This window comes from Haliotis rufescens, unplaced genomic scaffold, assembly GCF_023055435.1.
Source record: "Haliotis rufescens isolate VD_foot unplaced genomic scaffold, xgHalRufe1.0.p SCAF_40, whole genome shotgun sequence".
Lineage (NCBI taxonomy): Eukaryota > Metazoa > Mollusca > Gastropoda > Lepetellida > Haliotidae > Haliotis > Haliotis rufescens.
In genome coordinates this window covers 855815-927903 of record NW_025964113.1, presented here as the reverse complement: position 1 = coordinate 927903, position 72089 = coordinate 855815, and the positions used below count along the sequence as shown (strand labels likewise).

The 72089-nt window shown below is 40.2% G+C and overlaps 2 protein-coding genes across 3 annotated transcripts; one reads left to right on the top strand and one right to left on the bottom strand.

The window, feature by feature from the left end:
• Positions 1 to 17097: 17097 nt before the first annotated feature.
• On the bottom strand, positions 17098 to 36987 carry LOC124140042 (chitotriosidase-1-like). Of its 2 annotated transcripts, none has more exons than XM_046507393.2 (10): positions 36885 to 36987; positions 26743 to 26809; positions 26118 to 26298; positions 25401 to 25653; positions 24408 to 24508; positions 23856 to 23973; positions 22972 to 23157; positions 22155 to 22268; positions 19031 to 19490; positions 17098 to 17995 (listed from the first exon to the last, which is right to left on the bottom strand). In XM_046507393.2, the coding sequence occupies exons 1-10, from the start codon at positions 36885 to 36887 to the stop codon at positions 17802 to 17804; spliced, it is 1677 nt and encodes a 558-aa protein (XP_046363349.2). In that variant the 5' UTR covers positions 36888 to 36987; the 3' UTR covers positions 17098 to 17801. The 2 variants fall into 2 exon arrangements, with proteins under 2 accessions (XP_046363349.2, XP_046363356.2); XM_046507400.2 differs by lacking the exon at positions 36885 to 36987 and adding an exon at positions 29485 to 29513.
• A 3911-nt stretch (positions 36988 to 40898) lies between these two features.
• On the top strand, positions 40899 to 53953 carry LOC124140027 (QRFP-like peptide receptor). Its single transcript, XM_046507367.2, has 4 exons — positions 40899 to 41718; positions 48341 to 48780; positions 49038 to 49142; positions 53216 to 53953. The coding sequence occupies exons 1-4, from the start codon at positions 41394 to 41396 to the stop codon at positions 53576 to 53578; spliced, it is 1233 nt and encodes a 410-aa protein (XP_046363323.2). The 5' UTR covers positions 40899 to 41393; the 3' UTR covers positions 53579 to 53953.
• Positions 53954 to 72089: the final 18136 nt, after the last annotated feature.

The window sequence follows — 72089 nt, the reverse complement described above, 5'->3', positions numbered from 1 at the left end:
ATGCATGTGATTAGATGTTTACCAACTAGGTGATACGCACGTTAACGGGTATGGTACTGACAATCACAGAAACATAATCAGCGCGAATCTTGGATTCGAACCCACTCTGGGTGGTGTCTGGCACGCCTAAGGGCCTGCTCATCGGTTTAACACTAGAGAAAAGCTTGAAGTGATACAGATCTTAGGCGTTTACTGCCTTGGTGACATTCACGAGCACGGGTATAGTTCTGACAAAACAAAGGATCACAATCACGGTGAATCGGGATTCAAACCCACAATCAACTGATCCTACACATCTAAGGACGATAACTCTGTAAACGAATTACGTCTCCTTGTACGTCCTACATGCGCTACATGTATATTCTGAATTGGTAAGGGGATGAAACGAAAGATGGAACATAATTTCACTCATATCACTGCGTCCGTGTAATGAAAGAATGAAGAGAGCCGTGAGCGCGGGCGTGGGGCGTGGGGCGTGGGGCGTGGGGCTTGGGGCGTAGGGCGTTTTGGGCGTAGGCCGAACAAAATAAGGATGTTATAGAGCTGCATATGGGGTTCGAACCTACTCAAGAAGAAAATATATTGGCGAATTTCTCAAGGGTCTTTATCAATATAAAATGGACATATAATACACTGGATAATGGAGGATGAGTGTAGGAAAACGGACATGTCTAATATAGACATAAACATATGTTAATGTGGGAGGAAAGCCCAAAGTGATACAGGTCTCAGACGTTTATCATTTTGATGAAACCCACGAGCTCGGTATGGTTTATTTGTTGTTTAACGCCGCATTCAGCAATATTCCAGCTATATAATGGCGGTCTGTAAATAATCGAGTCTGGACCAGACAATCCAATGATTAACATCATGAGCATCGATCCAAGCAATTTGGATACGATGACACGCATCGACCAAGTCAGCGCGCCTGACCACCCGATCCTGTTAGTCGCCTCTTACGAAAAGCATAGTCGCCTTTTACGGCAAGCATGGGTTGCTGAAGGCCTATTCTTCATGGGTCGTCAATGAATAAAACAATGACTGAATAAAACATACTAGTATACCGTGACATGCGTCGTGCTTGCGTGCATACAGTTCAACTCACTACACGACAAGCTGACTGTGCAAGGCTAGGTCAGGCTAGGCTATGTAACCTCTCATCTGGTTCCTTTTACTCCCAACAGAAAAATCACAAATATGCGCGAAATATTTTAATGTTCATTATAAAACAAATAGATTATGATGAAATAACGTTGGACGCCTGTTAGTGATTATCGAAGCGACCGTAAAAGGTCTAAACTCACCTTTTCTTTTTGCCCAGAATATATATTCATTCTGATCAGTCCATCTTAAACAGTGAGTGTTTGTTTGTTTGTTGTTTAACGCCGCACTCAGCAATATTCCAGCTAAATGATGGCGGTCTGTAAATAACTGAGTCTGGACCAGACAATCTAGTGATTAATATCACGAGCATCGATCCACGCAATTGGGATCGATGATATGCATCAACCAAGTCAGCGAGCCTGACCCCCCGATCCCGTTAGTCGTGAGTGAGTGATTGAGTGAGTTCGTGCGTGCGTGCGTATGTGCGTGCGTATGTGCGTGCGTGCGTCACGGGGTTCAACACGTTTAACTGATGAAGATGAGTTCACACTGACACGTCACCGCAGCATCGGGTTAGTGATGCTATGTCTTCCTCGATGAGCTGATATAGGTGAAGAATAATCTGTGTCTCAATATGACTATATTTCAAAGCTCAATTACACCGCGCGACGCGTCGGGGGCTGACAGTATAGGGCTTCTTGTCCATGGTATGTTTTTTAACAGATTAACAGGACTTATCGGTGACGTAAGCGCAACATCCAAACTGGGAGATGACTTATAACGGCACTAGACTTATCGTCTCGTCAAACGGCAAGCAACCGCCCGTAAAATCAATGGATTTCACTCCACAAACATTCACAGTTTGTGACAGAACAGCTCAGAAAATTAGCCGTGAACTCGCGTTTTTGGACAGCAGGTGCTCCACGTGCAACGGATGAATCCATTTCCATTGAACAGGGGACTGCGGTGGAGCGTGACGTGGTGCACGTGGAGTCCATATTCTGTATGATTCGTTCATGCTCCACGTCGACTAGCCCACGAGCAAATCATCCCTCACTGTTCTTTTTGTCGACTGCGCGAAAATTATTCAATTATCAGGTCGTGATGTTACTTAAGTTTTCTAGCAGTTTGTCATTGAGTTGCATGAGTACTCATCGTAATGTGAGAAAGCCAATAAAATGTATATATCACAGAAGTTAAATACTTTGGGTGAATCTTAAGAGCACGGGTGCGGTTCTGATAGACAAAAACTCTCAGCATACCCACAGGGCTGGTAACGCAAAAGAAATAGCGGCTATACAAGATGTATGGTCACATCCAGTGTTGGTTACTTTATAAAAGGATCTTTTTGTATAGTACTGACAGTGGGTGTGACCATATATCTTGTAGCCACTATTTCTTGCGTTACAAGCCCATGTGATCATACCTCCATGTCAGGATGTGTGTGTGTGTTAGTGTGTGTGTTAGTGTTAGTGTGTGTGTTAGTGTTAGTGTGTTAGTGTTAGTGTGTGTGTGTGTTAGTGTGTGTGTTAGTGTTAGTGTGTGTTAGTGTGTGTTAGTGTGTGTGTGTGTGTGTGTGTGCGTGTTAGTGTGTTAGTGTGTGTGTGTGTGTGTGTGTGTGTGTGTGTGTGTGTGTGTGTGTGTGTGTGTGTGTGTTGGGGGCACGGTTGGCCCAGTCGTCTAAGGCGCCGCGATGTGCTGTGCAGAGTTGCGTCATTTAGGCACGGCAGAAACCCCGATTATGTTTCTAGGTTTGTCAGCACCATACCCGTGCTCGTGGGTTTCACCGAGGTGGTAAACGCCTGAGACTTGCATCACTTCGGGCTTTCCTCCCAAATTAAGCTGACACGCTGTGATATAACTGGAATACTGTTAAAAGCGGCGTTAAACCCAACTCACTCACTCACTCAGAATGGTGTGATCTTGATCAAATACAATGTATTCAGCCTTGGAGGAAAATAAATTTCTCAGCCGGAGAATAAATCCCTTTTCCCAGCTTCGAAGCAAAAAGCCATAGGCTTTGTACGAATCAATGAAAGTCGCATGACATAGAACACGTTATCCACAGCTCAATCGAACGACTGTTTTCTATCAATTTTGTATTTGTTTTAATTCTTTTACATTGTCACATAAAAACATGTCGATAAGATTAATTCGTTGTAGCAGGACCATTAGTTGTACATGGGGTGTATGCGTCCCTCGCTAGGTTTTACACCTCCGGCTCGTGGTATAAAACCAACTGCGGGGCGCATTAAACCCCACGAACCCCTTGTCTTGGTTGGTTGTTTGTTGTTTAACGCCGCACTCAGCAATATTCCAGCTATATGACGGCGGTCTGTAAATAATCGGGTCTGGACCAGACAATCCAGTGATTTATATCGATCCGCGCAATTGGGATCGATGACATGCATCAACCACGTCAGCGAGTCTGACCACCCGATCCCGTTAGTCGCCTCTTCTGATAAGCATAGTCGCCTATTACGGCATGGGTTGCTGAAGACCTATTCTACCCCGGATCTTCACGGGTCGTACCCCTTGTCATCCTGCTACAACCAATAATTACCTGGGAAACTCTAACCAACGACCATTGGTATGGCTGAAGAACGCAGCTTTACACTGAGAAAAGTTCAGACCTTTCAGACTCCCATGGCACTCTGAAGCTAACACCAGACACAACCAGTCTCTGTACTATGGGTACACCTCCATGAGGTCCTCAAATACTCACTACTTGTCGTAAGGGGCGGGTAGTCAGACGTAGGGACATGGTTTATTACGGCATGGCATGTTGCTCGTAAAATCAATCACTGGTTTGTCTGATCTGGCGTTTTGGTGAACGCTATGTTAACAACAAAGTTAATAGACAAATGGTACACATTGCTTCGCGATTTTAGATATTAACAGAGTAACCAAGTTGTCGTCTATTTATTATTTTATATACTACTACATGAGAACAAAACATAAAGGAATAATTCACATTGTAAAGGTTGGTTGGTTTGTTGTTTAACGCCGCACTCAGCAGTAGTACAGCTATATGACGGCGGCCTGTAAATGATCGAGTATGGACCAGACACTCCAGTGGTTAATATCATGAGCATCGATCCACGCCATTGGGATTGATGACAAGCATCAACCAAGTCAGTGAGCATGACCACCCGATCCCGTTTATTTACACGTATTCCAAACGTGATGAAATGGTATTTGGAATGTTTGTCTGTCACACAACATACCTCTAGATTTCCAGACGTTTGGATGATTATCCATAGTGTTTATGTACATTGTACCCATGTACAAAACCCAGTGCCGAGTCAGTCGTTCTTTACGCAAGTGCTACGCCATGACGTGGAGAGGTCGAAAAGTTGAGATTGTGAGAGTATTGGGGCTTTAATGGAGCAGCTACTTCGATTCCATTGTTCTGAATCAGATGCATGAGCCTGTTGATGGCACAGATAGACGGGGTCTAAACCAACATAGGATAGATACAACTTAGCTAAACATAGTGGTGCATGTACGCACAGAGCGTCAATACACAACTTAGCTATATATAGTGGCACGTGTACCCACAGAGTATCAGTATACGACTTAGCTATACATAGTGGCACGTGTACCCACAGAGTGTCAGTGTACAACTTAGCTATATATAGTGGTACATGTACCCACAGAGTGTCAGTGTACAACTTAGCTATATATTGTGGTACATGTACCCACAGAGTGTCAAGGTACAATTTAGCTATTTATAGTGGTACATGTACCCGCAGAGTGTCAGTGTACAACTTAGCTATATATAGTGGTACATGTACCCACAGAGTGTCAATGTACAACTTAGCTATATACAGTGGTACATGTACCCACAGAGCGTCAATGTACAACTTAGCTATATATAGTGTTACATGTACCCACAGAGTGTCAATGTACTACTTAGCTATATATTGTGGTACATGTACGTACAGAGTGTCAGTATACAACTTAGCTATATATAGTGGTACATGTACCCACAGAGTGTCAATGTACAACTTAGCTATATATAGTGGTACATGTACGCACAGAGTGTCAGTATACAACTAAGCTATCTATAGCGGAACATGTACGCACAGAGTGTCAGTGTACAACTTAGCTATACATAGTGGTACATGCACCGACAGAGTGTTAGTATACAACTTAGCCATATATAGTGGTACATGTACCCACAGAGCGTCAGTGTACAGCCTTAGCTATATAAAGTGGTACATGTACGCACAGAGTGTCAGTGTACAACTTAGCTATATATAGTGCACACACGGACTATCAGTGTACAACTTAACTATATATAGTTGTACATATACGTACACCAGGTGTTCGTATACCATTCATCGTTGTATATATTGGTACATGTTCACACAAGGTGTCAGTACAGAACATAGTTGGATGCGCCTGCGCGAGAAGATTCTCGATGAAAAGACTGCTCCGTCAAAATCGCCTAATACCAGACTAGTTATCGGATGATGTGGCGCAAACATAAGGTAATGGATCATTTAAGCTACCCAGAATGGGATCATGTAAGTCTATCATGAGTATAATTAAGGGGTTTGCTTGAAATCAATGTAAACAAATGTGAAGGAGAATTCACACACGTATGTCATTGCTGATTGACTGAGCGTCCATGCAATCAACAAACAATGGGTAGCACAAGAGGAGCTCGTGAAGCATTGAGAAGCTCTCTCAACGAGGACGACGGCCAACGATAAACTGCACAACGTGTGGAGAAAAAGACATTGACATTTTCAAAGAAATACTCATTGGAAAACTTGATGGAATATCTTTTGAAAATGAACTTTTGGAAACATGCAATGACGATGAAGAAACCTAAACGAAGTGAGTCAGAGTAACCAAGAATAGTCGACATGATTCCCCAAATGGATGCCTACCAAAACGTGTACAAAGAGAGGATGCCAGGATTGAGAAATACGCGTTTGGTGTTTATTGCCTATATTTATTATTACAAACAAAACTCCTTCTCATATACTGGAAAAAGCAAATACCCGGCAAAGGCAACCCCAATCCCCCCCCCCCCCCCCCCCCGTCCTGCCAATGTAGAGACAGTTGCCTGGGCACACAAGGAGGTAATGATTTTTCTACCCTAATCTATGAACACATTCCATTTTCATTCTGTGAAAAACAACATTTGTCCAGAAAATCTCCGCATGGAGGTCAGTTTTACATAGTTGAATCCATGGTTCATACTAAAGAATGAAAAGCGACATAATATGTGGTCGAAAACTACCAATGTATGAACGTCGGAGCTTGCAGTATTTGCAAATGTTTGTCACTAACTAGTATATCACAGAGATGTATCTTCGTCGACGTTCGTCTTTACTCTTGCTCTTCTAAAAGCAGTGAAATAAATAAAAAAAACATTCTTTTGAAATGAGATGGAAAACTTTCCCGCATAGCTTTGTGACTTTCTTGTGTTTACGGAGTAGCATTCAACTTTGACAAATAACATGACAAAACAGATGACCGTAATCCCCTATTCAAAACTGTTTATTGACATAATTTATACGCAATTTATAGAGAGAGAAAAAATAACTCTCCATGACCCCTTGCACAGGAAGTAATGAACTACAAAAAGGACGTAACTCGATGAACTAAATCTCTGGAGTTTGCGTGAGTGGTGTCGGGTATGGCCGATGCCTTTTACTCACTACCCCTAGCAGAGCTCGTTCCCGTTTGCAACGTAATATTGGACTGAGATAAGCTGACTGTCACAGTTGTATCCGTATTTTAAGACATCAAAACACCATTTTGTATCCCCCTGTCTAATACTCATTTAATTGTGACATACTCTTTTATAGGCATTATGAAGTTGTAAGAACACGAAAAAACATGAAACGGTTATGGATAACAACTTCTTTTTTGTTTGTAACGACGTGTCAGGGCTACTTCTTGCCCCTTCATCAGGCGAATACTGAGTTAGCGTATTGGGTATCATTCTTTTTGTATTTTATTTTAAGTTCATTTTACTTTGAGTGAGTGAGTTTGATTTAACGCCGCCTTTAACAGTATTCCAGTTATATCACGGCGTGTCAGCTTAATGTGGGTGGAAAGCCCGAAGTGATGCAGGTCTCAGACGTTTACTACTGCGGTGAAACCCACGAGCACGGGTATGGTGCTGACAAACCTAGAAACATAATCGGGGCGAACCGGGATTCGAACCCACAATCATAGGTTGCTGGCGTGCCCAAGAGACGCAACTCTGCACAGCGAATGGCGGCGCCATTGACGGGTAATATGTGATATATATATATATGTTTTATGTGATATGTGTTGTGTGATACGTGATATGTGTAATGGGACATGTGTGATGTGTCAAGTTGTATGTGCCGTGTGTCATGTGATGTTTCATGTCTCATGTGTTATGCGATATGTGTTATTTGTCATTCGTTATGTGATATGAGATATGATATATGTGATATACATGGAAACATGGTATTCTAAACAAATTACATGAGTTTGGATTGAAAGGCCGTTTGCCTCAATTTATAGTTTTAACCTAGAGATAATTTTAAGTATGCGTGTGTTCAACCCTGTTTGATCATTATAATGAAGATCAGGGTGACCAACAGGGCAGTATCTTGTGTCACATTCTTCATTGTAACGATTAACAGTTTCTCGAAGATTTTAAACGATTCAATGGGTGGATTTGTGGAGGATTTTAATATTTCTTTTATGTGTAGAAAAAATGCATATTGTTGAAAGGCAACTGCAATTACATTATATAAAATCTATAAATGGCCCTTTGAAAAATGTTTTAAGTTATCAAAATCCAAGATCAACAGCATTCATTTTTTGTCTACAAAATAAGAATTTCCCAAGATACGGCCCCTCATTTAGTTTTGGATGGAGATTCTATCAAAGTTGGCCATATTGGAATTGTAAGAAACACAAGTACTGATGCTAAAGAGGACAGCGCTAAAAAATATGTGACACTTCTTCTAATCCAAAAACAGTGATTATAAACCGGTTGCTAGATGTTACATGAAAGATGAGGGGATCCTTGTTAGTAAGTTTAAACAGATCACATAACATTAAACTAACTATCGATTACACCTCTTTCGGTTGTCAGGAAGACCTCCGGTGGCAAGTGTCTGCCGGGAAGACATCCTGGAAGCAGAAGACCCGCAAGAGGACCTCTGGGGGCAATTGTCTGCCGGGAAGACATCCTGGAAGCAGAAGAGCTGCAAGAGGACCTCCGGTGGCAAGTGTCTGCCGGGAAGACATCCTGGAAGCAGAAGAGCTGCAAGAGGACCTCTGGGGGCAATTGTCTGCCGGGAAGACATCCTGGAAGCAGAAGACCCGCAAGAGGACCTCCGGTGGCAATTGTCTGCCGGGAAGACATCCTGGAAGCAGAAGACCCGCAAGAGGACCTCTGAGGGCAATTGTCTGCCGTGAAGACATCCTGGAAGCAGAAGACCCGCAAGAGGACCTCTGGGGGCAATTGTCTGCCGGGAAGACATCCTGGAAGCAGAAGAGCTGCAAGAGGACCTCCGGTGGCAAGTGTCTGCCGGGAAGACATCCTGGAAGCAGAAGACCCGCAAGAGGACCTCCGGGGGCAATGATTGCCAAGAAGATATTCTGTTCCATTTGACTCTCACGAAAACGACCTGGAGACAGAAGAGTGCCCAAAAGACCTTTGGTGGTAAGTTTGTTTGTTTCTTTGCTTAACGCCGCACTCAGCAATATTTCAGCTGTATGAAAGGCGGTCTGTAAATAATCGATTCTGGACCAGCCAATCCAGTGACTGACATCATAAGCATCGATCCACGCATTTGAGATACGATGACATGCATCAACCAAGTCAGCGAGCCTGAACACCTGATCCTGTTAGTCACCTCTTACGACAAGCATAGTCGCCTTTTAGGGCAAGCATTGATTGCTGAAGACCTATTCTACCCCGGATGTGGCAAATGCCTGACACTGCAAAGGCGACATACCGGAAGCACAATGGATCGCCAGGAGCCACCCCAGGACCATTGAGGAAGAACATATTCAGTGGCAATTGTCTGTCATGAATACGCTTTGAAGGCAGAAGAGTGTCAAGTGAGGTGAGGTGAAATTGGGTTTAACGTCGCGTCCAAGATTATTGCACTTATATAGCGACGTGCATGCACGTGTATGTGTATGTGTGGCTGCTTGTACTAGTCCGGACTGATGCCGATTTATAGTGCTAGCTCACTGAGATACCATGCCGCAGTTTAACATGAATACCCCACTCAGACACAGTATACTGACTCCGAGCCGACCAGTCCTTGTTTTAGCCCCTTAATGCCGAGCGCCAGACAGGGTAACAACAAGTACAATCTTTTAACGTCTTTTTGTATGACGCGGCCCGGGATCGAACCCTGGACCTTCCGCTCTCCGGGCGGACGCTCTACCACAAGACCACGGAGGCGGTCGAAGAGTGTCAAGATGTCCTTTGGAGGCATTAAATGCAAGAAGATATTCAATCGCAATTGACTATCACCAAGTCGCAATCGAGGCAGAAGAGTGTTAAGAAGACCTCTGGAAGCATTGATTGGCAAGTAGATATTCAGTGACAGTTAACTGACACATAGACACACTGGAGTCAGAAGAGCACCAGGAACACCGCTGAAGGCATTAAATGCCAAGAGGATTCTACGTGGCCATTGACTAGCACGAAGACATCCTGGGAGCAGAAGTGTGTTAAGAAGATCCAATGATTACAAGAAGATATTCAGTGGCAGTTGCCTGTTATGAAGACACGCTGGAGGAAGAAGCGTGCCAGGAAGATCTCTTGAGGCAAGAAGACTCTGCGGAGGCAGAATAGTGTTAAGAAGCACTCTGAAGGCACTATATGCCAAAAAGAATTTAGGTGGCAATTGATTGTCACGAAGACACCTTGAAGAAAGTAGAGTGTCAGGAACCCTCTAAAGGCATTAAATGCCAAGAAGATATTCAGTGGCAACTAACTGTCACGAAGACACCATGGATACAGAAGTGAGACCTGGAGACAATGATTGCCAAGATGATTTTCAGTTGCAGTTGACTGTCACTAAGATAAACTGTAGGCAGAAGAGTGCCAGGAAGCACCCTGGAGGCAATGGTTGCCAGGAAGATTTTCCTGAAGACCTAGAAGACCTCTGAAGGCATTACATGCCAAGAAGATATTCATTGGCAATTGCCTGTCACAAATACACCAAGGAGGCCGAAGAGTACCAGGAAGTCCCTTTCTTGAGGAATTACACACAACGGAGTTTGTCAGTTGCAAATGACTGGCATGAGACGCTCTGGAATTGTCTGCCAAGGAGGTACCCTCCAATGGTCAGTGGACCCACAGAAGACCCCTGGAGACCTCTATCCAAAGGGTCGGGTATGCTTCTAAGGGAAGCTAGGTTTAGAGACTTAACATTGCACTAACCTGCACTAATCCGCACTAACAAGCAGCACATAGGCGCATTACTTTATACAAAGGCACTTCCAAATTACGTAGAGTTAGGTCCAAAATCTGGGATTATTTGATTGTCTGGGGAAGTGTCAGCCTCTTTTTATCTGCTAGAAGCATGCCCGACCAACGGATCAAAACGGCCACACCCAAGAGGCAGTGGATGGCCAGGAAGACGTGTAGAGGCAATGATTGCCAAAAAGATATTCAGTGGCAATTGACTGTCACGAAGTCACACTTTAGGCAGGAGAGTGCCTTGAAACAATCTGAAGGCATTGAATGCCAAATATATATTCAATTGGACTTGACTGTCACGAAGACACACTTTATGCAGAAGAGTACCAAGAAAACCTCTTGAGGTTATAATTTCCAAGAAGAAATTCAGTGGCAGTTGGCTTTCACGAAGACACACTTTAGACAGAAGAGTGCCTATAAGTCCTCTTGATACATAACACACGGAGAAGTTAGTCAGTTGCTGTTGACTTTCTCGAAGACACACAGGTGACAAGAAGACGTTTGAAGGCATTAAATGGCAAGAAGATATCATGTGGCAATTGACTGTGAAGAAGACACCCCAGAGGCAGATGGGTGTCTAGAATTCTTCAGGAGACAATGACTGATAGAAATTTATGTACTCAGTGGTAATAGCCTGTCACAAATACACCCTGGTGGCAGAAGAGCGTCAAAAAGGCCTCTAATGGCCAGAATACCACAAATATAGCGGCAGTTGACTGTCATGAAGACACACAGGAGGAAGGAGAGTGCCAAAAAGAGCACTGGACGCAATGATTGAGAAGAAGATATTCTGTAGCAATTGACTGTCATGAACCCATCCTGAAGGCAGAAAGCGACACGACATCCTCTGGAGACAATACTTGCCAAGAAGTTGTTCAGTTGCAACTGACTGTCACGAAGACACTCTGAAGGCACAAGGGCGCCCATAAGTCATCTGGAGGGGTTAAATGCCAAGAAGATATTCAGTGGCAATTGTCTATCACGAAGACAACAAGAAGGGAGAAGAGTCCCAGGATGACCTCTGGATGCAATGATTTGAAAGACGATATTCAGTGTCACGAATACACCAGGGACTCAGAAATATGCCGAGAAGACCTCTATGGGTAAAGATTACCAAGAAGATATTCAGTGACGATTGACTGTCACGAAGACATACTGGATCCAGAAGATTTCCAAGAAGTCCTCTGTAGGCACTAAATGCCAAGAACATATTCAGTGCCAAGTGATTTTCACGCAGACACCCTGAGGCAGAAGTGTGCGAGGAAGACCTCTTGAGGAAAAGATTTCCCAAGAAGACATTTGGTCCACAAGCGATCGGCAGGAGATTCTCCATGACCACGGGCCCTCCGTCTTAAAACATCCGTTGGCAAATGTCTTAAAACGACCTGTGGAAGCAATGGTTGCCAAGAAGATATTATTTGACAAGCCATGGTTTCGAAGACACCCTAGAGGCAGAAGAGTAAAAGATGACATTCGTGGCAATCCATCGGTCTCTCCGCTGGGTTAACTGCCCTTTATCCACGGGAAGCTACTCTAACCCTTGTCTATGAGACATCACGTTTGTTTAGAGTTTGACTGTTCTGTCATAACGTTAAAAGAAGCATTGAAACGGAATTTCAGTACATTTGGCTATTCATTTGATAATGATAGCAATTATCCCAATAGTTTCTCCAGATTCCAGATGGTTAATTCCGACTTGATCGGCGAATGACAAGGGCAACGCCATGTTTGTAAACACTGAAAGTAGTCCCTACATGACATATGACCCCAACGGATATAGTTTTTTATCCGTTGGCTTTATCCTGCCGAGAAACCTACCCATTACAACATTGTGGTACAATTTTAACTCACTCAATCACATCCATATGGCTTGTGTTTTTATTGTCGTTTTAATAAAACCTAAAATATTGTGATTTGACTGAATAGGTATCTCAACATTAATATTTAAGTTAATAAGATATGTTATATACTTATATACTGTAACTCTTCTGAATATTGCAAACTGAACTGACACTGAAGTTCCACAAAACAAAAAGGAGTTTATGAGAATTCTGGGTGTGACTGGTAACTACTTTCAATTTTGTCAACATTTCTAACACATGGTATCCCCTCTCACTTATTTGTTGAGCAAGAAAAGTGAAATTTGTTTGGGACAGCAATTTTCAGGCTGTTCATTTGAGAGAATTAAGCCATTCTCACGAATTCTCCTTCTCTCCAAGCGCCAGACTTAAAAAAATCTTTCAGATTGGCAGTAGATGCTAGTGACATTGGTGCTAGGGCTGTCCTGTTGCATTAAGATGCATCAGGCTTTGATCATTCGGCTTGTAATTATTCACGACAATTTGACAAACATCAGAGGAATTATTCCACCATGGAAAAATAAACTCTTGCTCCATTGTTAGCTTTGTAACAATTTAAAGTGTACTTTGGTACTACTTTGTTTCGTATTCGAGTGTACACTGATCACAATCCACTGACTTTTCTTCATAAAATGAAGAACAAAACCAACGCGTGAGTCAAAGGCAACGACAACGTTATTGCTGATGCATTGTCTCGAGTTGGTTAAATGTGATCAGTTCTGACTACAAGCATGATTTGCATTTTCTGTATATATATTTCTAAATTATCATGTATAATATTTATTAGTATGTACTGTACTTAGTAACATTTCTACTTTTATAAGCAAAGAAAGTTTATATGGCAGTGCATTTTTATTGTTTAACAGTGATTGTAGCTGTGTTGCAATGTTTCTGTTGAGCTTCGGTAGACGCTGATTGCATTGAGTTTGGACAGTGATCAGTCGTCAGGAAGTTACTAAATTAAGATGCTTGTCTGGTGTGTAAACATTTCCGGTCCGGTATACCGCGGACGGTGATAGTATGTTATGGAAACTTATGTATTGTTCTAGTTCTGCTGGACTGGTGAGGGCACTGTGTAGAACTTTCCAGTTGCTAGTTACATGTAAGTTGTATATAAGGAGAAAAGAACGTGTTTAGACATCACTTACGCATTTCATCACATCGGAACCAGCTTTCATGTGAGGATCGATCATCAACCCTGCTTCCCTGCATAGCCCATCTTTGAAGCTTGACCACTGTCGCCGCTGGGTGAATATCTATTATTATCACCGACTCCTGCTATCACCACTGTATTTGTTTATTTGATACTGACCACTGCCATGATATTATATACTGTCATTGAATATTGTACTACTACTCTATTGTGTACTGCCATTGGAATTGATGTACGGTAATTTGTGTTGATTTGTAAACCTAGTTTATCATATAATACAATGATTGATTGTATACTGTTTGATCTTGCAGCGATAACTTGGTCTTGTTAACAATGCATAGGTTCGTGCATGTCAACACGGCGATAAACTTTTCAGAACCATTCGTGCTTGTTTCCCAAGAATAACAATTTTAAATTTGTATGATCAGTATATATTAAACACTTCCTCGAACTATAATCCACAAATAACACCGAAGTCATAAAGAAATTATTTGTTAAAATCACTTCCGAGAATGAAATGTATAACTGAAAATGATATGAATACCAATACTGATTGTGTCTCATGTTCAAAAGCCGAACATGCATAAACAGACAGTAAATAACACCACCATAACTCAAACTTCAAGCATCGTTGAGACGATGCTACTTTATGATCGTGACCAGTATCGGGTCTTCGCTTGTCTCAAACTACAGATAACACGATATGGGACCTTTTCACTGTACAGTCAATCAACATTGTAATGTACATTCAAATTGAAACGTGAAGTCAATTAAACCTCAAGTCTTTACTTCACTGAACAAGTCAATAACTGTAATTGTCTGTATCTTAAAGAAACAGGTGAAAGAAATGTCTTAATACCTTTAACAAACTCAATTCATTAAAACAGTTCTGAGCAAGTTGTTATGTGTCCGTGGATATTGTTGTAAGTGTCTTTGTTGTGATCGTCAGTGGCAGTGACTGATTAAAGCGCTGGTAAAATGTCGAAAGCGGTCGGCAGCAGCGCTTGTTTGAAATTTCGAGTTACCTCCCCTGGTTGTTGTCACACATGGCAGGCTTGATCGTTAGAGAAGTGTCGGGATGAGGCATATTCTAGAAGGCTGGCCGTTCATATATAAGATGTACATTATACGGCCGGACATGTGTCTTGTATACTTGCTAAGTGCGGATTGGATATCCATCTGAAAACACCGAATTCCTGCACACAATTTCGGATTCACATACGTAGACAGGGACGTTTTAAGACTATAGACTGTGACAAAATTCTGGACATTCCTGAGTACACTTACATTAACTGAATGGCCTGTTACTTATTACTGCTGTCACATATTTCACACATTGTATTGCCTGCTTCGATTGTAAACCTAAAACTGTGTGTTTTTAATATAATTTATTGATTATCCATTGATCTTGTGTTGTCATTTACCGATTTCATAATTGAGTTCTGTACGTACTACGTTCGCAGTGAACCTTCATGTTCAATACGGAAATCACCTCGTAACACAGGTTATGACAGCAGACTGGTGTCTCTGTGTAGAGGGTTTGTCGGCTCAGAATACTGTGTCTTAGTGGGGTATCGCTGTTAAACTGCGTCATGGGCTAACAATATGAAACCAGCATTAGACCGGACTAGTACAAGCAACCACGCACGCACGCACACATACGCGTGCATTCACGCCAGTATATTAGAGCAATAATCTTGAACGCGACGTTAAACCTCCTTTCAGCTCACCTCACCGCACCACTTTGTGCGCGTTTCTTACTTTATAACGGGCGTTATAAACCTGTTGAGGTCACTCGTATCGCCGAAGGTACGGGTTCGATTCCCCACATAAGTACAATGTTTGAAGTCCAAGACACTAAGTCCTTCATGTTGAGTTATTTGTGGGACATATTATTATCTTTGTATAATAAATTCGTTAAATAATTCGTTTGAATTGATCAAAAACATACAAAGGTTGTCTTCGCTTTATACCGTCTCCGGGGGCAAGGGTGGCCCAGTCGTCTAAGGCGTCCCTTGGGCACGCCAGAAACCTATGATTGTGGGTTCGAATCCCGGTTCGCCCCGATTATGTTTCTAGGTTTGTCAGCACCATACCCGTGCTCGTGGGTTTCACCGAAGTGGTAAACGTCTGAGACCTGCATCACTTCGGGCTTTCCTCCCACATTAAACTGACACGCCGTGATATAACTGAAATACTGTTAAAAGCGGCGTTAAACCCAACTCACTCACTCACTCATTATACCGTCTCCAAACTAAGCTATCATTTTTGGCACAAGTGTGAAATCTTTGATAAGAACTGTTAAAACGACTGGTGCAAAAAAAAACACAGCGTCTGCTTGGCATAATGCGTTTCTCTTAAAGAAAATGCATTTGTCATAATTGCATTGTGTGCAGAAGTCTCGTCGAAGATGTATAAGCTGCGAAGAATGATCCTTCGATATATGACTCACTCAAACTGACAGCAGAACAGAAATCGTGAGATAATACAATGACTGTGTGCCATATATTTCCGGAGGATGACGCATGTTAATGTAGGGAATGAATCAGATTACGAATTCGATTAACTCTGGTCCATAATTGTCACCAGACAGTATATACAGTGAAACAGTGTTAATCCGGACCCTGTTAAATGACTGTTTGAAACGTCTATAAATATGCCCTGAACCGTTACTCCAGACTGTTTCACACACATCACGTAACTTAAAGGCGTTGGGTAGTATAGCGGCTGTAAGTGGTCGCTCGTCACGCCGTGATATTGCTAAAGTGTTGTAAAGACATACTCACTCATTTACTCACATAAAGGGCGCTTTTACCTGAAATCTCATCTCTAGCTTTAGAGTTGGAGAATATGATCTGACACCTCCTTTAACAATTAATTAAGTATAGGGAATACAACGAAAGAGCTTCATACTGTGAATCCCAGTCGCGTTCAACGTTATTTCACGCTATTTCGTGTATGCGTGCGTGCGTGCGTGTGTGTGTGGTGTTGCTGCTCGTACTAGTCAGGCAGATAGTGCTAGCCATACCCCATTCAGACTTATCATACTGATGCCGAGCCGACCAGTCCTTGTTTTATCCCCATAATTCCGAGCGTCAGGCAGGGCACAAACAAGTGACGTCGTCATGTGAAACTCGGAATCTAACTGCTCAGCATCCGAGGAAACACAAAAATCTTTCTAGGCCGATTAGGCCGATGACATCTGCACCCCAATGGAGATTACCTGTTGTGTGAGTGAGTTGGATTTATCGCTTCTTTGAACTGTATTTCTGTTCTATCACGGTATGTCAACTTGATGCTGGACAAAACCGAAGTGATGCAGGCCTTAGACATTTACCAACGCGCCAAACCAACGAACATAGGCATGGTGCTGAAAAACAATCTCAAATCAGGGCTTATCTTCAAACTCATGCTCATCCTGACATACCAGGGGACGTACCAATGTACAACCAATTGCGGTGCCTTAGAAGAATGCCCCCAAACTTCCAGTCTGTAAGGCATTCATCGAAACAAAAAACATACACACCTGATCATTATGCCATAAATGATATTGCAAAGATGATCACATAAAAATACAAAATATTATAAAATAAACATATAAAATGTCTGAAAGTAACTATATATTATTCTTACGAGAAAACACGTTTTACATTTACGAATTTATTTCTTGTATCATGGGCCCGGGGCCTACTCACATACCTAGTTTTAAAGAGGGGTTATGCCTCAAGGCCTCCTTCCATATCTAGGTCTTGGCGCTGTTGTTCGTGCCACAGCAGACACTGTGGCGTTGACTGTGTATTTAACTGCTTGCGTGGTTGATATTCAAATCAGCAAAGGAAAAACAAAGTGGTATTTAACGTCTTGAATCAGTCATCCTGGGTCTGCCCAATGACCAAAGCGTAGCCCCTCTTTAAAGAATTAAACATGAACATACCATGTGAAAACAGTGTTTGGTATACGTTTTCAAGAATTCTGGTACACGCGCTGTTTGATAAATGGATATGCTTCAGATGGGACTAATTGCAACATAAGGTGTTATTGTCTTGCGGAAATTTGACATTTTTTCAGTTACCATAACAATTTTATTTGTGTACATGTATGCTAGACTTATTTATGAAATTTGGTTTCAAAATAATCATGTCCTTTGTATTTCACAGGTTGTTATTATGTATAGTAAGTGTTTTCTATAAATTTATATTTGTTTAAAGTTAAAGGGTAATAAATTACAAGCGCTCTAGTCGTTTCGTTCAGCACACGCACATGTGACCTTGTCGGCGTGTTCGCAGGTGAGAGCTATGTGGTCCCACAGAGTGCCGGGCGGACAGTTCATAAAAGCAAGGCAGAGAACCTCTCCAAAACAGAAACGGTACTGTCCACAGTCATCAGGGTTCGCATAGTACCACCACCTGTTGTATGCATGAGAGGGATCTACAACAGAAAAAAAGCAGTTTTAATAATTATGATGAGAGACTTTATCCAGTTTGGCCTCAACAAAATGATTACTTGTTTGTCGGATAATGTCTGCCGATAGTGACAGGCTGGCGATGCTTTCGTATTTATTGTTTTTACGTATGAATTATTCATAATTAGAATTGAATCTTAACATTATTATGTATTCTAGGTGGTGTACTCGTCTTAGGGACGTACTACTAGGGGAGCAGAAGGTTGCCTGTATTGTTGTTAGAGAGAGTTTTTCTCTGTCATTGGATGAAGACATACAAATATTTTCTCCGAAAGGAAGAGCCAAACGATTTGGGTGTGGGGTGGGGTGGGGGTAGCGGGTGGGGGTAGGGGGTGGGGGTGGTGTTTGGGGATGAGGTGGTACAACAGGACATTTCTTTTTATCATGTCCACTGAATAGTATACTTTGAGTGCAAAAACTAAGGCCGACAAAGTGTTGTCCTGCTCTTTTTCAAACAATTATTCATAAAATGAAATTTACTTTGATCACATGTTCCCATTCCTTTACAATATCAGATCAAATATGCCTAAGTCAAAAACATTCTCTTCATAACTTATATATGAATGCTTTCTTACCAGAAGTAGTGAGTGAGTATGGTTTTACGCCGCTTTTAGAAATATTCCAGCAATATCACGGTGGGGGGCACCAGGAATGGGCTTCACACATTGTACCCATGTCGGAAATCGAACCCGGGCCTTCGGCGTGACGAGCGAACGCTTTAACCACTAGGCTCCCCGACCGCCCCTTTCCAGAAGTAATAATTGATAATAGGTTGCAGCGCTCCGGACAAATAAATTCTTAATTCGTTATGGCCTCGTCAAGATATATTCCGTTAGACTTTGAGACTCAGTGCCAGAACTGATAACAGATGTTCATGTGGTATAATTGAGCTATGATTGATTTGTTAGGCTTTGATCAAATTATAGGGATGTATAGAAATTAAATTGTGAAAAATAAAAGTGTACCGATGATAGGATAAATATTAGTGTGTCAATAATTACCTGTATAATAATCACACTCAACATCGTCCGAGGGTTCTCCAGTAAAAAAGTTAGTAGGTGGAGTGGCTGTAGTAGTGGTTGTGGTGGTAGTAGTAGTTGTAGAAGTAGTAGTTGGAGTTGTAGAAGTAGTAGTTGGAGTGGTTGTAGTAGTAGTTGGAGTGGTAGTGGTTGTTGTAGTCCTTGTTGAAGTAGTAGCTGTAGTAGTAGTAGTAGTAGTAGTGGAAGTAGTAGTAGTTGCAGTGGTCGTAGTTGGAGACGTTGTAGTTGGAGTGGTAGTGGTTGTAGGAGTTGTTGTTGAAGTAGTTCTTGAAGTAGACGCTGTTGGTGTTGCATCCAGAAGTCTGTTCTTGGCGGAGTTGATGAGGGTGAATCTGCCTCCCCCACAGACATTATTGAAGTCATCCAAGTCGAGAGTCCAGAACATCACGCCGCCGTACCCCTGGTTTATCACCATGTCAGTCTGTAGCAGGGGCAAGCCAAAGAGCCGTGATCAGTGAACATTAATAAACAGTGTACATTCACTTTAGAAATATCTACCTACATCAACAGCAACAACATTTGTTTGCTTGTTATTGAACGCCGCACTCAGCATTATTCCAGCTGTATGTCGGCGGTCTGGAAGTAATCGAGTATGGACCAGACAATCCGCTGTTTAACATCATCATCATCATCAACAACAACAATAATAATAATAACAATAAAAAAATAAAATAAAATAAAATTAAAATTAAAATAAATAATAATAATAAGCTGCCGGCAGTTCAAAGTGTTCGCTCACAAACAACATGTCACTGGATTGATGTTTACCCAGACATGGTGTTATACTTCCACATGCCAATAAACATTATCTACATTTTGTATCACGATAAAGTAAAGAAAGGGGCTGAGTGGGGCCAAAATACCTGGGGATACCAGAAATGGGCTTCACACATTGTACCCATGTCGGGAATCGAACCCGCTTCTTCGGCGTGACGAGCGAACGCTTTAAGGCCACAAGGCTACCCGACCGCCCCTTCAAAGTAATCATCTAGCGACGGTTTATTTTTGTATCAGTTTTATTTATGACATATGTCTCATAACAAAATACTTAAAAATTTATTGTTATAAATTCATTTCTCCCGGACGATGGGTATGTCTGATAGTTCTTGTCCATAGTCTACTGAACAAAGCGTCGCCCTGGCATTGCATTATTTGTATTATTGAGTTTAAGAATCTGCTCGCAAGACTTAATCCCAAAATAACTTTAAAAATTACTTTTATCACAAACAAAGCAGCAATTTTGAATAGCAAATAATCAATTGGTTGTGGCCTTACAGACGGTCGTTTTGCGGTATTTTTTGCTATTTAGTATTGTGTTTTTTTCTATATACAGATATATGTATCTATTGATGGTTTGATGGTTGTAGCAGGTATACATTAACACATAGCTAACGTCTCGTACGACGACCACCTAGTAACCTGGAATAGCGTTGTACTATACATGTTATGCCAACATAATAAATATCGTAAATAATTCTGTATGTAAAACTTTTGAGCCCTACATGTATGAGAATCAGGTACACTTACAATCTCTGAGTATTCGGATCCATTTGGTTTAATCCGTCAGATAAATAATATCTCGGGAAGCTATGGAGTAGAGATTTTGAGCGATGTCAATGTAATCGTGTAACACCAGATCCACCGCTTGAAGTTCGGATAACATGATGTCCGATGTTGACAAAAGCATATGAAATATTAAACGTTAACGCCAGATAATATTCAGATTCCACTGGGCGTAAAAGGTGAAAAGTATTTAAATGGATCACTGAAAATCAGTGATATCAATGTATGGATATGACACCAGGCGTTCGCGAAAAAGGGTAAGCATGTCCTGCCCTAGGAAGTTAGGTATACAATGCCGTCAGATTGTGCTGTGTGATGTGATAGTCACGTGAACTAGAGAATCCAAAATGGATTCCTCGCAATGCTGGCCGAGAGGACCCTTGGGGATGAGATGAGGTGAGGTGAGGTGAAATGGGGTTTAACGTCGCGTCCGAGATTATTGCACTTATATAGCGACGTGCATGCAAGTGCTCTCCGGGCGGACTCTTTACCACCAGACCACGGAGGCGGTCTGATGAGATGAGCCGACTGCCATACAAGCCGTGTTTATAAGGGACAACCAGTGTGGCCAATGTTTCAGTGTTTACAAGCACAGGATAGTGGACCTACACTGTCCAGTCTCCTTTATATAAAGTCGTTATTTGAGGCAGGCAGCAAGTCCATAGGATCAAAGAAGAAAATTGCGGAGGCCTGGATCATTAATCAATTGTCAGTCTTCTGATGATAGGACAGTTCCGTCAGTATATAGGTTGAATTACTTGTGCTTCAGAGTTAACACCAACAGCTGATGAGCTGGGTCAGATACAAATCTGATTGAAACTGACCGCAAGACAATGTAAACTATCTAAACGATTCTTCATTTGACCGTACTATTGAAATAAAAAATGAAAAAAGAGATGTCTGAAATTATTGTGAAAGGTGTTAAAAGGGCAATAATCATAATGTTTTGAATTGTGCTTTTCAATGCTGGATATCAGTCTAAAAGCGAACCATTATTACCATGGCATGCTCAGTGGCACTCGAATTTCATTGTCAACTCTCTGGGCAGTATACAGTCGATTCTCCCTTATATTGCGCTAGGTTAACAGTCGCATGACAATCTCATCCTATCGGGTACCCATATACTGCTGGATGAACAGAGGCATGTGCAGCACATGTTTTAGTATGGGGCAATGATACTCTCAGGTGTTAAGCTGCCGAACACGATGGGTCCACCCATCCAACTACTGTCCGCGAAAAACGTTGCTTAACTTCACCTGACATGTAATCTGTGTGCAGTATACAGGATCACCTACTGTGACAACCCACTGTTCATTGACAACTAATGTGACAGCTATAGGTAAAAACATACAAAGGTATTTCTGTGTTCCAGAAGTGATCATGAAACGATCAACAGTTTACTGTTTGAGAAAACTGCAAATACACTAATGATCAAAACAAACTTCCCCTCGATCGCGACTTTGATTGAAATTTACACGCACATGTTATTTTGAGGAGTAGTGTACGAGGTTATGTGACCCACCTTGATGGCGATGCTTACAACGTCATCGTAAGAAACCCACATGGAGCCAAACACAGCGTATGGAACGAGGGCGACGTCATCAAACACCCGCTGAAAGGAGCTATTGTTGCACACCTGAAATGAACAGAGTTAAAAATTATTTAGTTTGATGTTTGCGAGACACTCCTGTGTTTGTTATCTAGTTTACACATATCCCGACTTGCTTCGCGCAATAATCCTTGCACAAGAATTCGAAACTAGCAATCTCATTAAAATCATCAGATCTTATTGCTTGCTAGCGGTACACATAGATCTGAGGACATCCCATTACAGGTCACGTCAGAATGACCTTTCGCGAAATTTGACCGACCAACGAATTAACTGACAAGTCGTCGACATTAGCCAATGAGAAAGCAGCTTTCAAACTGGTGACTTCCATTCTAGATTACGCTTTGAAAAAAATATCGATTCCAAATTTGAAAACAAAATTCTGGAATCTCTGATAGATGGTCGAAATTTTATGACATTACGTCCGAAGGGCTATGGAATGTCACTTTCGTTTCAAACTGTTTATTCCATTAAAGCGTGAGAAAGACGGTGATTTTGACGGAATCACTCGTACACCCCGTAACTGTCTTTCGAATACCGCGTTGTCAACCTTTTCGAAATTGCATAATTAGAACACACATTCCGATTGTCACTTGCTGGGTAGCTACGCTCTGATTGGCCAGATGAAAAATCGTTCTGACATGACCCGTTGATGGGATATCCTCAGATGTTTGTTAGTGGTAGCGACTAAGATCTGATTTGAATGAGATTGATGAAACTAGTAACCTACCTCAAAGTACGCAATGACCCCTGGGGTTTTCACGTAAGTTGTCGCTGGCCCGGGGGTGCCGGGGGATCTAGGACCGGTCTGGGAGGGGTTTGTCAGAGTCCATGTATGTCCGTACGTCGGCATTCCAACAATTATCTTTGACTTTGGAATCCCAAGTTCTTGGTTGTAGATACGAAGGGTTTCGGTCTGAAAAAAACCCCAATAAATGATATAAGGATATGAATGAATTAGTGACTTTGTTTTAAGGCCACTTTGAACAGTATTTCAGTTATATTATGGAGTGTCAGATTGATGTGGGAGGAAATTCCGAAGTGATGCAGGTGTTTACAGAAACCCATGAGTAACCATATGGCACTGACAGTCATAACCACAGGCGAACCTGGATTCGAACCAGGGATCATAAATTTCTGATCCGCCTAAGGGACGCAAATCGACTGGACCTGGAGAGAGGAATATAGGAATTATTGAACAGTCATATCCGCATAAACTCTTATATCTATTATATCAGACAATCGCTATTCACACAACAGTAACTTTTGTTACCGCCGATCGGTGATTAAATTGCGACTTTTTGGACATTTATATATGTTTTACATGTTCTGATTAACTGTAGTTAAACCACGGGGCCTCTCATTTGACGTGTTGTATATATCATTGTGTCGCCACACACAGGCGCGATGGCAGCGTAGTCATGTAGTCAATTGCCGGAGATAGAGATCGATTCAATACAGAAATAATGCAACATTACTGGTATTTAAGAGGCGCGTATAATATTTGACATAGAACACTCTACAGCCACCAGTGTCATGTATATATTCATGTTAGTTGTGGACAATGACATCATTATTGCGAAGCATTGTTTGTTCCAAGTTGTGGGTACGAACCAAAGTAAAACGCTTATCGAGGTCGTCCTCCCGAGAATACAACGGTGCGTTATGTCCCGTTGTAGCATCCCAGGGACCGTAGTAGTCGTAGCCCATGACGTTCACGAAATCTAAATACCTGCAAGTATAACCATGGGTCTGTTGTATTACCTTTACAACTAATAATGCCCAAATATAGTCTAACTGCCAGGCAAAATAAAGTTTGATGGTGATTAAAAATGGAACAAACAATAAAAGGTTATTCGAAGTTGATGTATACGGGTATTATACAGTGAAGTTGTGTTTTGGACCTTGTCTTTGCAGTGTTTCGGCGTCTGTTTTCAGCCTTGTAACGTTTTTGGTAAAAATCATTCTACCACTAGACCACGGAGGCGGTCCAGATTTCATGATTTTTTTTTTCATTTTAAATTTTTTGTTAAGGACGTTTTATAAGCCAGGGGCTCTTTCATTGACTCTACAACGGCATTATTAACATAGAACGGAAGTATCTGTGATTCCGACCAATTAATATTATGTTTAAGGCTTTACTTTAATTGCAAAATGCCTGCTTACTGTGCAGCCTCGGTACTGTAGCCGGCATATATGTTTTGGTATCCCGCAGGAACGGCTGCTGTCAGCAGGTAACCATAGGGCTCAAAGGCACGTTTCAGCTCCTGGGGAAGTAGAAATGATATTGCACATCTTGGCTTTGCCATGGATACCAAGTGATAAGGAACCTGTAAGATCGGTTGGTTGGTTGGTTTGTTGTTTAACGCTGCAATATTCCAGCTATATGACGGCGGTCTGTAAATAATCGAGTATGGACCAGACAATCCAGTGATTAATATCATGTGCATCGATCCACGCAATTTGGACCGATGACATGCATCAACCAAGTCAGTGAGCCTGACCACCCGATTCCGTTAGTCGCCTTTTACGGCAAACATGGGTTGCTGAAGACTTATTCTACCCCGGATCGTCACGGGTCGGAACCTGTAAGAGATTGGAGCTTATATAACGATATTGGTCCTATATACATATAAGAACAGGGTGTCTGTGTAAGACTAGGGAGTTAACAACCACAGGAAATATATAGCCAAAGAAAAGTGAAGAAGTGTACAGCTAGAGCATGGAATGTATAGGTATGTAGGGATATGCTATAAGACTAGAGACTGTACAGCTATTTATTTTAAGGGGATGTATAGCTCTGAGAAAAGACATAATTATATAAGAACAAAAGGTTAATAGAAAGCAGAGATTTGGTATCAGACTGATAGAATCCATTGACAATTTGTTTGTTTTCTTTGCTTTTTTTCACGCGACGCTCAATATTTCCGTTATGTGGAAGCGGTCTGGACCAGACAAACCAGTGATTTATATTATGGGCAACGATCCACGCCGTCGGGGCACGATGACGCACTGCCATCCAATTCACAAAGCCTGACCACACGATCCATTAAGTCAGCTCCGACGACCAGCACAAGCCCCTGGGGACCTATATCATTAACCAGGAACCCCTTTGTAAAATACAATCAGATGAAGGAACATGGCATGGTAATACCTTACCTGACACAGCAACGCGAAGTTTTCCTTGTCTTTAGCTGTTCCTCCTCTGGTCCCAGGGTACTCCCAGTCCAGGTCAAGGCCGTTCAAACTGTACCTGGACAGCGTGGTCAGTGTGCTGGAAATGAAGGCCGCTCGGCTGGCAGTTGTATTCGCCATGTAGGAAAACGCAGGGGACCCGAAGTTGAATCCACCAACAGCTATCATAACCTTCAGCTCCTTATTGGAATTGCGCAGCGCAGTGAGACCGGATATCCTGTCACAAATTTGAAAAGATGAACGTTTAATGATTTCTTTGTATACATTTAGAACGGAATGAAGTTTAAGGTCAAACAAATCAACTACTTGTTTTTATATAATTGTCAACGAGATTTCTTTGGAAATTGAATGAAAAATATATTTTTTTTCTTCGTATAAAAGAACCCATCCATTTCGTTATTTCATGGTATATCAGTTTTATTATTACATTATGGAATGGATTTTGTTGCTTTTTTTTAACAAATTGTATCTATATCGGGAATCGAAACCGGTCTTCTGCTGGACGAACGGACTCTTGACCTACTAGGCTATCCAATCGCTCCTAAGTGTCCCGCAAGGACCTTAAATACTTCCAGCTCATTATCATAGATTATCTCCAACTCGAGCGTAACCCGAACGTTTCTCTGTTAAGCAAATATTGGTTATTCAAAAGCGTCCATCTTAGAGTCCAATTAAGCTTACAAAGACGCAGCGTTCCATTCATCAGCTCGGAGATCCCAGGTGTCCCAGTTGAACAGGTAGAAGCTGTAGATGATGTGGGTGCAGAGGTAGGGGTCGATGTCTCCGGGGAGGAACGTCGCCCCGCTTGGCCGGTACTGGCTCCAACTGGTATAGTAACATACCCGCTTGAAGCTGGTAGCTCCTGTGTGGCGAGATGGGCTCGATTGTACAAATGCTAGAAACTAGTGTTATACTTTGACATCATTTATAAGTAATAGGGAATGTCGGCTCTTTGGGTGATATAAATGACCGGAAATATTCATTTTAAAGGATAAAGGATAATAACGTCCCTTTTCGGGATATGAAAAATTTAAGAAATGAGGAATACGTTTACAAATCATTACGAAAGTAATCAGGTGTGTTTATTCAAATTAGAATTAAATTTAGTTTATTTCAACATCTGCATGTGTTGCAGCACTAAAATTAAAACAGCATTACGCAAGGGTACACTGTGTCAAACATACACATGGTTTAGAGGTTACCATTTGAATATGGACAAAAATTAAACCAAATGTCATTTTCTCAGGTGTAGCTATCTTATGTCAAAGATTTGTTAATACTTAGGGCAAGTTTGCTGTTTACTTACCGATACACTGATGGACAGCTGCTAGACTGAGCAAAGCCAGCAGAACCACTGACGCCCCATGTCCACACTGAAAGTCACCAAATGATCGTTCCATGTACACAGCAACCGACAGAGGTTTATTAGATCATTAGTAACATCTATATTACAACAATCAGGGGACAAACGACATCGACACACTAGATCCACATTGAAATACAACCACGTTACCGTTTCAGCATCTTAGAAACATATATTATACAACATTCAGGGGACTAAAGATATCGAAAAACAAGATCAACAATGAAAGACATTTATCCCAGAGATTCTCCGGTTTACAAAAAAACAATACTTTCTTGCGTATCAATATGGAGCCAAATATCTAATTATTCCAGTATTTTGAGTATATTTATAGACGTATACGGATATTAATAACGGATCATGTTACTGAACAAATGTATGCACGTGTGTGTAGCTGCTTGTACTAGTTCGGACGTATGCCGAATTTATAGTGGTAGCCCACTGAGATACCATGACGCAGTTTAACATGAATACCCCACTCAAACACAGTATACTGACTGCGAGCCGACCAGTCCTTGTTTTAGCCCCTTAAAGCCCAGGGACAGCCAGGGTAACAACAAGTACGTATGACGCGACCTAGGATCCAACCCCCGACCTTCCGCTTACCGGGCAGACGAAACTGTGAACGTGTCCTGCCTATTCGTAGCGTTTGAAGGTCGAGGTCACGGTAGACGTGAGCCAAGAAAACATTCCAACACTTTCAAGTAATTATAAGATCCCAGGTGTATATGAGGGAGTATTTGCACTATGTACTCTAGCTTCAAAACACACGTTCTCGTGTTTTACTGTGTTTACCGACCGATTACCTTGTATGATTTCCGGATAAAAACAAGGCAATTGCGATAAGAGAGTACGACGTCATTAATGATCCTTTAAATGCGGATGTAATCATATACCTTCAATTTAATATGAATAACTTATTTGTACCCCTAGAAGGCAAATGGGGCATTTCGCAGATATTCAGGACTTAAGACTGATTGTTTAACAAAGCTATGGTTGAACACTTACAAACGTTTATAGTTGAGGGTGGGGAATGTTCGTAATTTGTGACTCATTCAAGCACAGTAAGTATGGTTTCTATCAATCTCAAAAGGGGTGTGTAGAGTAAGGAAGGTTTTAGATTTCGAAACGATTGAAGATTTTAAATTTGTATTACCTACACGTGTGGGAGTGATTGTCATTATATCATACCTGGTCATGTACAACAGTTTGTTAAATTCAACATTTCGTATGTGTGAGAATTTTACGTCAGGGGATATATTTTTTTAAATCCAACTTTTTGTTGTGTTTGACATGACATTTTGTCGCCATGTGGTACATGTATTACATTCATTTCATCATATCTGTAATTGTGTTATATCCAACATTTGGCCATGTGTGGCACTTTGTTATGTCAAACATTTCGTCATGCATGACCCTTTGTTATATCCAACGTTTAGCATGGCATCTGTTTATCCAACATTTGGTCTAACATGACACTTTGTTATATCCAACATTTGGACATGCATGACAGTCTGTTATATCCAACATTTGATCAATGGTGGCGCTTTGTTGAATCCAATGTTTTTGTTCTGTGTGACAATTTGTTATATCCAACATTTGGACATGCACTACACTTTGTTATATCCATCGTTTGTTCATGTGTGGCACTTTGCTGTATCCAACGTTTTGTCCTATGTGGTATTTTGGTATATCCAACATTTGATCATGCATGGCACTTTGTTATATCAACATGTCGTCATGCATGATACTTTGTTATATCCAAAGTTTGGTCATGCGACACGCTTTGTTATATCCGTCGTTTGTTCATGTGTGGCACTTTGTTATATCCAACGTTTTGTCTTGTGTGGTATTTTGTTATATCCAACATTTGGCCACACATGACACTTTGTAATATCCAACATTTGATCATGCATGATACTTTGTTCTATCCAAAGTTTGGTCATGCGACACACTTTGTTATATCCAACAGTTGGACAGGCATGACACTTTGTTAAATCCCACGTTTCGTTATGCATGGCACTTTGTTATATCCAACGTTTGGTCATGCGTGGCACTTTGTTATATCCAACGTTTGGTCCTGTTGACATTTTGTTCTGTTTATGTTGTCACATATGGCATTTAATATATCCAACATGCATGACATTTCTTTACGTCTGTGTTATTCACATCTATTACAACTGTGATCCAAAAGTTACAAGGTACTGGTAGGGACAGTGGCGACACGAGAATAATCAAGACATGGCATTGATCAGTTCCATCTCCCATTATCACACATTTACCGTGACAATCTAGTTCAGGTTTTACATGCGGTTTTTATACCTACAGCATTTTGAGTTGAGTTAAGATTTTGTTAAATATCACGGAAAAAAACCCCGTATAATATTTCAACTGTTTTTTGAAGAATGCAGGATATAAGGTGATTATAAAAGAAAATAAGTCATATGTGAATTTAAGAAAGTACAGACACGAGGGTCAAATATGACAATACTAAGTACATATTTACGAACACAAAAGTTAGTGGACGTCTTAGTATTTCCTAAGACAGGACCTCCGTACTCACATAGTCATATCTATATGTCTATATTAATTAATGTTAACATTCTGTCAGTTCTTTTGAGATACAAATATAAATATATACACTGGCGGGTTTATGAAATGTTTAAGTCGGACTAAACAACCTACCATGGCCGTATCGACTGTCTACTCCCAGGTTAAACCGGAGACTGGGATGCTTCTACACTTGGCTACTTATATTTCTCGTCAATTCACTATTCATGACCGTGTTTGCGCCTAACAAAGCAGGCGGGCCATAGGTTTGAAGCAAACAGGAACGAGTAATACATATTATTTCTGTCCCTTCACGAGGTTCCATTAAGTCCATGCTTTCCCATAGGCTTCAAACAACACGAGCCCGTTTGTCGCCCACTAAACACCTTTACGTAATTCGGCCATGTATCTTTCCAAGCAATGCTAATAGTGTTCAACATCGTTTACCTTCCATCTACTTTTCTGCTCTGTTTACACAGTAAATATATGTCCGCAGGGAAGGACTTGTTCACTGTTATGATCAAATATAAACAGAAGAAGTGATTAAGCGGTGCTTATTTGATCACCACTTTACTAATATGTATCAACGTCGGGTTTAAAGTGTAACGAAGACTTAGGGTACGAGAAGCTTGTGAAACAAAATATGTTTCGCAAAGGGCAGCATCTTGTCTCTATTCATTATGAAACATGTTTTGCCTGGTTCTGATATTTTTCCTTGGTACATATTACACCATTGACAAGGATCATTAGGAGTAGGGATACACCAACCCAGCCTAAGTCAACAGTAGTTAACAGGGGTTTATTAACATATACATGCCACCTACATTTTACATATTGTATGTGTACTCCTACAAGTGACAGATCCAGTTTATACTTAATAGAAACTCGTGAGAAAGATATACCTCACAGCAACATATAGAAAATTGATTTTTAAGAGGTTTGTTCGTCACATTTACCTGTAAAGTTTTACTTTTGTTTGACAGTTCGCCAAGGTCAAGTATGTGTGTAAGCTTCTGCTTATGGGGTCTTTTCTATGTTAGTCCTTTTTAGTTTAGAAGTAATTTTAATCACAAAGAACCCAAGGACATAACCCAGTTTTCCAATTTAGCTTAATGTGAATAACAAATTGAAACGTGACCGTACTCAGACATGGGCCAACATGTGGCTTCTGTGGCTGAAATATATGTGAAATTGCACAATATAACTGCATATACCTGTCCTCAGATAGCAACGATTTTTGGTGTATATTTATTAAGTTAACTTTGAGCAAATCTTGGAATCTCGAAGCCTATAAACGCTTAATATTATGGACACTGTGCGCTATTCAACGTGACAAGATCGCCGATCTAGTAGCAGATGTTATATGCTTCGGATTTTATTTATAGCCTACAGTAAGCATTTCATCTAAAATGATGTTCAATGGTAAACGTGATTTGGGAAGCTATTTTTACCTATACACTATTGAAAATCACTCTTGCAATACTATTGAAGTTGAATACCTTTATCTCCCTATAATGTAGCCACCCTTCGTGCATTTGACAAGGCGACAAAACCTAACACGTCCGCCCTCTTCTTGGTTAAGCAGTTGATCAAGAATCAAAGGCGTTATCTATGTGTGTTGACATCCACATGCAACGTTAGAGAACAAAAGGTGTTTGGATAAAAAACGAATCGAAAACTTAAGCATTTGTTTCATTTTCTTACGCCCATTGATACTGTAGATAGACTAGCGTGACAGTTTGGACATTATGCTCATTACTGAAGTGTCTTTCCTTCACTGTCTCGTGGCTATACATGTAAGTTAAAAAGCTTCAGAACAGTATGAAGATTGATCGGGCATGATCCATTTTCTTGACATAAAGATAAAGATGGATAACGATGCCTCAAGTCACATACACATATTGTATAACACTGATCGACTTTGTTTTTTTTAAGTCGGAGCACGACAATCAAGTTTGATACATATTAATAGATATAATGCCATTATTACATTCTTATACAATCTTGATATATACAATCAAAGAAATAAGAAATAAGTGACACTGTAGTGTATGGAAACGATATAACCCTTAAAAAAATATATATATATTTATTAAAAGTGAGTGAGTGAGCTTGGTTTCACGCCGCTTTTAACATTATTCCAGTTATATCACGGCGTGTCAGCTTGATATGGGAGGAAAGCCCGAAGTGATGCAGGTCTCAGATGTTTACCACTTCGGTGAAACCCATGAGCACGGTTATGGTGCTGACAAACCTAGAAACATAATTTAGAACCTAGTACCCACAATCATAGGTTTCTGGCGTACCCAAGGGACGCAAAACTGCACAGAGAATCGCAGCGCCTGAGACGAATGGGCCACTCGTGCCCCTTCTACTAATAGGCATACGTCCTTGAAATGTGTATCCAGTTATTGACACACATGTACGACCTTGAAATACACTTCAAGCTGTTGACATTCGGGCCCTCCCATTAAAGTATGCGTCTACACTAAACATATACGTCCTTGAACTAGTCAATTAGTTATTAATATACATGTACGTCCTTGAACTATACATCTTGTTATTGACATACATGTACATCCTTGAACCATACATCTGGTTATTGACATACATGTAGATCCTTGAACCATACATCTAGTTATTGACAAACATGTACATCCTTGAACCATACATCTGGTTATTGACATACATGTACATCCTTGAGCTATACATCTAGTTGTTGACAAACATGCACACCCTTGAACTATACATCTAGTTATTGACATACATGTACATCCTTGAACCATACATCTAGTTATTGATATACATGTACATCCTTGAACCATACATCTAGTTATTGACAAACATGTACATCCTTGAACCATACATTTAGTTATTGACATACATGTACATCCTTGAACCATACATTTAGTTATTGACATACATGTACATCCTTGAACCATACATCTAGTTATTGACATACATGTACATCCTTGAACCATACATCTAGTTATTGACAAACATGTACATCCTTGAACCATACATCTAGTTGTTGACAAACATGTACATCCTTGATCCATACATTTAGTTATTGACATACATGTACATCCTTGAACCATACATCTAGTTATTGACATACATGTACACCGTTGAACTATACATCTAGTTATTGACATACATGTACATCCTTGAACCATACATCTAGTTATTGACAAACATGTACATCCTTGAACCATACATTTAGTTATTGACAAACATGTACATCCTTGAACCATACATTTAGTTATTGACATACATGTACATCCTTGAACTATACGTCTAGTTATTGACATACATGTACACCCTTGAACTATACATCTAGTTATTGACATACATGTACATCCTTGAACCATACATCTAGTTATTGACATATATGTACATCCTTGAACCATACATCTAGTTGTTGACAAACATGCACACCCTTGAACTATACATCTAGTTATTGACATACATGTACATCCTTGAACCATACATCTAGTTATTGACAAACATGTACATCCTTGAACCATACATTTAGTTATTGACAAACATGTACATCCTTGAACCATACATTTAGTTATTGACATACATGTACATCCTTGAACCATACATCTAGTTATTGACATACATGTACATCCTTGAACCATACATCTAGTTATTGACATACATGTACATCCTTGAACCATACATCTAGTTATTGACAAACATGTACATCCTTGAACCATACATCTAGTTGTTGACAAACATGTACATCCTTGAACTATACATCTGGTTGTTGATATAGATGAAAGGCCTTGAACTATACATCTAGTTGTAGACATTGATGAAGGGCCTTGAATTTTCATCTAGTATTGCCATATATGTACATGCTTGAACGATATTTCTAGTTATTGACATACATGTACATCCTTGGACTATACATCTAGTTATAGACAGACATACATGTGCGTTCTTGAACTATACATCCAGATATTGACATTCATGTACGTCAACGAAATATGCAGCTAGCAATTGATCATTACAAATGTGTACAGGTGTATCCTTATATACATTCATGAAATATTCTTATGGATACGATCATAAAAAATCTTCTCCATATATACATGTTGCTGTGAAGCGAACACTGACATGGGATCGTGACATATACACCCCAAGGCCTGAATATACGGTGTAGACATCCATGACACATCGTTACATTCAGCGACGTGCAACATAAAAACACACACACAAACACAGACAGACAGAGGCATCACAACAAAAGAAATAACTGTCCACACAACCCTAATCTATTTCATTATCGATTGTGGCGCCACAGATACACATCTTTCACACAGTATCCGAGTTCAGCATGTCTGTGCAGTGGTGATTACCCCAATGGCTACGGGAAGGCAAGAACAATTTCTTCAAACAATCAGTCATATCATCATCTGGTAGCCACGCGTATCAAGACATATAGAACATTTGTCGTGTCAAGAATAGTATTTTTTAAGTAGGAAATGCGGTTCGTGTTCAGTATCCTGTGAATATGTTCGGACATGATACGCTGAGCTCATTAACCTCAAGACATGGGACGGACCAACGAATCTGGTCTGTGTCTCCAGACAGCATCAGTCACGTAGTAGACAGGTTCGATTATTAATAGTAGAATCCTCCTGCATCTAACCCTAGATTAGACTCGTTATGAAGAAAACATACAAGCTTACACATTTCTTAATGTGCAAACTTAAAAAGAACGGTTCTCATCTTGATCAAATATTTTTCACTATGCCGATATATAGGGGATGAATGTGACACGGTGTGAATCATACTGTGGCCATGTGTTGGAGATAATTTAACAAAAGTTGGGTTAAATATAAACTGTGCTCGTGCTTCGTCGTTAGAGATGGTGTGATTAGGTGAAATGTCATTATGACAATACCAGTATAGACTTATTAGTCTACACCACCATCATTGATATATCAACTTTAGCTTGAATGGACGTCTTCTAAAATGTCTCAGATTTGACTTGATTTGATTTGATTTTGCTGTTTAAAGCCGCACTCAGCAATATTCCATTTGTATAACGACGTCCTGTAAATAATGTCTGAACCCGAAAAATACAGTGGTCGATATTGTGAGCACCGATCCATACCATCGGGGTACAAAAACACGCAATAAACCAAGTCACCGAGCCTGACCACCGGTCCATTTGGCTGTCTCTTTCAACCAGCATAGGTTCCTGGAACCTCTTCTAACCCGCAATTCTCATGTGGGCTAACATATTACAGTTTCGATATCAAGACTGGGCCCCAAACTATGGAACTTAGTTTCTGTTAAATGGACCAATTTCTCTTAAGTTATATGAACGTTTGTACATGTTTCAGCTTATTGCGAAAACAAACCTTGAACAGGACGTGTGATAACATCGGATACTCTACATATTGTGAACAACGTAGCCAAGCGAATGACTCTCTGTTCAAACAAGTCGATAGAGGTTATTTAAACACACGCCGCACAACACGAACACGTTCAAATATCCACACACACTCAGTATTATAGCGTGTGGACGTCCGCGTCATGCACAGTGAAGTGGCTTGCCTCTTCCTGTCCATTACACACACTGATGCGGATGTAGGATGAAACGACAGTCTCGTGGACATTGGAACTGCGCATTTTTTAACGATTATGGTCATTGGAAAATAATGTATTCTCCATTGCGTGGCGTGTTAAAGATATTCCTTCGTTGACAAGATTTCAATATAATATTAATATATAACATATACCAATATGCATGCCCTAATATGGCTGAAATACTTCCGGACGCTACTTTACATAAATTAACATAACGCACTCACTCGCTTTTGTACAAATGGTATTTATATATTTAAATTGATTTAAAAATACTGATTTGAAAACATACCAGACCATATCGCTGCACAAAACAACCCTTCAACGAAAGGGTTCCCTTTGGGAATGCGGGTTAGAATATAAAGGGACCAATTCACATCTTTGACATCTTTGACAAGTCACTGTAGTTTAGCAAATTGGCACTCCTAGCAAGCACGGTTCATGTCATTTCACTTGATTTGTCAGCAAATGAATATCAATTCAACAGTTAACGATAACCGTAATTACACAGTGACAATATGTCTGTTTCACAAATGATGCTACATGTAAAATCACTGAAGACGATTAAGGATTTTAACTGCTTTTTATTTCTTAATACATAGCAGTTGAAAGACAAGACGTTTTAATCCACTAGTCAACTTTGTCTTCATAGATACTACAGCTTTTAAAATACAATGTATTAAAGATCATGTAATATCCTCACACGACCTAAAGTGGAAATGAACATCAGATTGCATAGCCTGGTGTTCCTTCAATAATACAAACAAATGTATTTATGAAAAAGACACGCCCAAAACTGACCCACATTTATATATAGTAACGTTTTTTTTATGTTAAGTTGTTCCCTTAGCACGAAACATGGGGCGTGACGTCACAGACACTGACCCGAGGTCCGTGGGTTCGAGTTCGGCCTCCCAAAACGTGATACAAATACAAGACAAGGTGGATGTGTGTGTGTGTTTTCGTGTGTGTGTGTTTTCGTGTGTGTGTGCGTTCGTGCGTGTGCGCGCGCGTGAGCGCGTGTGTGTATGTGTTGGGGAGGATGGGGGTGGGGGTGCCATGTCTTGTCTGGGGAAACTTATTCGCAAAGCGGACTTCCCGGGATTCCGAATAAATTTGGCCTTGAATTCCACTAAAAAACTTCCAACCAAACACAAATCATTTGAACCAACAACCTTATTGTGACACATCTAGTGTGAGAAGCCACACGCGTATATCAGATGACTGTCCTACCTTGAAATTGTCAAAATGGTAAACGTAAGGAAAGAATCTTGTTTACAGTGATTAAGGACATTCAAGCATATGTTTGTATGAGGTGAGGTGAGGTGAAATTGGGTTTAACGTCGCGTCCAAGATTATTGCACTTATATAGCGACGTTGTTTGTATGATCATGGCGACTATGATATATAAATACATACATGTACATAATACAAAAAATAACTTAGTATCATTAATCGAGAGAAGGTTTTGTTTTTTATAACAAATGAATGAATGAATGAATGAATGAATGAACGAACGAATGAATGAATGAATGAATGAATGAATGAATGAATGAATGAATGAATGAATGAATGAATGAATGAATGAATGAATGAATTAGATAATTAACTGCTGGGCAAAAGAATGTTTGACCAATAATGAAACAAACAAGAACTGGTTTTTCGATGTTGATGTATCATAGTTGATACAGGTATCACAGTTGACGTGCACATGGCGTCTTAATTAGGAACATGAAGAGCTGAATTTAAAATCCATTTTGAAGGTGTATACTTTATTTTGCCCTGCAGTCTGTAATGAAAATAAAAAAATAATATAAAGTAATAATCCTTTAAATAAATGAATGAATAATCAACAAGTTAAACTCATGTATATAATCTACAGTTGTTATCACAATAATACTCTGACAATTGTAGAATAAAAAAATACTTACCATTTCAAGATGCCAATTTCCTTTGTGTGAGTGTCGTGTAAGTGCCTCAAGAATTGAAAGCCAAATGATGAGCCGCCGTGCTCTCTAAAAGTTTCATACCATACGTATATACTTTGTGAGCACATGTCGACTCTGATTCATTGTTCACTCGAGCGTGGCTGCTGATGTAAAAAGTGACAATCCTACTCCGTCACCTCTTGTCCAGCCTACGTTTTAGTGTCAACAAAACAAAAGCTTTCCGTCATAATGAAATATGAGTTCTGACGATTATTCCATCCCCAGCATATTTGCAATCTGCGTGGTGTTTTTTTTATTATTAATAGGCAAACACCGTTACGTGGTTACAATATAGATAATGGTGTACGATCGTGTCAGATACGAACGTTTTAAAAGTGTTAAAATATGAAATAAAAATTCATTCACATATTATGCTGATAGCTGAAGACAAGGAGGTAAACTGTTTTAAAATAGAGCTAATTTAACAAATTTGGTGATGTAACGGAGTTTCATCCAGCACTTCATAATTGCCTTTTATACGATATAAAGAAAGGAAATATTGATAGTATTCCTTACTGATATTTTGTGCTCATTTATGTATGATAACATAGCACATGTCAGGCACGCATGCCTAGTATGTTTAGTGTTGCACTAGAGCTCCCCTAAGAAATAATAAGACAGTTTCATCTAAAAATGAAAATTCAATCAATAAATACAGCATATTTTAAATGAGAAACTTTATGTCAGTGCAGATGTTGATGCAGTAGTTTCGTTACTGGTAGCGTGTACAAGGAATTAAAATTCCTGACGAGCTGTACACAAACACTTTACGGCTTTTGTTTTCGTCTATGTAAGTGAATGAGACCTGCAAATGAAAGTTCTTTTCCTTCTAATCAGAGTGATCATGTTTCGAAATTTGGAAGTAAAGCAAAGCAATGTTACGTGCACGTGTGTGTGTCCTTGCATCCGTGCGTGCTGGTATGTGTGGATGCATGTGGATGTCTGCGTGCGCGCAGGCGTATACGTGAGTACATGTGTTTGCATGTGTGTGCGTGTTTGTGTGCGTATGTGTATGTGTTTGTGTGTATGTACGTGCGTGTGTACATGCGTGCGTTTGTGTGTTGTGTGCTTCAAGTCATACAATTTTTTTCTTCTAAGGGAGGAGCGCTATGTTTTTTAACCCAACCCTTTTTTTCAGGACATGAATAGTGCCTGTCATGGCTTCACGGTACACAACATTAGCGAGACATTCATGAATATCGCCGCGTGGTGTTTTGAGTATGCTCATGAAGAACGATGGTTTAACAGTCACTTACAGTACACTGTATCAGTCACAATAGGAACGTGTAACTTCTAGCGAGCGTCTTCCAAACAATGAACACGTTGAACGGACACCTGCTCACGATCTGTGTAGGACGATATAAGTAGCATGTGACGCCATGCACAGTTTTTGTGTCTTCCCGTACCACGTGACCCGGCCACAACAGCGTGCTTGAGTGGTCATTTATCCACTGAAACGGCTCACGGGGGAATAGTTTTAGTGTTTATTTCCTAGGTATGAAGGCCACTGTTCCATGTTCATTACAGATACCATCATGTTGTTATATGGGTGTTTGGACTGACCGAGGTCTTATAGGAAAACACGCATTTAATGATATATTTATTAATTGACAAGGTAAACTATATGTTTCAATCAAAGAGATCAAGGACCCGTGAAGATCCGGGTTAGAATAGGTCTTCAACAACCCATGCTTGCCGTGATCGGCTACTTCGTAGTTCAGGGTTCCAAGTCTTGAGGACATATTGATAGCTAATTTGTTAATGCTCTGAGGAAGGTAGTTGACATTGTTACTCATTGTCCTTCACGAAAAACACGACATTTTAACCCACAATTGCCTCCTAAGTTAATGCTCTATTGTAAAATGCACATTCAAGCAGTCGCGCATTGAATACGATGATACAATTATACCCAATATTAGATTTGTATATACGTATATTTATTCACCATTATTATAGCTATTTAAAAGTACCAAATTTAAACAATTCTGTTAATTGTTATTCTAATTATATTTTTGATAATTTTAATAAATGTATATAATTATGTTACTTCGTATAAAACAAATTAACGTAAATCATCATATCGTGTAGAATTGTATCACATATGTAGGAAGTCAAATGTTGAAGAAAATCACACGATTTTCTTTTCAAAGTTAACCAAGGCTAAATACTCAGTTATAAATATCAGATAACAGTAACATATATACCCAAGCGTAAGCGATGCGAAATCGTAAATAATCAGGTTTATTACTTATGTCGACATACCAAGAAGAGGATTTCACTGCGTGAAAGATATAAGACTATAAAACATTCACAACTCAAGTGTAGTGGAAATACACCGCCATATTAACTGGTCATGTATGACATGATATGAGGTTGAAATGCTACGTACAATAGCCATAAAGTGATCAATATTCTACACCGTGATAACTCCTGCAAACCGTGTAAGATCTGTCGAGAGGAGAACAAGAAAGAAACCTACATGTAAAGCATTCATTCTTTAATGTTACTGCTATATTTTCATTTTGTACAGATTAAGAATATATAATAAATATAGCAATGGTTTGATCAAAACAACACGCATGGGAATGGCATTACTGAAATTACTCACTGCAGGGAATGTTACATGTATAACATAACACTGCATTGTGATATACACTGTAGTATTAAATGGGCTGACTTGTTACATTAGTAAAGGATTGCGTTGTTACATACCAGAAGATCTTTTCATTGTTAACTACAATCAGATTATTAAACCCAAGGATTGCGTTGTTACACACTAAAGGATTGCATTGTTACATACTAAAGGATTGCGTTGTTACACACTAAAGGATTGCATTGTTACAGACTAAATGGTTGCTTTGCTGCACACTTAAGGATTGCGTTGTTACATACTAAAACATTGTGTTGTTACACAACAAAGGATTGCGCTGTTACATGCATTGTCTTTCTTTGAAAGAAGGAGACAAACGTAAATCTTTATTCAGGACGTCCAGGTTTTGTTTGGCAGAGCTCGAGCCAAAATTATATTCCAGTGTTTCCTGGAACAAAATATTTCTTTCTTTATTTCAAAAAAGAAAATCAGAAGAAATCATTGTTTAGCCAAATGAATATAAATCGAAGAATATGAACATAATACATATATTTGATTTGTTGTCAGTGGTTTACAGATGTGTACTATGTAAAGTGAAACCACACTAATCCGACCACACTAATCCGGAAAACCCGGAACGTCTATGTACGTTAGTACGTACCGATGATTTGCTAATCCTGAACTATGTACCCTAGATGATTTCCTTTGCTCATAGTATCAAGCACTGGTTTGTATGGACCGGGCTAGATTATTTCATTTAGCTGAATATTGCAGGGTTTGGTGTTAAACACAAACTAACATGTGAATAAAAACTTTAATTGAATGAGTTTCGTTATAAACGTTCAGCTATATTATAACATTGAAAAGAGAGTTTGTTAAAACGATTTAACAAGTTTTCAAAGAACCATTGCGAAATGTTAGATGAAACCTTTATAGGACCTTTGTCAACTTTTATGTGTTCCTTTCCCACCTTTTGTCATAGATTTATATCTGTTTTCATTGATCCAATGTCCGTGGATTATCAGTCTAAGCTCAACTACACTAAGGGAATATTAGTCTCCTGCCAAAGGTAAGATGAATTATCACAGTGGGACCCCAGATCCCTTCGATCTGGCAGCATTAAAGAGTACCAGCAACGCCTGAAGTCATTCCAGGGACATAACTCACTCTCAACGAGGCTAGAGAATGAAGACAGGTGCGTGCTCTCCCATCCTGATGCCTGGTACTCGGTCCAGACCACCCCGAACTCCAGCACTTCAACCAATGTTTGCCGTCGTGTACAAAGAGCTCTTCAACACTCATGTCATTTTTCATAACGTTATGATAGGTCATTGTGTACACCAAGATTGCCACTACGGGCCACAAACCAGGCAATGATTCGTTATCCGGGGACTGTTAAGGGTAGGTGAGGGTGACATTAAACGTCGTTAATAAAACAGTAGGTTTAATGTACAACAGGGTTCCAAGGAAGTATTTGACAGTGTTGTTGCTTCACAGCAGGTATGTCGAATGCGAATGGACCCACATGTCCCGAGAACATTTGTGATGCATGTGTTCAGTTGAAGAGAAGGCGTCATGACATAAAGAGTAGTAAGTGGATTAAATCACTCTGACCGACGAAATTGAGACCCACTTCTGTCATAGATGTGCAGATAAGGAAGTGGTACCTATTCAAGGAAAGGACACTACCAGTTGTTCTTATTCTGTGCTGTAGTGAAGCTCCAGATCTGCCTTTTCAAGCAATTGTGACAATCGGATGTCGATAAATTGATCGGTAAAGTTAACCAAGGACACGAATGGCGCAAAATGCCTCAGGACATGATAATGGTATCTGTCTTTAAGTAACGTCAAAACCAACGACAATGGTGTGTATACCGCCTCGCGAAGTCAACGTGAGCGGCATCCTTTATCCCAACACGCCTAAGGTATTGCCGACGTGGGAGATTGTTGTAAAATGTACCGTTTGTGGATGTGTGGAACTTGTGGCTTTGTTTGGTAACATTCTTGTTATTTCCATCGTTGCCCAGTCACGGAAGATGCGGACGACAACCAACTTCTACATCACCAACCTCGCCATCTCCGACCTTTTTGTGGCATGCATCCCCTTCTGGATACACCTTGTGAACGACGTCACTGACGGATGGTTTCTTGGCGAATTTCTCTGCAAGTTTAACGCTTTCGTACAAAGTGAGGAATGTTTGATACTGTGCCCTATATCTCATACATGCAAAAAGATGGGTTGAAAATTCATCTTGATGGTTATATTGATAAAATGTCGTTGTTTCCCATTCAGTGTTTTCTCATAATCATCAGTTTTAAACTACCGATGGACACTTGTATATGTTTTCAACCAATTTATATCTGCAACCGTACTGTTTTTCTATTTAACATATTTCTCTATATAAATGTGAATAATATTAAATTAATTACCCTTTTCCCTATGAACCACTTCCAGCTAAGTGGGATATCGGGGGATACAAATCGTGTGTTCTACTAATCCCAGTAGGGTTATTTTTATATAAAAAAAACACCCTGATTGGAATTACATACAACTTTTCTCATTCATAACTTTATATATGAGATTTAAACCCATGTGGTCTGAAAAATATTTCGTATTAGTTTTTAAACTGTGAGACATTTGCGAATACAATGTACTTCTGTCAAACCATTTCTGTGGAAGAGGTTCCCTTGTTAGTTTTTGACGTACACATTGGAATCATACTTCTTGTATTCTGAAGCGATTGTCCGCTAGGTCTCAACTTCAGTGTGTTGTACCATTATATGCGCCAACACTACAATGATCTCCCTTGCTATTATTCACCATTATAATGATTTAATGTGCTATGCTCCACCATTTAGTAATGATCTACTTTGCTGTCTTCCACCATCATAATGATCCAACGTCCTTTACTTCCTATTATAATGATCCAACGTCCTTTGCTTCACCATTATAATGATCCAACGTCCTTTGCTTCACCATTATAATGATCCAACGTCCTTTGCTTCACCATTATAATGATCCAACGTCCTTTGCTTCACCATTATAATGATCCAACGTCCTTTGCCCCCCATTATAATGATCCAACGTGATATTCTCCACCATCATAATGATCCAACGTCCTTTGTTCCCCGTTATAATGGTCTAACGATATATTCTCCACCATTATAATGAATGATCTAACGTCCTTTGCTCCCCATTAAATGATCTAACGTGATATTCTCCTCCATAATCTAACGTCCTTTGCTCCCCATTATAATGATCTAACGTGATATTCTCCACCATTATAATGATCTAACGTCCTTTGTTCCCCGTTATAATGGTCTAACGTGATATTCTCCACCATTATAATGATCAACGTCCTTTGTTCCCCATTATAATGGGCTAACGTGATATTCTCCACCATTATAATGATCTAACGTCCTTTGCTCCCCATTAAATGATCTAACGTGATATGCTCCTCCATTATAATGATCTAACGTCCTTTGCTCCCCATGATAATGATCTAATGTTTTATTCTCCACCATTATAATGATCTAACGTCCTTTGTTCCCCATTATAATGGTCTAACGTGATATTCTTCACCATTATATTGATCTAACGTCCTTTGCTCCCCATTAAATGATCAAACGTGATATGCTCCTCCATTATAATGATCTAACAGGCTATGCTCCTATATCATTATAATAATCTCACGTGCTATGCTTCTCCATTATAATAATCTAGCGTGCTTTGCTCCTCCATTATAATGAGCTAATGTGCTCTGATCCCAATTATAATGATCTACTTTGCTATCTCCCACCATTATGATGATCTAACGTGCTTTACTCCTCCCTTATAATGAGCTAATGTGCTCTCATCCCAATTATAATGATCTACTTTGCTATCTCCCACCATTATAATAATCTAACGTGCTTTACTCCTCCCTTATAATGAGCTAACGTGCTCTGATCCCAATTAAAATGTTCTACTTTGCTATCTCCCACCATTATAATGATCTAACGTGCTTTGGTTTACCATTATAATGATCTTACGTGCTATATACGTGCTCCACAACAATACTGATCTGACGTGCTATGATCCACCATCATAATGATCTAAGGTGCTATGATTTACCATTATAATCATCCAACGTTCTTTACTTTATAATATAATCATTTAACGAGAGACTGAGTGAGTATGGCTTTACGCCGCTTTTAGCAATATTACAGCATTTTTTATAATAATCTAACGTACTATACTACTCCGTTATAATGATCTAGCGTGCTATGCTTCTCCATTATTATGATTTAACATGCTATGATTTACCATTATAATGATCTGACGTGCTTTGCGCCCCTTTATAATGTTCTAATTTCTATCTTTCACCATTATAATAATCTAACGTGCTTTGCTCCCCTTTATGATGTTCTAATTTGCTATCTTCCACCATTATAATGATCTAACGTGCTTTGCTCCCCTTTATGATGTTCTAATTTGCTATCTTCCACCATTATAATAATCTAACGTGCTTTGCTCCCCTTTATGATGTTCTAGTTTGCTATCTTCCACCATTATAATAATCTAACGAGCTTTGCTCCCCTTTATGATGTTCTAATTTGCTATCTTCCACCATTATAATAATCTAACGTGCTTTGCTCCACCATTATAATAATCTAACGTGCTTTGCTCCTCCATTATAATGATCTACTTTGCTATTTACCACCATTATAATGATCTAACGTGCTTTGCTATCCCATTATAGTTATCTAAGGTCCTTTGTTCCGCCATTAAAATGATCTAACGTGCTATGCTATCCCATTATAGTGATCTAAGGTCCTTTGTTCCGCCATTAAAATGATCTAACGTGCTATGCTATCCCATTATAGTGATCTAAGGTCCTTTGTTCCGCCATTAAAATGATCTAACGTGCTATGCTATCCCATTATAGTGATCTAAGGTCCTTTGTTCCACCATTATAATGATATAACGTGCTATGCTATCCAATTATAGTGATCTAATGTCCTTTGTTCCACTATTTTAATGATCTAACGTGCTATGCTATCCAATTATAGTGATCTAAGGTCCTTTGTTCCACCATTATAATGATCGAACGTGCTATGCTATCCCATTATAGTGATCTAAGGTCCTTTGTTCCACCATTATAATGATCTAACGTGCTATGCTATCCCATTATAGTGATCTAAGGTCCTTTGTTCCACCATTATAATGATCTAACGTGCTATGCTATCCAATTATAGTGATCTAAGGTCCTTTGTTCCACTATTTTAATGATCTAACGTGCTATGCTATCCAATTATAGTGATCTAAGGTCCTTTGTTCCACCATTATAATGATCTAACGTGCTATGCTATCCCATTATAGTGATCTAAGGTCCTTTGTTCCACCATTATAATGATCTAACGTGCTATGCTATCCCATTATAGTGATCTAAGGTCCTTTGTTCCACCATTATAATGATCTAACGTGCTATGCTATCCCATTATAGTGATCTAAGGTCCTTTGTTCCACCATTATAATGATCTAACGTGCTATGCTCCTCCATTATAATGAGCTAACATGTAATGCTTCTCCATATACTGATTTAACGGGCTACTCGCCCCATTATAATGATATAACGGCCTTTCCTTTACCATTGTAATGATCAAACGTGCTATGCCCAAACCTTCAAAACTGATCTATTTTACTATTATTCATCAATATAATGATCGAACGTCCTTTGTCCCTCTTTATAATGATCTCACGTGCTATGATTTACCATTATAATGATCTACTTTGCTATCTTCCTACATTTTATTGATCTGACGTGCTGAAGTGCTATGCTCATTATAATGATCTGGCGTGTTATGCTCCTCCATTATAATAATCTAAAGTGCTTTGATTTACCATTATAATGATCTTACGTGTTATGTACGTGCTCCACCACAATGTTGATCTGACGTGCTATGATCCACCATTATAATGATCTAAGGTGCTATGATTTACCATTATAATCATCTAACGTTCTTTACTTTATAATATAATCATTTAACGAGAGACTGAGTGAGTATGGTTTTACGCCGCTTTTAGCAATATTACAGCAATATCACGTCGGGGGACACCAGAAATGGGCTTCAGACATTATACCCATGTTGGGAATCGAACCCGGGTCTTCGCCGTGACGAGCAAAAGCTTTAATCACTGGGCTACTCCACCGCCCTTCATTTAACGAACCATATCCAACATTATAGTGATCTGATGTGCTATAATCAACCGTAATCATCTACAGGGTTGAATTTTCATAACAATGCCAAAATATTGGACATATTCAAGACAAGTCAGGCAGCCTAGGTACAAGTGGTAACAAGTACATATGTATATACTCAGACGGTGCGAAATGCGTGCAAATTATGACTTAATGTGGTGTGTTGCCATTGCACTCTGGTTCATGTTTCGCATTTGGTTTGCGCGGGTCCAACAGTTCCTTCATATAGCAAGGTTAATTTCTCATTAACGGGGTGGGTAGGGGGGTGGGTGGGTGTGTAAACACAATCAACAAAGTCATCGAACTTTACCACCCTCTACATTTAGTCGCCTCTTAACAACAAGCATGTAGGTACATATACTGGTGTATAGTGACGTATTCTATGCTGGAAACCTAAATAGACTCTATCTCTTATGTTTATAAATGAATAAAAAATTAAAGCGCACTGGTTTCGTGTTAACCGTCCTAGGGGGCACGTAGCGTGGGTGTGGGGTGTGGGGCAACTCGTTATGCAGATTTGCGTCCCTTAATTGCTCATGCAGTTAACGATTGCGACCAGAAGAAACCATCATGCACTGAACGATTCCGACTATATCGTAAGCAATTTAATTTATGTAACCCATGTTTCCTCAATACCCTATGTCCTCGGCTCACACATAACAATGTGTTAATTTTGTGCAACGTCGGGTCGATAGTACATATACATGTACCTCGTTCTCAGATTATTACCCCCCCCCCCCCCCCCCCGCCCCCCCTCCAGCCTTCCTGAAATGCATATTTAATATATTTAGTTTTATTTTAATCTTTACCTTTATCACGAGAAAATAAGGTCACAGTAGTGTAACTAAGTGGTCCGCAGAACCTTATCATCTTTACCCGTTTTGTGATGATCACTCTATTTCTGGTGTCAAGTCTGGTGTCATATTCAGGTCTTTTCTCTCTTTTATGGCTACAGACTCAGAAGGGGGAAAATAACGAAAATCATCATTTCAGGAGACTAGGATATGAAAGAAACTATAATTGAAACTGTTCAACGAACGTTAAGACGTTAAGAAAAGAAAATTTATTATTATTATTATGCCCTCCGTTTACCAACTCCGGGAAAAAATGATCTGAAGAACAAAATTCATTCTGCTTGGCCTTAGCATGACGATTATACCCTTCCACTTTGTGATAATGAGCGTTGTATTACAATCAAGTGACATCCAACGTCTTGGTTGTCGATCGTGTCAGTTGTTACCCAAATATCACATCACGCACATTTCTGAATACATATTTACTTCCCCACCCCACCCCCCACCCCCCCAACCCCCTCCCCACCCCCGCCACTTCACTTCCCCTCAACACACTCTGAAGAAACAGCCAGTCTTGGATTGCTCCCAACAGTCATTCCCATCTTTCTCACCTTTCCGTTGCCGTCGTTGTATAATTAAGTAGTGTTTTCACTGTACAGCGATTTATCGTCGAAAGGCAGATATATTTGCATCGTAAAACGTTTAAAGCTTACATCGAACTGATGCAGTTCTGGTTAACAAGGTTTCACTATCGTGAAGCAGGGCGATGTTTGAATGAAAGAGAGAAAATCTTTTCCATAATCAAACGAAATCTCTACTAAAAGCAGAGTCCATTGTACGACACTATCATAAGCATGAATCACTATGTAATAGTGATGATACCAGGTGTTGCGAGAAGGTCAGCGTATCCTGCCCCGCTGTGGCACCGTCACAAACACAAATGTTTAGCATCTAAGAAGGAAAACAGGGGAGGAACACCTCGTTGGCGGTTTTAGAGTAACGTTACCTTAATTGACATGGCTATTTAGACAGGAACTAATTGCATCGCATTTCCCGAGAAAGCAAATAATTTGCTTGTGTGACAGACATACGAGTATTCACGAGTTACACATAGTTCGCCCATCACACCGAAAGTCCAGGTTCGATTCTCCACATTGAATGTGTGAAGCCCATTACTGGTGTCTCCCCATGATATTGCTGGAATATTGCTAAAAGCGGCGTAAAACCATACTCATTCACCCACTTCTTATGAGACACGATGACAACAGAGAATAATCAGTCTCGAATATCCACCGGAACGTTGAGCGTAAAAGGCAAACTAGTTGTGAAACTTGTATGTCTTTGACTAGGTCATTGAAAGCAGTGATGACACCAGGTGTTCGTGAAAAGAGTAAACAGATTGAAAAGTAAACGATTAACAGAACTTTGGCATTCTCTCGAGGGTCGATTATAACTATTGACATTGTATTGTACTTTTAGCAATATACCAGCAATATTGGCGGGGGACACCAGAAATGGGTTTCATACATTGTACCCATGTTGGAAATCGAACCCGGATCTTCGGTGTGTCGAGCTAACGCTTTAACTATTCGGCTACCCCATCGCCCTAGGCTTGTTATCGATCAATTGACTTGGGCCATGGAAAACTGCGATGCATCCATAATTCGTTCAGTTCTAGCTTACCCTCGATCTGCGAGGATATCTGGTCTACTAGTACACTATATAATATAACATGTGTGTTTCAAATGCTATGAATTAATTTTTCTCTTGTAGTCACAGCCATGTGTGCGAGCGTCTTTACCTTGATGGCCATTGCTGGGGATCGCTTCTTCGCCATCATCTTTCCACTGAAGTCTCGCGTGACACAACGTAAGGTGAGCGTGGTAATCGTTCTGGTTTGGCTGTCATCAGCTGCAATTGGCATACCATCACTGTTGGTGTACACGTATAACGAACGTCACTGGAAGAACCATCTTGAGAGGTTCTGTACCGACGTCTGGCCAGTGCAGGAAACATCCGACGGCGTGTGTGACAACGGTTTAACCTCAAAGCGCGCCTACTGGACCCTTGTGGTTGTCGTCCTCAACTGGGTACCCATGATCGTCATGACAATAGCCTACACGGTCATTGTCCTCAAGCTCAGATTCAACAGGATTGTCCCCAGTTCAGGAGAACTGTCGCTGTCAGCCATTCAGCAAAGGTCTAAGAGAAAGGTATAACCAACACTGACAGAGATGTATGCGTACTCTTCATGCTACTTATACAGTGTAAGAAATGAAAAGTGTCTGTTTTAAATATCATTCTGACACGTCTAGTTATAATAACTGAAGTACTGCTCATTACAAGCAGAATTAAACCCAACAGCCTCACTCACGTATATAATAAATAGCCACAATGTGGTAAAACTGAGTGTTTTCATAAAATTATATTATGCTTGTCTCTATCAGTATCACTTGCCTTCTGAACACAGGTTGTGAAGATGTTGTTCTCGGTTCTCATTGTCTTCATGGTGTGCACCATTCCATTCCAAGTCTCCAAGCTGTTTGAGCTATACAGAGATGATCAGGAGGAGAGGGTAGGTCATGCTGTCATGTTATAATTTTCAGCTGTCAAGCCATGATGTTATGCTGTCATGCAGTCATGTCAGGTTGTCATGTTATGCTGCTACGCTGTCGTGTTGTGCTATGACGCTCATGTTGTCACGTTATCATGCTGTCACGTTATGCTGTCACGCAGTCTTGTTATGATGTCATGTTGTCATGTTGTCTTGTTATGCTGTCACGCAGTCTTGTTATGCTCTCATGTAGTCATGTTGTCTTGTCATGCTGTCACCCTGTCATGTTATCACGCTGTCATGTTATGCTGTCATGTTGTCTCGTTATGCTGCCACCCTGTCATGTTATGCTGTCATATTGTCATATTATGATGTCACCCTGTCATGTTATGCTGTCATAGTGTCATGTTATGCTGTCACCCTGTCATGTTATGCTGTCATATTGTCATGTTATGCTGTCACGCTGTCACGTTATGCTGTCACCCTGTCATGTTATGCTGTCATATTGTCATGTTATGCTGTCACCCTGTCATGTTATGCTGTCACCCTGTTATGTTATGCTGTCATATTGTCATGTTATGCTGTCACGCTGTCACGTTATGCTGTCACCCTGTCATGTTATAATGTCACCCTGCCATGTCATGCTGTCACCCTGTCATGTTATGCTGTCACCCTGCCATGTCATGCTGTCACCCTGTCACGTTATGCTGTCACCCTGTCATGTTATGCTGTCATATTGTCATGTTATGCTGTCACCCTGTCATGTTATGCTGTCACCCTGTTATGTTATGCTGTCATATTGTCATGTTATGCTGTCACCCTGTCATGTTATGCTGTCACCCTGCCATGTCATGCTGTCACCCTGTCATGTTATGCTGTCACCCTGCCATGTCATGCTGTCACCCTGTCATGTTATGCTGTCATATTGTCATGTTATGCTATCACCCTGTCATGTTATGCTGTCACCCTGCCATGTCATGCTGTCACCCTGTCACGTTATGCTGTCACCCTGCCATGTCATGCTGTCACCCTGTCATGTTATGCTGTCACCCTGCCATGTCATGCTGTCACCCTGTCACGTTATGCTATCACCCTGTCATGTTATGCTGTCACCCTGTCATGTTATGCTATCACCCTGTCATGTTATGCTGTCACCCTGCCATGTCGTACTGTCACGCTGTCATTTTGTCACTCTGTCATGTGGTCATACTGTCAAATTATGCTGTCGCGCTGTCATCCTATGCGGTCACGCTGCCATGTTGTCACGATATTGTGTTGTCATGCTGTCATGTTATGCTGTCACGCTGCATACCACTCATATGAAGCATGAAACATTTCTGTATCTGCAGTGTTAATTTTATCTGAATCAACTAACTAATCAATCTTGAACATGAGTGGGTTTGCTTTAACCCTCCTTTGGTACAGGTCTCAGACGTTTCCATGTTGATGACACCAACGAGCACGTGTATGGTGCTGACAAACCTAGAAGTATAATCGAGGCGACATGGATTCGAATCGACAATCACAGATTTCTGTCGTGCCAAATGGACGCACCTTTAAATCACGGACAGTCATCATTGAGTCTAGATTTACCAGTAAGAATGAAAAACATGCAAGGAGGCGAGAAACGTGTTATCAAACCAAAGCATGAAAAACAGGTTCTCGATCGCCTAAGGTTTACCAATGGCTTGTGTTGTGTCTGCCTATATTGTTCCAGAGTCATGACTGTTCTTGTACTTATCACCTTCTCTTGAAGCTTCTTACAAACACGCTTTGTACCGAGTCACCCTGCACACAAAACCTGTTCATTTGATTCAACCGTGAAGTGTTTATTCGTGTACGCAATATAAATAGGTATAAAGGGGGTTTTAAAGGGCTTCACGAACCGTTCTTTTTTCTTCTCAAGCATGACGGTAATTAACTTTTTATTGACGTTGCTACAAAACGTACGTCTTCTGAAGGTAAATATCAAGCCCTGTGTTTCTTATCTTTTACGCGTCAGGCTGTAAATACATCTTGCCCGTATTGACAAATGGGTTTTCGTACACGGTTGCTCGGTGTGTTTCACAACTAGCGAAAGCGGCGCAATAGCCTCGCGCATTTTTTTATGTTCAGTATATTTCTCATGACCCACCAGTGGTGGTACAGGATCATTAAAAAGTCATATGTTATCGAGCGATACACAAATTTTACTTACAACAATTAAGTATTTCTAAGTATTTTTTAAAGAGCTGTGTACAATAAAACCTGAAACATATTTTTAAAAATATTCTTTTAGAATATAATACATTATCATTTGTTAGGTAAGAGAAATAACGAACGAGTATTTTTTAGGGTATTCAAGCTATTATGAAAACTGTTTTCCGTTTAAATTGCAATTAACTTTTGAATTGCTACTCTGTAAATTATAAAAAAATGTGTTTTAAGGATTGAAGCTATTGATAACCTGTTGATGTTTTTTCCAAGTGTGTTTGGAGTAGCCGCATTTTTTAGTCCTAGGGTATTGCTAATTGATGTTGGGGCTGACTGCCGTGTTAACGTTAACGTTGATCGATTCTGCCCGGGATCAATGTACATGTCCACCCGGTATTGACGGATGATGGGTGTAATTTAACTTCCCTTGTATCACAGAGAACAGCTCAGATTGAAATTGTCGTTGTAATACTCTTTCAGGTTTGCTTCGATGTTTAGATAAGAATAAAACGTCCGGGTATGCATGTATGTATAGAATTTAACAATTACCTGACATGGGTCGACTTAGTCATGTAGCGCGGACAAGGGAAACCTATATTCTTAGTCTTCCTAACATTTCTCCGTTTTGTCATGTACCCATTCGTCTAAGACGCTCCAATTCGTTGTGCATAGTTGCGGCCCTTTGGTGTACCAGAATACTGCTTAATCACAACACATTTGTTCAGTCTCAAGAATTATTATCTCGCTTTATTTCGCTCAGCAAAGCTGCATCACTTCGTGCTATTTTCCCACGTCAAGCTGACATGCCGCGATATAACTGGAATACTGTTCAAATCGGCGTTAAACCCAACTCACTCACACACTCCGCCACAAGACGTACACGTATTGCGTCACATCTAAAGCAATATTTCTTTTATTTCATTCTTTCAAACACGCCACTTGTTTCATTACCGTATATACCATTAGTTAAACTGCGGAGCGAACTCAAAGAAACGTATCCTCTCAGTTTATTTTATCATGTTTGATTTTAAACGGAAAAGTTTCCGATGTTATATCCAACACATGCACTGTACAGGCGCTTAGGCAGCTCACAAAGAATGCTTCTGCATGGTTTTATTTCTTAAATATATTTTAATCTTAAACTTTTAAAAATTAAAAATCACTTAATCTTACTAGGCCTAATTTATTTGAAAATCAATAACATTGCTCTTTTTTTCGGCTCGAATAAAAAAATAAAATTTTCAAGCATGATAAAGGTCATGTGGTTCCAAATTCATTTCTTACCCCAGTCTTCAATGAACCAAATATATTTTACACAAATTTACCCCGCCACAGTTTACTTTTTACAAACTGTTGCAGGAATGAGTGATGGTTGAACAGATATGATCAAATGTAATAGTAGTTAATTTGTATTAAATTTTTCATTTACATAAAAAATATACTCGTTACATTTTATTTCGTCAATCAGTTTATATTTTTTTGTATGTGCTCGTCAAAAGCTAAGGGATACATACCTTTACCAATTAAGACCGGCATTACTTCTAGATTTCCTGTCAAGATAACTGAAATAATGTTCAAAGCGGCGTTAAACCAAACTCACTCAAACTATAGACCAAGTCCCGATTACTCACATCATGCAAGGATACTCGACGTCGACAGTACAATCTGTAAGTTTCTTTATTGGATTGTTATTGCTATCCGGATCTTTTATTTCCGGAAATCTTCCAATCGCTTCCCTTCAATATCGTTGATAATCGACATAAATAACTCATTACTAATCTCTATTACAGAAAATCGGCGATGTATAAGATTTTGACATATCAAATCGTCCGCCTTGTGGATGCTTTCCGCATATAAGTTTCTTATCGTATGATCATGATTTCTGTTTTGTCTGTTTCCAGCTCCCAGACTGGTATAGTCCCTTATACTTCTCCGCTATCATCATGATGTACACCAACAGCGCTATCAATCCTGTTCTGTACGGCGGGCTTAATGAGAACTTCCGGAATGGCTTCAGAGATCTCATTAACGCCATACTGAACCGGAAGTCTCACAGTCACAAGGCCTTGCTAAATGCACTCTGGACCAGCAACAGGTCACGTGTGGTTGTTGATGAGCTTGGCACTAAACCTGAAATGGACCATCTACAAGTACCGACGGTGGCAATGTCGTACATCAATCCGTCTGTTGACGTTTCTGGAGAAGAGCCGTCAAGGACAGCGGATAGGGCTACACGTCAGTGTAGCAACAGTTCGGGGACTTGAAAGGTCTTTTGATATATCCTTGGCTACATCTGATGTGAGTAACGAGGGAACTGTCTTACTTCAGAATGTCCACTTTGAGTTGTTCCGATAGGGACCGACCATTGAATAATCTAGGGTGACTCAATATTTTCTGCCTGCGTTTAAGACATACCATCGTCTTTTTTTCTCTGAAAGGATGAGCAAAATAAAAACCCACAACAGAATATTTTTCAGTACATCCAGCATGTCAAGTGAACAATTTAGCTAATTTGTAACATCTGAGGAAAAGTATACATTTTTTCCTGTATTTTAAAAAATGAAAACCGCATCCCCACTCAACAGGTCGGTCAATCAGCATGCTGACATTGATTACAAAAATACTTATGTTTGTGAATGTAATCAGACAGATTGTTTTGAGAATAAAAATATGTATAAGAATGAACTTCTTTCGTTCTGGTTTTGTGAGAGGTATATGTGGTAATCGTTCTGGTTTGGCTGTCATCAGCTGCAATTGGCATACCATCACTGTTGGTGTACACGTATAACGAACGTCACTGGAAGAACCATCTTGAGAGGTTCTGTACCGACGTCTGGCCAGTGCAGGTGACATCCGACGGCGTGTGTGACAACGGTTTAACCTCAAAGCGCGCCTACTGGACCTTGTGGTCGTCGTCCTCAACTGGGTACCCATGATCGTCATGACAATAGCCTACACAGTCATTGTCCTCAAGCTCAGATTCAACAGGATTGTCCCCAGTTCAGGAGAACTGTCGCCGTCAGCCATTCAGCAAAGGTCTAAGAGAAAGGTATAACCAACACTGACAGAGATGTATGCGTACTCTTCATGCTACTGTTATAGTGCAAACCATTTCAATATTTTTATTTAAAATAGTGCAAACCATTTCAATACTTTTATTTTACATTTAATTTATCTAAATACCTTACTGGTTCAATATGTTTCCAAGTGCATCGAAGTTCTATGCCCTTTGTCTGTTTAATATATTCAGCAAACATTCGGCGTATCCCCTCTTATCATAAGCCCCTCCGGGCAGGACCCTTAATCCCCAGCGCTATCTATAAATTTCAATTAACACCTCCTAACGTCGCCGGATCTTACGTATATACATACACGTGGGACAATGACCTTGCCACACGTTACGTAATACCTCGCTCTAAAAAACCCGACTGACATGGTCAGTCAGGGAGACAGCCTGGAGACAGCCAGAATATCGACTCGTGTAAGTGACAGAACAGTTCTCCCACCCGGGAAGTTTGGCCACTCGGTCCCGGTGTGCGTTCTGTCACGTTATTATCAACATGTACCTTTTTGACTTATTCTAAACTATCAACAATAAACATGGCTGCTGTCTTCTAAATCTTCACCCCTGAGTTTTGTCATCCGTCATCACCCTGAGATACCACATCCGGGGGCCGAAACTGACGCCCTTGGACAGAAGTTGTCAACGCGTATGTTGACGGGGAAATTAGCTCAGATTGAAGACGAAGAATACGTTGAGTCCAAACTTCTTTAGTCGGCAATAAAACAAACAAATACAATTACTAATAGAAATATGTCGAGCGGAGATTCCAACTCAACAAGTGAAGTCCAGCAAGCAGGCGTATCCTACTCGCGGCTGTACATACAGGTGCTGTCGGAATACCAGACTCACTAACAGTAAAGATGTAAACATATATATACACTATTGGACAACAATAGACATACAAGGAGACAATGGCGTGGCCCTGGACATGGGGCTTATGGATGTGATTACATACACGGCCTAGGGGGAATGTGATTAAGGCTATAAATGTCATAATGCGAAAGGCTGTGTTAGACAATGGTACAACTGACGGCTGTTACGCATGGATTACATCATGTTAAATAGTCCAGATTTCCTAAACGATATGTTCTCAACACTGTACAAAAGGGATGTTGTTCAGAAGCTACAATTATTTAACATTGCGTTGTCCAAAGTGCTGTTAAGTCACTCTGTGACACTATTTACACAGTGTAAGAAATGAAAAGTGTCTGCTATCTATCCATCCATCCATCCATCCATCCATCCATCCATCTATCTATCTATCTATCTATCTATTCTACGTCGGGTATATATATCCAAAAGAGTGACATAAAACTATTGTGTTAACACATAACGAAGTTAATGTACCGGTAATATAACTGCACATTATCCTTGGATTCAAGTTACGTGTAACTGAAAATGTACACGCGTGGCTTAACTCATTACAAAAGATCTGACATTTCATTGCGAGGCCGTATTGCAAAATGAGGCATTTTTAAAGTTTGGCATTTGCTTTTTTGGACAGGGTATTTGGATTTAACATTTCTGTGGAAACAAGTGGGAATCCATTGAAGGACGCATTTATTTCGATAAATATTCCATACAACGTTCAGTATATATGTTTTTCTGAAACAGTGATCGGACCCACATTGGTATTGTCCACCAGTGGATGTTCATGTCTCATAAGGATACATCAGCTATGTACTTCAGTAGTCAATTCTAACTGGTGTTAATTTTTAAATCCTAACATAACTGTATTTTGTTTTGTTTTCAGGCATCTCTTCTTTTTATTCTATTGGGGGTTCTTTTGCAAAAGAAAGTGTCAACCATGTTTGATGGTAACTAAAAATGAAAGAAACAAGAAATGGATATTCGATGGTGATGTATTTGATTAATGTATCATACATCTTATCAATAAGTACCCCTGATGACGTGCACATGACGTTGTAAGGAACATGGAGGTTTCAATTTCACAGTAATTAATGGGCAGAGTGAGGCAAATATTGTCATGATCAGTTTGAGTCGGTTCACAGATACCAGACATTATCAGTAGCGAATATGACCACCACGAGCACCGATGCACACCAAGACTCGTCGTCTCATCGATGTCGACAGCCGTCTGATGATGTCATTGGGATTCCGTTGTCAGTCGTATATACGAATACCTGCGACACGGAGACGACGTAGCACAGCGCGACTGATGCGGCGTTCTTACGATGTTGCTGCCTTTTCCGTCGCGGTGACGAACCTATTGCGCAAATGCAATATGCGCAAGTACCGGTTATTATGTAGCGTTGTCATGCGTGATCTGTCTGATCTTGCGAGGCCCGTGTACTGCCAGTCTGTCTGTAGCGTTCGAAGTCTGACGATGATTGCACGTGTACAGTTGACGTTTCTTGCAATCTGGCTCTGGTTGCCATTTGTCTAAATTCCTACGGCCCTCACTCTGTTGTTCAGTTACACGTTGCATCTTTCTTGCCTTTCATTACCTGTGGTGTTTTGGCAACGATCCACTGCATTTTACACAATATCTGCACGAGCATTTTACGGGTACCCGAGACAAGGTGTTTTGCGCTTTTTCACTGATGCTCGTGATCTTCGAAACTGCACCACTTCGGACTTTCCTCCCACATTAAGCTGACACGCCGTGATATTTAACTGGAATACTGTTCAAAGCGGCGTTATACAATATTCCCACATTCACTATGATCAAGAGGAGCGGTCGGTCGGAGGAGAAATAATAAAGACATGATTTTGGTTGATAATACAACTGATAATTGGATCATTGAAAAGCAGTGACGACACCAGGTGTTCGCGAAGAGAATAAGCATGTTCTGATTTACCGGTAACACCCACATACATTTTTCTAAAAAGTAAGTTTTTGTTTGTTGCTTAACGCCACAACCAGCAATACTCCTGTCGTACTTCGGCGGCCTTTACCAGACAGTGATCAGAACCATGAGCAATGGTCCACTTTGTTGAGCCACGCTGTCAATCATGTCACCATGTCTGATAATCGGATCCATTAATTAAAGTAAGTACCAGTGAGTAAGGAGGTATGAAAACTCCTGCAAACGTCATAATATGGGATAGCATCGCGCATGATGTTCCTCTGAATGACTCCCATAACAATCCTCGAACGACTGAACAAGGCAGTGATGGTTAAACCTTGATTGAAAAACTTCAGCTTTATGCAAAATGTGTACTTACATGAAATTTGAATAATATTTACATGTTCTTAAGTACGTAAGCAAGTGGGAAATGTAGACGTCACAAGTTGGAGCTGATGGTATATTGCTCGACATGAAGGGGACATTCATGACGGGAAAATCGAAATCATACCTCTTGTCATGCGGCTTGGTACAGAGGTTGCCGTCATTTGTATTTCTATGCATAGACCCAGACAGGAGATTGAATATAGTTCCGCGGATGTTTCTTTGATTTTCAACTCGGTGGATATATGAGGGGGAGATATGAGGTCATCTATCTTTTTATCTGAAACTGAGGTTGAACTTTATTCCGTGAGTAAATAAAACAGATTCATAATGAGCAAAGGGATTCTGAAACAGATCAGAGCGGGGCACAGTTAGTACCCATGGGGATAACTACTAACTTTCAAAATGTTCTATCCTCAAATTTGACAAACATAATGACAAATACAATATGAACACACAAACAGATACACAATTTGCAGTCTTAACCTCAAGAGTTAAAAACTCGTTATAAACATTGAATATTTTCCACAAGCGTATGTTCTCATACAAACTCATGCAGTCCAGTGCAGCTTGGCCTCATGCAATATGGATCAGCGGCGAGCCCAGTGGTCAAAGTGTTCGCTCTTTACGCCGAAGACCCGGGTTCGATTCCCCACGTTGAGTCAATCACCTTTTTCTGGTGCCCCTCGCCGTCATAGTGCTGGAATATTGTCACAAGCAGCATGAAACCATACTCACTCACGTACTCATGCAAGACAAACAGGATATTATATGAGTGTTCATGTCATACTATGTTTAAATTTCTAAATTTCGGTATTGCCCGAGCGAACATGCACATCATTCGTTTAATGCTTAATTTATTCGTATTTCCTGTATCGGGGGACTAAAAGATCGATCATCTGACCAAAAATAGTGAGTGAGTGAGTTGGGTTTAACACCGCTTTTAACATTATTCCAGTTATATCGAGGCGTGTCAGCTTAATGTGGGAGGAAAGCCCGAAGTGATGCAGGTCTCAGACGTTTACCACTCCGGTGAAACCCACGAGCACGACAAACCTAGAAACATAATCGGGGTGAACCGTGATTCGAACCCTCAATCATAGGTTTCTGGCGTGTCCAGGGGACGCAACTCTGCACAGCGAATCGCGGCGCCTTAGACGACTGGGCCACACGTGCCCCCTGACCAAAAATAAAGACAATAGGTTCATAATATATATTCACGAATTGACTCTCACTCTATTTGGCTCTCACTCGATGAAAGTAAATTCTCATAATTTTGTATATCTATACACAATTATATTATGTACGTGTGACTTCATGTTTACACTGACAGCCATACAACAACAAGCTGTATAGCAGAATAAAATAGTAATAGAAACGAGAGGTGACATGAGCTCATGTATGCCCAACATGCTCAACAGGAACAACAAATGTACTCAAATAATATCCTCATTAGATGAGAAAGGTCTGTTAAGAACTGTCTTAGTACGTCAGTCACAATGACAGCGCGTCGTAATACATTTGCAAGACGTCAAAATAGCCGACGCGATAAACGTGACGGGAGAAATTTCGGATGTATTTTAATGAACCTGTGGCTATTACAAGTGTTAGTCGTCACTGATCAATTGGCCGGTCACTGGAAGGTGATTGTTAAGATGTGTCAAACAGATAATTACTAAGGTACATTTATTTATTGTTGTAGACTGTCACTATAGTCTAGACACGGATCGATTCGACACTATGGTACTTTGGAAAATGCCAATGGGCCAAACCTTTTTCTCGCCCATGGGCGAAATATTTCAATATCGCTATAAAATCGTTGAATTAAGTTAAAATGGGTTAAATTTTGTGTCATGATACTTGAATAAATACATTTAATGTATTTGCGAAACAAAAACATGAGTTTTAAGTAAAGGAACAAATTCTCGCCCATGGGCCAGTCTTCGCCCATGGGCAGGTCTATGGGCCACACTTCGCCCATGGACAGGCCCATGGGCGACATAGTATAAATATTGAGTTTTTGAACGATTTTTTTTTCCTTTTATTCTTCCTTGGTATGTTTCCATGAAAACAGCATGTTTAATTTCGTTAATACCTTTGACTTAATACCCGAGACTGGGCAAAGACCGTAGTGTTTCTGGACTATTGGGTTTCCGGAATTAAAATGGGACGTGGTTTTCTTCGTTTTATTCTCTAGGATGGGTTGTAGCGAGGACATCCTTTAACGGACATGCAATCAATCTCTCTGACTTATCTCGATGTATGTTAAAACGTCAAGTCCAAGGGCCTAAGTTAAGTTTAAAGGGCCTAAATGATGAGAAACAACGTATATTCGTATTAAGGAACTCTCTGGGGTTCCCCCAGGAATGTGGAAGTAGTCCGTCAGTGTCTACGTCATTTCAAGAACACGGTCTCGTGAAAAACGCATTGTGTCGTTCATACGCTTATGAACGTCAATGCGGTCATGTGACCGACCTCTCGTCCAATGGAAAAGCCGTATATCGTGTAAACTGCAAGTTAAATATATACGCAGTTGTGTCCTTAATACGTGCCAGAAACTTACGATTATGGTTCGAATCCTGGTTCATCCTGATTGATGGACTAAGTAAGGTTGGTTTAAGGTAAATATATGTACCATTCCACTGGGGAAGGGGTGAGGGGAGTCGCTTTTATATTGAGTCGCATATTTGGCTAGGGGTCAGCAGTAGTAATAATTTAGAGACGCATTGATTTGACAGCACGATAGTTGTGCTCTTGGGTTTCACAAAAGCAGTAAACGTCTAAAGGTCTACCTGCATCACGTTAAAATCACGTAAAGCGTAACGTCGTCATACAGTTAAATATTGGTCAAACTCACTCACTCGCTCTGAAGCAGGTATTACGACTTGCAGAAAAAAACCCTAACAATCCCAAAACTGGAACGGCGAGTGAGTGGTGTTGGCTGAACGTCGCCTTAAATAGTAGCTGTTAATTCACGACGCGTCAGCTTTATGTGAGAGGAAAACCCAAATTGACGTAGATCGTGGACGTCTACCGCTTGGAGGACATGGAATATCCGAGTCCAGTGAAGTTCCAGTTAAGGTCGCACGTGTTATATTCGTATATGTGACAGTAATGACAGCCGTTAGTAGCCCTGACCTTCACCTTCACGTTACGTGTTTGATATCGTCATTGTAATGACTGAAAGTGCAATGATTTTGGAGTATTTGTTTTCTTTTGAAATTTTCGGTTTAATTTTGTTTTGATTCGGTATTTTTTTCTCGTGACAGAGAGGTGCCAATTTCAACACCCTCGAGACACTGGCATCTTGAACACGTCAATGCCAGTCATCATTTTATTTAAGAAAGCATACGATACTTGATGTACATAAGTTTTAAATTCATGAATAATGCTTGTCATCTCCCTCATGACATCTGACTGACAGCTGCAATCCTGGTGGTAGTGTAGTTGTGCAATACGCTGCTTGCTACATTTGCCTAGCTTTTGTGAAAGGAAGACCTCACAGAGACCAAACAGCCTGGTCCAACAACTCGTCCATTTGCTGGACTTGTATGAATGAAAAGTGACTAATATTAAGACTGTGGGGTACAATTGACACCAACAAACATGCGTCTGATATGATTATGATTGTAACCTCCCTATACCTTCACTCAGCATTAGACCGCCTCCGTGGTCTAGAGGTAGAACGTACGCCCGGAGAGCGGGAGGTCCGGGGTTCGATCCCCGACCGCGTCATACCAAAAGACGTTAAAGGATGGTACTTGTTCTTACCCTGTCTGGCGCTCGGCTAAAACAAGGACTGGTCGGCACGGCGTCAGTATACTGTGTCTGAGTGGGGTATTTATGTTAAACTGCGGCATGGTATCTCAGTGAGCTAGCACTATAAATCGGCATCAGTCCAACAAGCAGCCACACACGCAAACACACGTGCATGTACGTCGCTATATAAGTGCAATAATCTTTGACGCGACGTTAAACCCAATCTCACCTCACCACACTCAGTATTATCATCATACGTTATTTATGTTTTATTTGTTGCAGCTTCCACTTATTTTACCCATCATATGCCTAGTATTGTAAACCTACACATCTGAGCTTCAATGTAATTAGTTAAGTAATAATTGATCTCGTGTGGTCATTTATTGTCTTCACAATTGAGTTCTGTGCGAACCTTTGTGTTTCAATTTTGACATCACCTAGTAACATTTTGAATGTATAATCTTTCTTCATTGGTGTGTCTTCCAGTTTCAATGGCAAGTCTGCAGCTTCTGTCACATAAAATGTGTCCCCCGTCTGCTAAAGAGAGAGGTAATGCCCGAGAGATGGGTAGGCCCTGTAAACAGTTCCAATTGTCTATAAAGTCTACTGTAGGACCAAAGTGTGGGGGAGTAGCAAAGTAGTGAAAGCGTTCGCTCGTCACACTGACGACACGGTTTGAATTCCCCAAAAGGTTACAATATGTGAAACTCATACTGGGTAGTATGAATGGAATGTTGGCAAAAGCAGCGCAAAACCAGCTCTAAATCTCACTGATGTTTTAGGTAATACTATTTTTTAAATATTTAGGACTGTTAAAACAACAATGTTAAGAAATTGAGATAATTGATCAAAACAGTTTAGGAAACACTAAATAAAGTTTGTTGACATAAAGGAATTGACACCGATCACGGTGATGTTTGCGATTTGATATCAAGCATATAATTCAATACGGATCGGAGGTATGTGGATATCAAAAGAATGATATTTATTTCTTGGTAGATGCCTAGACCAGACAATCAAGTGATTAATATCAAGATGAACGTCCCTCTTAGTCTTGGTACGATGACACGCAATCAACCACGTCACCGCCACTGACCACCGATCCTTAAATTGTCCTCTTGCGATCAGAACAGGTTACTGGGACCTCTTCTAACCCGGAAGTCTGACTGACTGACTGAGTATGGTTTTACGCCGCTTTTAGCAACATTCCATTCATACCACCCAGTATGAGTTAGGCATATGGTTACCTTTTGGGGAATTCAAACCGTGTCGTCAGTGTGACGAGCGAACGCTTTCACTACTTGGCTACTCCCCAAAGAGGTGGGGGGGGGGGGGACAGCAGAAATGGGCTTCACACATTGTACCCATGTCGGGAATCGAACCCGGGTCTTGGCGTGACGAGCGAACGCTTTAACCACTAGGCTACATGACCGCCCCTCTAACCCGGAAGACCCACTGGTCAGAGGTATACGGCAATTAAAAAGTGGTTATGTCTGGTTCTTTCAAACATGTGGTAATAAAACTGTATTTTTAAATATGTTACGTCAACGGTTAAAAGACAACTTTTTTCAGGTTTGGCATAGTCATTTATCTGAAAGCCCCCAAATGGCTTATCATGGACAGTTTTAAACATCCATTTTATGTGAGAACTATTTCAGTTGTATTACTGTAAATAAATTCAGAACCACATTGACTCGTTTTTGGCTAGAAATTGAACGTTGACCACATTATAACATTCCTCGTGAATTTAGAAAATGTAAAGTTATAACCATATCGAAAATGAATATCACTTTTTGTTAATTTGTCCGGCTTATAGCAATCTAAGGCAAAGTTACATAGAATCTAAATTTTACATCTCTCCAAATATTCTGAAGTTTAATACAGTACTGTCATCGCAAGACCCTATTATCAATGTGAATACAGCAAAATACTTGTTTTATGCCAATGCTGTAAGAACACAAATACTCCAACATGTATAATAATGCAATTATGTTAAACTGCTTTTGTTAAAAAGCAAAGAAATGTATTAAATCTTATACTGTTTGCACTTTAATTGTATTTCGTCTGTACAAAAAGGCCCGTGGCCTACAAGTACTGAATAAAGTGAAGAAAGTAGAGTTGTCATACTCCATCAGTGATGGTGCCAGGTGAACGTGGTCGACTTCCGCTGTGTTATGAGTCTCTCCTAAAATGCAGTAAATAGTGGACTAAACGTATGCCAGGAGAGGGTATACCACGTAAGGCTTATGGCATGGTAAATGGCCTAGACAAAGCATATCTACACATATCTATAATTTACATGGCGTATAATTCAGAGTTTTCCTTATTTCTTTGATCATGTCTATCTCACGGGCCAAAGGGTGCCTTCCTTGCCTCGTCTTTTGCGATGAAGTCAACTCAAGATAATAGATACACGAAGGACTGCCGTCGGCATAATCTAGGAAAGAGCAGTGCTCTCAAGATGATGATGATATTAGTTATTATATTATTATATTATGTGACATTTATGAACTGAAAACATATAACTCTATTATGTTATAATTATTAATACCTCAGGGCGTCTACGTTTGTAGATAAGAAATTTCAGTCGTTGTAGCTATGATAGTGTCAATTTACATACAGAAAATCGATTAAGATGATATAAACTTTGGCTTGATTGTAAGTTTCACATTTACCATGAAACGAAAATCAGTTTTTCAGCCAAAATCATACCTATTTTCTTGGTCATCTATAATTTCAATTGTTCCATTACTCCATTACTATATTAAACGTTTAATAACAAAGATCATGTTTATAACAAATCTTGTATATGATATATGAATAAAGCGACAAACTCTTGGATTTCGCAAGAAATCTCCTCTGAAAGCAGAGTCTATAATATGATCGTAAACATGTTTTTATGAATCACTTTTAAAAACCAAGTGGTCGTATATCATGAATTTAGTCTAAAAGTAAGCGCTGGAAAATGATAAGACCACAGACTGTAGGAAAGCTTTCTCTACATGCACCTATTTTGGAGCGAGTCAGTCCCAGAGGGGTAAGTATGTGTATAGGTTTGACAAGCGTGACGTTGTCTCCTTTGAATTGGCGGGTTGGTGGGTGGTGGTGGGGGTGGGGGTGGGGGTGGGGGTGGGTGGGGGTGGTTGGGTGTGTGTGTGGGTGTGGGGTGGGTGTGTGTGTGTGTGTGTGTGTGTGTGCGTGCGGGGGTTGCATACTTGCTGTCTCTGTCGCGGGGCGGTTAGAGCGTCTGTCCGGAGAGCGGATGGTAGGTGGTTAACTGAACATCGTTGCTCATTATTTCTATCACTGGTTTGCTTTGCCCAGGCTCGTTCATTTACGGCCGTGATAAAGCTGAAATATTCGGTAAGTGAGTATGGTTTTACCTCGCTTTAAGCAAGAAATCAACAATATCACAATCAGATCCTAGACCAACAGTAATGAGCTTCACCCATTTTACCCATGTTGGGAATCGAACCCATGCTTTCGGCGCGGGAAGCAGACGCTTTATCAACTACCCCACCGCTCCCGACGTGAAAGGTCGTTTATCGTTTAATCGAGTATGGACTAGGCAATCCAGCGATAGACATCATGAGTATCGATCCTCGCAATAAGGATATTATGACAAAGTCATATAATCAACTAAGTGAGTGAGTGAGTGAGTTTGGTTTTACGCCGCTTTTAGCAATATTCCAGCAATGTCACGGCGGGGGACACCAGAAATGGGCTTCACACATTGTACCCATGTCGGGAATAGAACCCAGGTCTTTGGCGTGACGAGCGAACGCTTTAACCACTAGGCTATCCGACCGCCCCATCAACTAAGTAAACGTGCCTGACCACCCGATCCCGTTAGTTACCTCTTACGACAAGCATGGGTTGCTGAAGGCCGCCGAGTGGGGGTCGGGTGGTTACAGTGACTAACTTGGCTGTTTGAGTGTCATCGTACTCCATCAGCGTGATTAGTTGTTCGTGCTATAGTGAGTGAATACTGTTTTACGTGCATTTAGCACTATTCCAGCTATTGTACCTATGTAGGGAGTCGAACCCGAGCGAGTCGAGCGAACACTGTAACCAGAAGGCTTACCCCACCGCCCCCCGACAGACCGCAGTTGTTATATTGCAGACTGGTAAAATATTCAATTCAGGTGAACAATTGACTTGTATTTGCATGTGTTTGTGACTGGTGCCAACGGTGGGGCAGGATACGTTCACCTTTTCGAGAACACGTGCTCATAATATGTGCAATCGACGAGATTTCTGATGAACATGGAAAGGGTTTTATTAATTTTATTTATTATTAAAATGTATATAGACACGATCAAGGCTCGTTCCTGTGGTAAAATATATTTATTTATCTATCAGCTATCAGACCTTTCGATCAGGGTTCACCTTCCAAACAGGTGAACATGAATTGATTATCAATTCATTTTTTGATAAACATCTGAAAACATCTTCTCTTGCAAGATCAACAAAATAAAGGTTTTTATCTTAAAATCGAAACCCAAATTTCAATGTAGGTGAAAAGTAAAGAAAATTAACAAAGAAATCGAAACGAAATGAGATCGAAAGACGACCAAATCCAGAGAGGATTACACCACTCATTTTAACCCTTGGGCAACAACCATTAAATAAAACAGAAGCTCATGATTCACAAACAGGGGATACAGTGTTTCAGTCCTCGAGAATGTTTCCTTCGATAAAACTGACAAGCCCAAGTAAAGGGGGATTACATTTTATCACGCCGCTCTACGCTCTACGCGATAAGGAGATACACACAATAGTTAGATTATCCTGAGAGATTACCTTCCTCCAAATGGAGCCGTTTATCAGCTCAAACAACATAGTTACCTCCTAGGTCCCCTGTGGTCTGGCTAGGGTAATGTCAGAAAGAGATTAAAGGGAAGGTGGATAATAGAAGGCACCGTTTCCTCTCGCTAAGGCCGGGACTATAGTCCAAACGAAATCTTAGAGTAATTGATGTCATTTGGGATGTATCGACCAGATATGATGTCGGGGAAATGTAGGTAGGCTGTCATCGCCGTAGATATATAGGCAAAGATCGATCAAAATGTACCAAGCTTTAGCACTACAAACATTTAGGGGTATTGCTTGGGGATTTCTTTTCAGTACGTTAGATAATATTTTTCTGTTTATTTAATCTCCATTTCTTAAAGGAGTGCCGATGTGTACATATGCAGTGGCTTTAATATGAGACGAACAATCCAATTACCAAGCCATTGATTTCACTCAAGTCAGTTAAATCTGGTAGAACATGACAAATTTCGCTCGATTTGTAACTCAACGAAGTGTAAATGAAATAAATTAATCTTGAAATTTGTTACCAAAATAGATGATCTTTCTACCGGACGAGACCACGTGTCAGTAATAACAGTGTTACTGGCAATCTCAAACAGTATTATTGTAGAATATAATTTCTTTCTCACACTTCATATACAAATTGATGTAAACGTTCGTGAAGAGGTTATCTGGTGTTCAGATAACGAAATTAACATTATCATTCGATTATAAATAAATTAAATTGCTATTTTTTGTTTTTCAATTTTAAACTAAACAGTTTGAGGTAATTTTCTAATTATTACCGTCGCATCTTGTATTTGAATATATTTCAAATTCATTATTTGTGTAATTTGCAAATCAATTTGTGCTCAATTTACAGCATTCAATTCCCCTTTAGTCACCGAATGATAATTTAGGTATAATTATTACATTTCAGTGAACAACTTGATTTACATTGTTTTGGGTAAAATAGTTAACGCAGAAGGCCAGACACAGACCAATTGTCGGCCTAATATCTAAACACCGCTTCGATAATAACAATGAACCATCGTTTCATTAACTATTTATTATTTACAACATTTATGCCTATTATTAATATTATATTATTCGTGACATGTATGCCACAGACATCGTGCTGATAAACCTAGAAAAATAATCGCGGCAAACCGGAATTCGCACTCACGATCCTTAGTTTCAGGCACACATAAGACCGCAACCCAGCGCTGCAGATTGAGGAGCCATAGAAGACAAAGCTGTCCGTGCCCCCAGCCCCCTTACGTGATAGTCTAATCATACAATCACAGGTTGTTGGACCATGCGGTTTGGTCTCGGTCAGGTTTATTTGTAACGAAGGTTTGGGGAACCAGACAAATGTTGCAAGGAGCTTATTCCAGAAGGCTATACCATCACCAGGATTACAGATGTCAGTCAACTGTCATTAGGGAGATGACAAACTGTATCCATGAATTAAAAAGAATGCACAGCAAGTATCACATGCCTTCTTAATTAAGTATGCTGACATTGACGTGAAGATGCCTCGATGGCATTGAAATTGGCACCTCTTTCACATGAAAGAAAATTTCACGTGAAAATGTCAAAAGAAAACAAATATTTCGAATCATTGCACTTTCAGTCGTTACAATAATGAGGTCACACACGTAGCATTAAGGTAAGGTCAGGGCGACTAACTGCACGGACACCCACCCACGTGGATGTCATTATTGCCACTGGTCCGAATATAACACGTTTCGCCGTCTTAGATTCAGCTATTACATGTTACTAAGTTGGGATATTTATGAACTGAACTGAACCTGACTTGTTTAACGTCATTCCGTTTTTAGAGTAAATCCCGATGAGATTGCAAAAGTACATTAAGCTCATGAGGTTGTATTCTTGATAAACGACATAAATATGATCTGTTTGATATTGCAAATATTTATTTCTTGTTGGTATTGTTTCAATACATTGTATATGTCTGCGTAATTCAGAAGTTTTGGTATCAGTGAAGACAGGAATAACTTATTAACTTTACTCTTTCAGTGTGACATTTCGGTATATGAATTACAACTTTGTTTTATTCCTTAAATGCAACATTTCGGTAAAGCGATAGGTAGTAACGTAGCCGTTGATTTAGTTTTTATATGCGACGTTTCAGTACAGCTGCACTTGTAACATTTTACAGGCTTTGATGTATTCTTTAAATGGAATTCTTGCTCAAAAATTGTTTAATGATTATTGCAGCTTTGGAGGCCCTGTCACGGCTTTCAAAATGATTAATGAACACATGTGTATACTTAAGTCGAAATCATTCAACGCACTCAGCTTTTTGAAGAGATTCCTTTTGATATTAGGAATGATTTTGCCGCTTATATTTAATTGATAATGCAAATGTTGGTGATGCCAACCATTTTAAATTCATTTTCTGTTCAAACAACGTGTAACTGACTGTAGTTTACTACAACGTCACACTGATTTGATCCTAGGTCTGTACCATACCCGAACGCGTGGGTATCCCTACAGTGAGTATTAATCACACGTCACAAAGAAGTATGTGTGGTGATTTATACTTAAAATCACCGTGGACACTCTCTACAAGGTACAAGTGAGTAACCTCTTTGATAGGCATTTAGAAGTTGGAGTACTAAGTAAGGAAAAGAATTTATGGATGAACAACTTCTTTATTACAATAAGAGCAACGTTTCGGTGCAGGGTTTAACACCGTTATCAAGCAAGTGATATACAGAGTGTGGTTACTTACTTACTTACTTACTTTGGAGATTTAACGTGCGCTTTCCGACTGATGCGTTTTTCGCACACGGGCCCGGCCAGGCCATTTAATGTGTTTCCGAAAGGGGCGAAGGTGGTCTGTGCAACCCAAGAGGGGGGTTTTAGGGGTTGCTTATATAGAATTTGGGAATTTTGAGATTTGGAATAGATGCCGATGGGATTGGGGAGGAGAACTAAGGGAGCTGGGTATGGTGGATGTTTGTTTGTTTATGTGATTTTGATTTGGTGAGTTATTGTGTTTTTAGATGCGTTTTATTAGTTCCGTTTTGATTAAGAATACGCCTAAGGCCTTGAAGTTTTCTAGTTTATTTTGTGGGTTTAGTATTGCTTCTAGAGTTAGAGCCTTGTTTAGATTGAGGGTGGTTTGTAATGCGGTTCGATGTGTTAGGTAGTGTGTGCAGTGGATGAGTGCGTGTTCTGGGGTTTCTGGTTGTTTGCAGTGCGGGCAGTTACCTGTAGTGTGTTTTTTAATTTTTTTTAGGTGGTTATTTAGGTTGGTGTGTCCTGTTTGGAGTTTAGTGATTACTCTGTCGATTTTTTTGGATGGATGGAGGATTTTTGGTTTGGTTAGTGGTTTGCTGAGCACTTTTTTGATTTGGCTATTTGAGTTTAGATATAGGTTATGCCATTTTTTGGTGATTTTTTGCTTGTTTACACTTTTAATTTCTGATTTTGAGATGGGTAAGTTTAAGCTTATTTCTGGGATTTTGAGGGATAGTTTAGCTGCTTTATCTGCGTTTTCATTACCGTATATTCCTACGTGGGCGGGTATCCACAAGAAGGTTATTTGTTTGCCTGCCTTAGTTAGGTCGTTGGAGCTTTTAAGTATTTGATTTATTAATTTAGGTCGGTTTTTGGTATTTTTGTTTTGGAGGGCTTGCAGTCCACTTAGGGAGTCGGTAAGTATTAGGATTTTTTTGTGGTTTTTGGATTCTTGATTATGGAGGGCTGAGGCCATGCCCATTAGTTCTGCCGTGAATATTGATTGGTTGTTTGGGAGTCGGAAGGATTGTGTGGTTTTAGTTGGTTGTGTGGTATGGACTCCGAAACCTGTGTGTTTGGAGGTCGGATCTGAGGATCCGTCCGTGTAAATGTGACACCAATTTGGCCAATTTTCGTGTATGTATGCTAGTGTGGTAGTTTTAGCTATGTTTGGGTCGGTTTGTTTATTTATTTGGCTAGCTAGTGTTGTGTCTATTTTGGGTATTTTAAGTTTAGGGGTGAAGATATTTGATTGTTTGCAGTTTTGTTTAAGATTTTTAATTTTGTGTTCATTTAGGTAGTTGGTTATTCTTTGGGATATTGGGGTAAGTAAGGGGTGTTTACGAGCTAGAGCTTGGTTTTTGGGGCTGATGTTTTGGTTTATTAAGTTTTGGATGAGAGGGTTTGATTGGGACGCGGCCCAGAAATTTAAGCTTAGCTGTTCCCTGCGTAGACTTAGTGGCATTTCTCCTGTTAAGGCCTGAAGTGAGGTGTAGGAGGTGCCATGTTGGGTGCGTGTAATTAGTTTGAGAGCCTGATATTGTATTGAGTCAAGTTTTTTAGATAGAGAGTTGTTTAGGGTGTTGTATATGGCGCAGCCGTAGTCTAGTTTTGATCTAATTAGTGATATGTAGAGAGAGAGGAGGGTATCTTTGGATGCTCCCCAGTTAGAACCAGTTAGGCATCTTAGGGTGTTTAGGTCTTTACTGCATTTAGTTGTTAGGTTTTGGATGTGAGCATCCCAGGTGAGATGTTCATCGAAAATAAGTCCTAAGAATTTGGTTTGTTTTTGAAATTTGATTGTTTGATTGTTTAGCTGGAGGATTGGGGAGGCGGGTTTCATGTTTTTATGTTTGAATACTATTCCTGTTGTTTTTTCTGAGTTAAGGGAGAAGCCCCATTTGTCAGCCCACTGTTGTATTTTATTAAGAGATTTTTGGAGTAAATTTTGGACCATGTTCATGCTTTTAGTGCGGATCCAGATGGCTCCATCATCCGCGAATTTTGATGTGTTTACTTTAGGGGATAGGCCCTCGAATAGATCGTTTATCATTAAATTGAAGAGGGTGGGGCTGAGGATACTGCCCTGTGGAGTACCATTTTCTAGGGGACATTGGTCCGATAGAGTTTGGTCTATACCCACGGTTATTTTACGATTGTTTAGGAAGTCCTGGATGTAGTTTATTATCTGACCTTTGAGACCTATTTTTTTAAGTTTTTGTATTAGCCCATCGTGCCATACCATGTCGAAAGCTTTAGAGAAGTCTAAGAAGATGCCTGTGGTATATTGTTTATTTAGCTGTCCTGTCTTAATATCTTGTTCTAGTCGGGTGAGGTTATCTAGGGTTGAGCGGCCAGGAGTGAAACCGCTTTGATCTGGGTTTATGATGTTATTTTGGGTTAAGTAATGTTGTAATCTATTTTTAGCCATTGATTCCATTACTTTACATAAGTTTGAAGTTAGGGATATTGGTCTATATGAGTTAGCTTGATTAGCTGGTTTATTAGGTTTAGGGATTGGTATGACTAGGGCCTGTTTCCAGGGAGTAGGAACCTGTCCGTTTAGGTAGATGAGATTGTATAGTTTGAGTAGTGCCTGGAGTAGTTTTAGGGGGAGTTTTTTAATTATTTGGTAAGAAGTTAGGTCTAATCCTGGGGCTGTGCCCTTTTTCCTGTTTTGGATTACGTAGAGGAGCTCCTCCATTGTGTAGGGTTGATTTATTTCTAGATTGTTATTGTTTGGTTCTTTTGTAGGTTTGTTTTCTGTTTTAAGTTTATCTTGGAATTTTTTACTGAAGTTGGTGTTACTGCTAACGGCCGAAAAGTGGTTGGCGAGATTATTTGCTTTTTGGGCGGGGTTGGTTGAGTTGTCAATGTTAGGGTTTTTTTTATGTCGTTTTAAGCCTCTGATGGCGTGGATTTTGCGCCAGACCGTTCTGGCATCTGTACGGTTATTAATACCTTCGCAGAATTTTTTCCAGTCTCTACTTTTGGCTATTTGGACTAGTTTTTGAACCTGGTGGTTTAGTTAGTGGGCTATGTTTAAATATTTGTAGTCGCGTTTTGCTTTATTGAAGGCTGATTTACGTTTTCGTCTAGTCTGTTCTATTTCCTCATTCCACCATGGTACCGTCGGTTTGCCTGTCTTAGATGTTTTGAAGGGGATGGAGGTTTTGGCTGCGTTTATTATAT

Coding starts and splice junctions, on each gene's coding strand:
- LOC124140042 (XM_046507393.2), bottom strand. Junction 23,974..24,407: donor TACAGTACCGAGGCTGCACA/GTAAGCAGGCAT, acceptor TTATACTTGCAG/GTATTTAGATTTCGTGAACG. Junction 17,996..19,030: donor TGAGTGTGATTATTATACAG/GTAATTATTGAC, acceptor TTTCTGTTGTAG/ATCCCTCTCATGCATACAAC.
- LOC124140027 (XM_046507367.2), top strand. CDS start 41,394: ATGGTGTGTATACCGCCTCGCGAAGTCAACGTGAGCGGCATCCTTTAT. Junction 41,719..48,340: donor GTTTAACGCTTTCGTACAAA/GTGAGGAATGTT, acceptor TTTCTCTTGTAG/TCACAGCCATGTGTGCGAGC. Junction 48,781..49,037: donor AGCAAAGGTCTAAGAGAAAG/GTATAACCAACA, acceptor TTCTGAACACAG/GTTGTGAAGATGTTGTTCTC.